We start from the raw sequence: 72089 nt of genomic DNA on the forward strand, positions 1-72089 counted from the left end.
TTGAGATTCTATTTGCTGTACTGTTTCTTGCCATATGTTTATCAGTATAAACCTAATCTAATAAAGACCATGTCAAACATCCTAGAACCTCAGAGAGGTGATTGTGACATGATATGATGGACATTTTACTGTGCTCATTCAAAATACCAAAACCTCTTAACAAGTATTTAAGTCTAAGATAATATAATAAAGTGGAGGCAAAACTACAGAAGAATAAATACTTCTGAGTAATCTAATCCTTCACATTATCTGAGCACATATATATGGAAAGAGAATGTAACAGAGAGATTTAGTGTTTGTGAATTGGCAGGTCATAAATATTCACGTGCACAGTGAGAGCAGCTTCTGAAATGGGAGCTTGAGCTGTTGTTAAAAAACCCCAAACTCTGCTAAACCAAGTCTTGGTGTCCTTGGTAGGTCTGGGATGAAGATTGAATGATCTCTGCTGTAAGTGTAGTACTGACCCCGCTAGCTGAATTTAAGAGGTCTGAAAGGAAAAGTGCAGTTTAGAGCTGACCTTTCCCAGATTAATTACCGGCTTCTGAACCTGATTATGTCTCATATGGCATTCTCCGGTATTAATTCCCTGTACAACATGGTTGAATGCATATGTACTTGTCAGTCTTATTTTGTAAGAATTAATTAATAGGAGATGCATGTATGAATTTTAACATTTTTTGCTATTGTTTCCTATGTTTATTTTAATTTGTAGTAAGCAGACCTTGCTTAGAATGCCCTCCGATATATGGTGGTCTGTATAATGGTGTAGTCCCTGTCTATCCTAATTACACCTACCGTGCACATATATCTACATACAAATAAAAAGAAAAATTAACATTTAACACTTTTCTTATTAGAAATGTACACAAGAGAGCTTTTATTTTTTTCTTCTGCATAAATTGAGTTCAAATTAAATGTCAAATATAATTTGATGTAAGAAGTTTGAAATATATGATAGTCCTCTGAGAAAAATCTAAGCACTCAGATCTCCTTGCCAAATTGTTATGTGCATAATAGTGAGATATAAGGTTATATATCATGATATGGCAGAATGCCAGACCATAATCTGCACAGTAAAGCTACTGAAAACTTCAATCTGAAAGCCATTCATCTTAGAAAGGAGTTTGCATTTTCTATAAAATATGAAGCATATTGACTTTTTTTTTTTTCTTGCACAGAGTGCTGCAATCCATTTCCAGCATTCTTCTAGTTTAGCTGTGGTAGACACAAATGTAAAATGAATGCTGACATGTTTGTTTAACATCCCTGAACAGATTAAACTGCTTTAGAACTTCTCCCATAATCAGCCTTGAAAAATATAAACTAACATTCACCTCCCTGGATAGATTAAATTGTTTCAAAAGTTCTTCATTAATCAGCCAAGGAAAATGTGTTAAAAATAAAATAACAGCACATCCTTTGCAAATACACTGAACTCACCATCTGATAATATTAAACAATTCACCACGTAGTGTCGTTCTTCTTATACAGATGTAGTTAAGAGGCTGGTTTTAATTATTATTGCTATAAAAGGTCATTTTAAACTCATAACAAGTTGAAGAAGAACCTATGAATGATGGTCTCAGAGTTTTACCTGGAGTAAGTGGGACTAGCTGGGGAGATCAGGATCAGGATGGGACAGATTGCTGAAAACCTTTCCAGGAAGATATAATAAATTATGTTCTTTGCTGTTCAGTAGTTATAAGCAAAATGGACCAAATTGATGATACCATGATTTAATCTTAATATGTTCACAATCTGTTTATAGGTAGAAAATGACAGGGGATTTTCCACAGCAAAATCACTAGTGGAAGTGAAAATAATATTTATGATTTATATTTTGTAATATATCAAGAGCCTTGTACTTAGGGTATGGTTTGTTTTTGATAAGCAGCTGAGCGTTTTGCCTAATATGATCTAAGAGATTTAGAATTCTAAAATAGATTCAAATACCCACAGTGAGCTTTGTTAAGAATATTTGTGACTTGTAATACTTTAATTATCAAAAAGTGAGATTATTATCCAAAAGCTATGGATATATGTTTATATAATAGCTTAGCACTATCAAATAACTCTTTAGCTTTAGCTTCTTTTGATGAAAGCTGCAAGAGGTCACATCTTTCAGATGTCTAACCATATCATTCGATAGGTTTGCAAATACATGTGCTTATGCCAATTATCTGCTATTATAATATTATAGTTTATGTTGGTGCACTGCTTATTGTTGCATACATCCTCCAATTCATATAGTCTTCCTTACCAATTAGGGGCTTCATAAACAAGGTACTACACTAGCTGGAACTTCATCCTGATCACTCAATCGCAACAGTTTTATCTTCTGAAATAGTGGCTTCATTAAAATAAGTAGCACTTATGCTATATATTTCTTCTTCTTCTTCTTCTTCTTCTTCTTCTTCTTCTTCTTCTTCTTCTTCTTCTTCTTCTTCTTCTTCTTCTTCTTCTTCTTCTTCCTCTTCTTCTTCCTCTTCTTCTTCCTCTTCTTCTTCCTCTTCTTCTTCCTCTTCTTCTTCCTCTTCTTCTTCCTCTTCTTCTTCCTCTTCTTCTTCCTCTTCTTCTTCCTCTTCTTCTTCTTCTTCTTCTTCTTCCTCTTCTTCTTCTGTAGTCCTCTTGTAGTTACTCTTCTGTACCTGGTCTCTTGAAAACTGTTGGAGAATCCTTTTAAAAAAAAATGAGGGTTAACGATTATGCTGCACAGTGTCCCTGAGCACCTTGGGATGTATACATTTTTGGTATAAGAGTGAATGTCGTTTCAAGTGGGTTCAGACGTGTCAGCTTCTCGTCATGATTCATGCCCTGTGTTGGCAATAAGAACATTCAAATTAAAAGCATTTAAAAATGTTATTTTCTGGCTAAATTTCTTCACTATAATGTGATCAGCTCTTGCCATCTACCATAAAATATTTTAACAGTATAAAAATGGCATAGATTTTCAGAGTAGCAGTTACTTTCACTTGATACTGCCGTACTGGAAAACTCAATAGGTTCTCAAATTCAGGAATTGCAGTGAATTATTTAACCGACCTCATACTAACTAGGTATTAAGAATTCTTCAGGGACCATAGTAGGAAGTGACCTTAGACACGTAATTATTTTCATGTAATGTAGTTATTCCCAGTTCAGTACAAATATTTTGATTCATGCAATTAAAAAAACCTATAGGCAGAAATAAAAAAAAAAAAAAAAAAACAAAACACAAAATGAGTAATTTCACAAATCATGGTTGTTTAGGTGGAAAGTATTTTGAACTTATTCTAGCCATTGATCATGCTGATATTTAGCATTAACAATTAACAATTCAACATAAGATTACTTTATAGAGTCAGAAATCACTCCTCTTATCCTAAAAAGCTTTGAAATGTACAAGATTGTTTCAGATACTGGGAATTAATATAGCTAAGAATGAAAGCAAAGCAGCAGGTATCTAATCCTAGCAAGTCAATGTTGCCAGGAGTCATTGGTATTTTTCCAAACAGAGCTCACTTGTTGTTTAAACTACAGTAAACTGATACAACACCTAGTGATATCCAAAGGCAATTTAAACTCTTACTGAACAGCGGTAGCACCAAAGTGTATAAAATATGCAGCAATTTACATCAATTCATTAGGTATTTCAAAAAATTCTAGCATCAAGTACATCATGGTTGGAAATCTTTTTTTAGAGATCATTGAGATAATTTCTATTTATGATAGTTTGTATGAAGATTTATGCATTTGTAGGATTCTTAATGTTCTTAAATTGCGTTGTGTGTTTGTAGTTTTCTTTTTTTTTTTCCAAACGTAATAACAGTCAAATGTAAAAGAAATTCCAGGAGAGTAAAGCTTCTAAAAATGAAAATTAAAAAAAAAAAAAATCTTCCAAAGAAAACAAAGACACTGTATAAAAAAAAAGAGAATCTAAAAATATATAATTAAGTTGAGGGAGGCTTCACAGTAGGTTATTTGAATAAGCTCAGTGCAATTTGTTGTTTATAATTATTGCCTTGAGCTCAACATTCTGAATTTTAATCTTATTTTTACTATCTCTAAGCACTGGTTGGTTTTTCAGGACATTCACTTTAAATGTTATTGTAAAATTTTTATGTTAAACTCATTAAAGCCTGAATTTGATTAGGAAATATAAGAATTAAAAGTAAAAAGTGACGATCTCTTAGCAAAAACTATTTATGCTCTGAATTCTTCTAAATATTAAAGAAACCACTCATTATATGGCTATTAAATCTGTTTTGCAGATTTAGAATGTCTGTCCTATTAGATCTAAATTAAATGTACCTCTGTGAACTTGTATTAAAAGCTTTCATTTTACTTTATCCCACCTTTGAGATGCAATAACACAAGTAACTGGTAATTCTTCCTACTGCCACTGTGTGCACAGGGTCTCATTCACCCCATCCTTCTAATTGCAGTTATTTTAAAATAAAAACTTTGACTGAAGAAAACAGTCTGAAGCTGTCAGGTCTTCCCTTTGTCCTTCATGTGTACCAGGAGGAAAAGAAATTAAAAGAACAAGAGAGAGGATTTTACTTTTAAAGAAGCTCCAGTGTCTTGAGACATTTTTATTCAGAAATTAGTTTCTTTTTCTCATGGGAGCACAGCTCTACTCTTCACATGGAGAAAAAAAAGAATAATAAAACACATCAGGAACAGTGGACCTCAGACCTACTCTTTCTCTCCTTCTCTTGGAATGTTATTTCCATATAGAAAGCTACTCTAATGGGACACTTGTAAATGGCAGGGAATTTAGCCCTTGTGGAGTCTTCTCCAGAAATTGGATTTTTGCTTAAGCAAACAGCGAACCATGCAGCAGAGAAAAAGCTATTTATTTGACTGCCTGTTGGAGACCCTTACAAAAATACAATTCAGTTGGCTGTGATCAGTGAAGTCAGTCTAGTATACACTGAAAAAATAATAATTTTACCTCAGTTGGATGCTGGAACAATCTTTAAAGTGCAGTGAAATTTCTTATGAAATAAGGAGGCTGAAGGGAAGAAGCCAGAGAGTCGTGGTCAATGGGGCGGAGTCCAGTTGGAGGCCTGGATCTAGTGCAGTGCCTCAGGGGTCAGTACTGGGGCCTGTATTATTCAATATATTCATCAATGATTTGGACAAGGGACTAGAGTGTACTACCAGCAAGTTTGCTGATGACACCGAGCTGGGAGGAGTGGCTGACACACCAGAAGTTTGTGCTGCCATCCAGAGACCTGGAGAGGCTGGAGAGTTGGGCAGGGAAAAATGTAATGAAATATAACAAGGGCAAGTCTTGTATCTGGGTAGGAACAACCCCCGGTTCCAGTATAAGTTGGGGAATGACCTATTAGAGAGCAGCGTAGGGGAAAGGGACCTGGGGGTCCTGGTGGACAGCAGGATGACCATGAGCCAGCACTGAGCCCTTGTGGCCGGGAAGGCCAATGGTACAGAGCACTTTTTGCAAACAGTAGTTGACAAATATTAAGCATTTTGGTATTCGGAGACAAAAATAAATGTAAAAAAACCCAAAACCCTGTTCTAAAAGAAGCTAGAAAAGCACAGAATTAAGTTTTATTTGAAACCTTAACTCATATTAGTTTTTGCAATAATATATTCAACTACCTGTACTAATTTTTCTAGAAGACTGTTGTCTTCCTAAACACACAAATTTCATGTACAAAAATCATTGCTCAGTGTGTGATCTATGATCATATTGCTCTAACTTTGTCTTGAAATGGAAATTTCCTTTCTTTATGTACTTCTCTATTACATTCATCTCTTTGTATCTGAAAAATACATAAATGTTAATCACTATGACATCTTTATGAAATAAGATCCACTTTTATTAATGGAGGGGTTAGAGGGGGTAAAATTCTATATCACACCTGATTTTTCATTTTGCCTAGTAGACTATAGGTCAAAATAACATTGCCTTAAATTGTAGGATTTTGTTTAAATGAGATTGTAGATTTTCTGGTTCTGTACAAACAGATGATGCGCATAATTCGTGATTATATTAATTGTAAATTAAAACAGCTAGCATCATTTTAGTTGGGACTAGAATACAGTTGTGTGGAGCAGCATTTGCTTTTCCCTGCCTTCTCTTCCTTATTTTCTCATCCCTTGCCAAGCTTTTATTGAAAACATAGTAGTGACTATCGTTTTTTTGCTCATATAGTGATGCCAGAACAAGTTATAGGATTTTTTTTTCAGAAAATAATTCAAATAATACTGAAATTATGATATGTAATGTTTTGGATTACAGGATTCTGTTGAAGTAATCTCAAAAGTTTGTCTGTTTTACTCTGAAGGTTTTTCTTTAACAATTTTAAATACGTACAAATACATATGTAAAAGTGGTCGATGTTATGTATCCGTTCAGCTGTTGAGATGTTTTATAGTTATTAGGTGCATTTATATGCGCCTTTGTGGAACTGAACCATAACCAATCTTTTCTTCCTTGATAAATCACTTATCTGTTTAGCTCAAATGAATACCTTTCAGATGAAATCTTACTCATCCTCTATGGTACTTTGTTTTATATTTTAAAGTTTTCTAAGCCTACACTATGTGCAACTGTAATTTTTTTAGTGGTCCTAAGCTATATTTTCATGAAGTCAGTTTTCCATATATAATTCTAGTTTCAGAAATATTATGAACAAAATTGTAACCATTGTTTCATATTAATAATTAGTGCATATGCATTTTGTTTCACAAGCAGATTAGCAGAGTGAAAAAAATTGAAAAAATAATTTTGTTTCCAATTTGCCTCCATCAATTGTGTTTCACCCATATGTATTCCTACAGCAATAACAATCCATGAGTGTTCTTTGAATTCGAAGCAGAAAACAGTTTAATGGGGAAAGAAGGTGGTGAAAGGAGGATGGGAATGGGGGAGAATTCACAGAGTGGATTGTTCTCTTATGATATTTAGGTGCTGCTTCAGTTCAGGCTAAGTGCATATTCACAACAAGGGAGACTGGCCTTTATAGTTTTAACTGGGAGGCAGGTGATTAATTCTTTGGCATCTTTCTCTTCAGTCAGATACAGAATCGACTCAAGTGCATTATAGAAGATGAAATACCTCAGTGAATTATACTTCCTCTCCATTATGGAGTGAAAGAAATTGCATTAACAAAACTCCAGAGTGAAAGTCACGGTATTTGAGAGTTTTCAAAGCACTTAGTTCATGATCGTTCAGGAATTATTCACAGGCTAGAGATGAACATGTCCATTAAATTGTGGTCTTGAAACTCCTAAGCAGTGTGTGATTTCATGATATTTTTCAATTACATATAATAGGATAGATGTGAACTCTCATATTTCTTCACCTTTGTAGTGTTTGTAGACATGCTTTCCATAAATTAAACCATTCTTAATTACATATGACACTTGACTTTGCTAACTCCTGCTATGCTGATTTTTACTTACTAACACACTACTTGGGCCGTGATTCTTACTACCGAATTGGCCTTAACAATGTCTATTTTGTACTAATGCCATCACATTTTGGCTGCCTACAAATTTAATGAAGAAATAGCAGCGCCGTACTACTGCAGCAGTCTGTGTGTTTTGAATGCTAAGAACGTGTATGGTATCTTTATCCGCCTTTGTATTGATGTGATTAATACCTGAAAGTATGGAACAATCTGTAGGTGGTAAAGTCTTTGTAGAGCAGTGACTGCAAAATTGCAGTTGTTTGGTGGATGTCAAATCAGTGGGTGCACATGAAAGGGGAAGACAAAGCACTTTGTACTACACAGCTGAATCTTTGTGGTTTGATTAACAAAGTATATAACAGTAGTGTATATATATATATGAATATCTAAATATTCATATACACATTAATATTTAATAACAAATCACTTGATTTTTTTTCCTCTTAGTGCACTAGTAACAAGGTCTTTTCCATTGGATTCACATATAGTAGGAGCAGGACCCCAAAGATTAGCTAGGTTCTAAATCTGGTTATGCCATTATTTTTACAGATTAAAAGTTCTGGTTATTAAATACACTAATTTTTTTCATAGTAAGACCTTTCCAGTTTTGCTGGAACTACATGTGTAATATTGTATCAACTTTCAATTGTGTTTATTGTAATATTCAAAAAATAGTTCGAAAATTATACAAGCTTCTGGATAAAAAATACTGGTGGAATTGTAAAGGTAATAATGTTAACTGAACTGCGGGATGAATTCTGTTGAATTAAACTGGATGCTCACAGGATAAGAAGGTTCTAAGAACCAGGTTGGTTTTTGTAACACTATAGACTGCTATAAAGTTAAAGCAAAAATTATTCCCTTTTATTAAGTGAAAGAAATTTTAAAGGGCTGTTTCTCTGTCTCAGTGGAAATCTCTATGCTGACTCTGTGATATGCCTTTATGATGATATATAGGCTATATTTGAAAACATTATATAATGAAAAAGGCATTATCAGTTTAGTTTGTTTTTAATTAACATTTTCAGATAATTGAAACACTTACTGTGTTTGTGCCAGATACCTTATATGTTAATACCAAAAGATTTTATTCTAATATCGCTAACTATAATTGAGAGTGAATGCAGATGAATTCTCAATGGCACTGGGGGAAAAAATGCTCCAAAGGCACAGTAAATGTATGCATTTTGTGTTTTAGGGGAACAGCAGTGCAATTACTGTATAACCCTCACTTACCAAGCATTTTAACCTCAATTTAATGTGTGTGGCAGTTCTCCCAGAATGACCTTGATGCAGCACTGAATGTTTTGCATTTTTACGAGGCTTGAACAGATACGAAGAAATGTAATCCCAGTTAATGAGATATTATATCCAAACCTTATTTACCATTTTATAAATTGTATTTATAGAAGACGTCCATCCATTTACAGTATATTAAGTAAAATCCCTTTAGTTGGACCACAGCACTTTTTGTATTGTGCTGAGCATCTGATCAGTTATTAGTTTGTACATGGAGAGATGCTATTTAAAGACTTACAGACTCCCTTGAAGTAAATTGTACCCTCCAGCTAAAACCTGACACAGTGCAAATAGTACATTCAGAGTTCTGTATAGTCTTCAGTGGCAGAGTGCTGTTTTTGAGATCCCTCAGAGGCATCTCCATCCTCAATTGTGCGAGCCAAACTTTTGTGGATTGGAACCTTTGAATACTTCAAATGCTGTACAGTGCTATCAGGGCAATGGAGGAGCTGATCTCAAAGTCCACTATTAAAACTTCCCTCAAGGACATTTTCATTAGAACTTTGTACATGGACAGTTCAAAAGACTTGGCTATTGATTTTTGCTCAGAAGTCCTCTCTCTCTTCTCGTATTGTTCAACGTTTTGACAGAATTTCAAAAACCACAAAGTGTGGCGGCAGAAGATTCCAGCTAGGATTTTATGCTGTTCATTTGATTTCTTTAGGCCGCATCCTTCCTGTGTCCTTGTCAACACTACAAGGAGAGGAGCTGTCTTAGAAGATTTGCTGAAAGGCAGAAGCAATTTCACAGCAATCTAAAAAAAATCTGACCTTTCCACATACAGAAAATTTCTCTTAAGTAAATAACCTTTTTAGCTGTAAAATTTTGCTGAGACATTCATTTATCAAAAACATAGATAAAGATCGCTGTGTGTTTATCTCTTCACCATTTAAAAATTACATTACAAAGAACCTACCACCCTGCCTGTGGACTCTAGTAAAATGCCTATAGCAAAAAAATCATTTTATTTTAAAATAGAACTGTTGATTTAAAGTTTGTGATGCTGGAAGATGAGCAATTAATTACTACCATCTGCAATTGCTATCCTTACTCCTATTATCATTTTCATGGACACTGTGTAATGAGGTTCATTTAGCCTTAACTGCATTTCCAGGATATATAGTAGTTCAAAATTAATAGGATTTATGAAGAAGTTAATGAATGAGCAGTGTAATTATTTCTGTTTAAGGAAAAGCATGGTCTACTTGATCTTTATGAAAGATATTGCAGGTCTTTTAATTGCTAGGTGCTTACATACTACATTGATGGTTGACAAGGCTGACATTTTCTCACCTTTCTCTTGATTTCACTGAACACATTTTGAAATTAAAAAAAAAAAAAAAAATCAAGATAAGTACCTTTCCTAAGGTGGGAGTGACCACATTTGCTGTTGAGAAGAGATTTAGTGGAGCCTTTTGAAAGCCTTATTTGTCTTTTAATATATTGTAGTCTTTTCTATTCATGGTCTAAATCACCCCTCTTTATATACCTTCTGAATTCCTAAGCTCTCAACTTCAGAAGAACATTTAAGAATAGGTACTTACCATCAAAAAAATTGTTAGGGCCATCTTTAATCAGCAAGACAAATAAGGACAGTTGATGTCCTGAATGTGCTTAAATCCTTATTTCCAAAACAGAAATGTTTTCACACATATGAGTTAGACAGAACAAAAACCTAATATACTAGCAAGTATGCTCGGTCTATTAATAATATTTTGCTTGGCCTTTTGGTATATGTGGCTTAAGACCTCTCTCCAATTAATAGGACTCCATGGAAGGAAGAGGAGTTTGTCCATATCTGTCAGATTTCAGTATATCAGAATTTTCTGATTTTTCATTATGAGAACATTTCTCTGCACGGTATGGCTTCAATTTTAACTGTGGTGTACAAGTGAGAGATCATTTGGAAAACAAACTCTGGATACTTCTCACTGTTAATACTACCTCATAGATGCTGAACTTAGTAGCTTGTTGTACTGAACAGATCACTATGCTCACTCAGTTATAAATTTTCTGCTACCAGGTTATTAATTGAATACATTTTTATAAATATCCTTTTAAAAGAGACAAAATATAAATAAATTATTTTGGACTGTTGCTACCCATTTAGCTATTTCTTCAAAAATTTTCTCTGACAATAAAAGATGATGCTTATTTCTTGATCCTTCTTTAATACATAAAATAAATTATATTATTAAAATCAATGCTAAAGGAATTATACTTTTACAACATTTAAAGAAAAAACACATGAGAGAAACTTCTTGTAATTTTAGATATAAGAAAGTTGCCAGCAGAAAAGAACCCTTGGCACAGCCATGGGTACTGTTCAATTAGGGCGTTTTCTATGTAACTTCTCTTCCAATAGATAGTTGGAAATCTATCAGATCATGGTACAAAATAAAGAAAATACATAAGATAGGCATCAGCTGTTTCAGGCAGGTAAAACACTGTAGTTTCTTGTACTTAAACTCACTAAGTGTAGTAAGAATTCCCTCGCGTTCTCCCAACGCTTTTATCCCATGAGCTCCCTGCAGAGTGGCCGCTCCTCCTACCGGGACAAGCTCTGCTTTGTGCCACTTCGTGTTCTCTAGGGCCCTTGTCTTCTCCCAACATCCATCACAGATCCCTGCATTCTTCCTTCACGCATTATCCCAATGCGTATTTTCTTTCTCCTGCACTGCTGTTATTTGTTCTGGAAAACATGCAGGGAATCAAGGTATTAAAAATGTCTAATTCTCTTGAAATTGGAAGCCACTGAGTTATTTGTCAAGTGTAAAGATTTTATGTTGTGTTTTGGTTTGTTTTTAGAAAATTGTGGAGATGACAGAATGGACATGGAAGCTTTAGGTTGCATTATTCTGAATTTTAATTATATAACCATTCTTAATAAAATAATTTCAGGTCATTCAAAAATGTTTTGTTACCTAATATGTTTCTAATGTAGATGTGTGTACACTTCTTGCTATATCTTTGAATAATATGCTTTATTTCAAACTGAACACATTCAAGTTTAATTGTGAAAGGTCAAACTTTGGGCATTTTCATAATACTTTTCTTAAATAGAAATCCTGGTTTCTTTCCGCCATAGGAACGGTTTCCAAAATTTGACATATTTTTTCAGTTTTGGATTTGAAACTGTGTTTTCCAGTAAATGTGCTGTTAAAGACTGCTCATCTCTTTATGAAGCTGTGGCTGAGTATTTTATTTTTTTCAGATTTGAGTTGTAAAGTTTTCTCTCAATATCGTGTGCATATGACAAAAGGAGAGTTCAATGAACCTCCACTACATTACTGTACCTGTTTCATTTGTATTGTTGTTGTTAAAAACCCACTTTGATAAACATGCACACATCCAGACACAGAAACCCACTCCAGTCACCCAAAAGTGACAGCGCTCAGGCTACATAAAGCTGCCATTCCTCAAACCTCAACTAGTCTCTCAAACCCAACAGGAAAACACAGTGTATTAAAAGAGGAATCTTCAGCCCTAGTGATGGTACTGAGGTTACTTTGCCAAGGCTAAAAGAGAAGATCAAAAGACGCTGATCTGTTAAAAGACAGGCTCTAAATAAATTGATGCATTTGTACAGTGACAAGAGGGAGCTTACGAAATGTTAGAGAAAAAGCCAGCAAGCCAGGAAGTCTGATTCACAGGCAGATCTGGTATGAGAGTTTTGTGAAAACCATAGCAGCAGATCTGCACTGTACAAAATTGAGGGCAGCCACACACATTTGTAATCTGGGCCACTTGAATCTGAAATACAAACTGGTGAGATCCTTTTTTTTGCTTCCATTTTCAGAAATAAGCTCCAAGATTTCCTCTTTGTCTTTGGCTTCAGAGCAGTGTTTCAGTGGCTCATTCCACAGTTCTTGCCTTTCTGCTCTGCAGAGGGTCTCTCCGGAGTGTTTAAAACAGGGGCCAGCTAGGAAGGCCTGTTCTCCAGTTCGCCTTTCAGATAATAGTTGATGAGATGGCTGATGTTTTGTTCCTCTGCTTATTCAAGTGATCCTGCCTAGCTAGAATTTTATCTCAATTTGTGGCATAAATTGCCCCAATGCCAATTTATACAACTGTTGCTGATATTTGAATCCACAGCCTGCATTTTCTTCTTTTTAAGTGACTATGTTGATGAAGCTTGGTATGCAACACCTAATTTTTTTAAGTTTATTTCCGAGAGATTGAGTTAATTTAGAGAGCTAATTCAGGCTTTTTCCTCTCTTCTTAATAAAAGCATTCTGACTTGGAGCAGGATGCAGTAAGTTGGGCATTTCATTTAGATGAACATCCATGTCAGCTCATTAGTTGCAGTGAGGTAGATTTGGTTCTGTGTATTCGTAAAAAGTTCTGGTCTGTTCATGAGAAAACAAGCCAGCAAACAAAAACAACTAGACTTGCAGCATTTTGTGATTAATAAACAGGAGTTGCATCTTTCCCCTGCACAACTCACTATTCTTTCTCTGATTGAAAGATCATTCTAAAACTCTGAGCAAATTTTCAAAACTGTGCAATAAGTTGGGGTTTTTTTATTATTTCTGGAACAGGAGAAAAACAAATAAAAACTTGTGTCCAAAATTCTAGCTCTTCTCTCAACAATTAAATCACTCTCCTTCCTCAGAAACCCTGATAGTGATATCTTCAAATAATTAACTATTCATAGTTATTACTGAAGATAAGTGCCTCTAAATTTCAGACTTGTCCTTGTATTTCTAGTGAACTGAGTATTCCTGTTTTCCGTGTTACATAAAGCAAAGAAACATATTCTAGTTATCCAAGAAAGTGATATATTTATAGTTATGGCATTCTGATTTACTAGAAAGTAGTGTCATGAACTATAAAATACCCTGCACTGTGCTTTCCCAATGTTTCCTGTGTTGTGCTCCGGGTAGACAGGGAGATGGTTTTACAGAAGAGTACTTATCTTCTCATGCTCATGAATATTTTTAGAAGTTTATGAGAATAGGCTTTCTGTGGAGGCTGTACAATAAGCAAACTAACAGGATAGTGGTTGATGGATCTCTTGGCACTCAGTGAACACAAGCTGTGCTCCAAGCAAATTCCTGCTCATACTGTCTTTCTAATATGCCTTTACCATTGCACAGATACAGAATGTCATGGAAACCATTTTCCCGTGTGGAAGGAGTTTGGAATGAAGATGCTTTGGTGAACTTAATGTGCTCATAGTCGTACTGAATATTTATCCTTGCCAATGATCTGCGGAGTTTTCTCTTAGTTTCTGATCAAGTAATTCTAAAACGTTTTGACAGAATATTGTACGTTACTGTATGCAGTAACATGCCTTTGACATAATACACATCTCTATTGCCATTAAAGATGAAGAGAGCAGGGAAGAGTAAAACAAAAAACAAAACAAAAAACCACACAAAACCCCATCCATCAGATGACAATTTGTGCAAAGACCTGTGAAGTCATCATCATAGCAGTACCAAATGGCTGGAAAAATACCATATGACTCCCCTTCCTGCCTCCTTGGTGGGAACATAACTGATGCAGAAGGATTGGGCTGCAAACCAAGAAAGTGAATAAACAAATTCCACTGCCATTTGGAACTCAGATATGAGAAAATGCTATCAGGAAGAATCAAGTGGAAAAGACTTGTTTAGAGGGGAAAAGGACAACCTACAAAGAAAATGAGAGATATCAACAGGGAAAATAAGGATGCAAAAATTTAGACTTCCAAGGGACATGATTCACCATTATAAAATGAAACACTTTCTTACCATTGTAATTCAACTAAATTCATTGAAGTTGAACTTGCAAAACCCTAGCGATTTTAATGGAATTGCAGTCAAATTAAACTACTCAAGCAATTTGGACAAATTAGTTAAAAGCTTACTGACTATATGCATGTCCTAAAAGGAAAAAAAAATTGCTCTCTACAGGAAGGAAGTGTCAGCTAATTTTTGTTTGGTTTAATATTACCCTCCTTTAACGTTCTCAATAGCAAAAATACTAGGAGCTAGTTTATTCTCTTGTTTCAGAAAAGATTTTATTTCGTCTTGGAAGTCAATGAAAAGAATTCAAATGACTGCAACAGTCTTTAGCTCGGCCTCAGATAAAAGAGGGAATAGTGAGCCAATATTTCTCCTTTCACTTAGTAGGTGAGCAAATAAGCTCTACACAGCCATCCACTGCCTGCTAATACTACTGATTTGTTCACTTCAGAAATCAGCTTCTAAGGCCTGCGATACTTTGTTGCTGCATCCCATTTTAACCAATTTATCAGTATCTTCACCTTATAGATTACAGTTGCATGAATTCACAAGCTCTTTTTGTCTATTCTCTACCTCATTTCAGATTTTAGCTATTAGTTCGTAATTACAGAGTATGGGAAGTGTTTAGTAAGAGCTTACATTCTTTCATACTGGCTTAAATCTCAGCAGAGATCTAAATTACATTATTGGGAGTGTATGCTTTCTAGTATTACTTAACTTATTCCAGAAATTGTCCTTTATATTGATCAGCACAGTCCAGCATTTTAAGGAGCCTGAAATGGTTTAATACAGCATTGCCTAGACAATTTGCATACAAATTTAGTATGACAAGGCAGTGAGGTGATGGAATAACTGCAACTCAAAACAGGTTGCCTCTTTAAAGGAACATATTTGAGTTCTAGACATTTGGCCATACCTGTCTCTTATTCTGTTTATTCCCTCTGAGTGAAGGAAACTGCAGTTTTATGGATTTTGAATTATATGCACATTGGGTCTAAGTATTATCTACTGGCATAAAATAATATCTGTCCAGTAGTTTAAAATGTTCTTTATAATTTCAAAAATGACGTTTAAGTTGACAAAAAGTTTAGTTTGCAAACCATAATGCTATGCCAGTTCCTAGATTACTAATCTCTTGTTTAAGCAGCTGACTTTGTAACTTTCGATGTCCTAATCTTTCATCCATTAATTTTCTCATTTTCTGTTTCTGCCTCACCCTTTTTAATTCTTCCTTTTCCTTCTCTGAGTTGATCCTGTAGTATTTTTTGTACCATCCTCATCTCTTCAGTCCTTTTCCCTGAACTGTTTGGCCCAGTTTACTTTACTCTCCTGTTTAATCCATTGTATTCCTTTCCTTACATTTCATGCTGTGTGACAAATAGTTCTTAGCAGTCACCTTTTATATCACACACTATTCTAGTATGTGTGCAGATAACCCTTTCTGTTAGCAAAAAACTTTATATACTGGGCTAAAATTTGAGTGAGTCGAGGCACATCACATGAATACTAGCAAATTGATTCTCTTATCTTCTGAAATGAAAGCTGCTTTTTTTCTCCTAACAAAAATACTGACCCTGAGAGCAGTAAGGGAAGCACTTTTCAGAGTTGTTGTTAAAGCTTGAAAATGTAAGGATTTTTAAATAATGTCACAATAAAACAATAGTTGACTTGTAACATTAACAGTCCAATATGAATGTCTCTAAGTTTGAAGAGGAAGGTAAGTGACATCATTTCTATTTTACAATGGTAGGAAGGAAGCACAGAGGAGAATATTCATAAAAGCTGCCTTTAGCCTGCTGTGGCCATCTTCACAGGCTTTCCTAGTAGTCAAATGAAAATTAAAGGTTCCCCACCTGAGAATTTTCTTTCAAACAGGTACCTAATTTAGCCACATCTGACTTCTCCCGGAATGTTATATCTTCCTCATCTACTACAGAGGCTGTCTAGAGAGATGAGCTGTGTTGGGCTAACTTGCCCTGAGAGGCAGCGTCTTGTCTAATGTCATTAGGAGAGTGAGTGGTAGAAGATGGACTGGACCTTAAATCTCCTTCATGTGTCCCTTCCATACAGTCCCTCTTCACAAGCAACATCTCCTTCAGTATACAGGGAATTAGTTCACATGATGGAGGACTTTTTTGTGTTTTCAACATGAGAGTTTTACCTCTCATTATTTTTTAATGTTACACATCTATATCACATTAATTTACATGTAGAAAATGTAAGCAGCTTCAGAGATTTTATTTCTAACGATTCAGCGAGCTTATTTCAGACAACTACCAAATTATTACAAGTGATTTTATTCACTGATCAGTTCTCAAGTTCGAGATGTTCTAATTAACATGTGAATTTCCTTTTTTTTTGAGACACTAAACAAGCGTAATTCCAACTGAGGAGATAGAAACTGAGTGTTTTATTTAAGGAACTATCAAATTTCCTCAGTTAAAAATTCTGGTGTTGCCAGCCCCAAAGTGTTAAGAAATATCCCATTGCCAAAATTTAAGATTGGCATCAAAACCAGGAGATTGATATTTATTTTAATTCTTCTGCTAAGGAAGGCACAAGGGAGGGTGTTTTCAAGATTCTTCTTTAGCTAGAAACTTATTAAAAAAAGAAAAAAGAGGCAAAATGTTTGTGTATTTAATCCAGTATTTGCTAACTGTTGACCTAAGTTCCCTACGCAGTCCTATATAGTTTTAATTAATAGTTTTAATTAAATGCTGTTTTAACGTTCAGTCTTCTCTTCATCATCCGCTGTTTCAGTCTTCAATGATGGATTGTTCTTCGACGCTCTTTATTATTTTCCTCTTTCCCCCATTAAAGCTTTTCCTGATTAATTTTTGTATTTGCCTTTAATACTATTTTCTTCTATTTTTATCCTGATTTTGCCATTTGATTTGAGATACTCCATACCATCAGTCCTGTTCTTGATTAGGATTTTTTTTCATCTTGGCTGTTTTATTTCTACCCTTTTGTTTTTTTTTCCAATGTGCTCTGAATGCATTTTTTCAGTGACATACAAATGTGTGTTGACTATGTAAAAAAGCTTTAAAAATCTGAAATATCTATTTTTTTATTACTAAAATAAAATTTTAGCCTAAGAATTGTTTCTAATCTCGTTTTAAAATGAAACTAAACAAAAAATATGTAAATGTGATTAATCGGTCTTCTGAATATCACTGTGTGTCTCTGGTAACTTTTGAATTCCTGAACAATTCAATCACATTTGAAAGATTAAAAGAGAAATCAAGGTCAATAAGTTTAAACAAGATTTGTGAAGATTAAGTTTCTGTCTAGGAATGCCTTGTTAGTGCCTCCATGCTGGTAGAGGTTGCTGTGTCCTGTCATCCCTTGCTTGTCAAGGATCAATCCAGGTGAGATACTGATTTTGGAAACTGTGCTTCATTAGCCCTGTTATCCCAAAACTTCTCATGAGCCAACTGAGCAACACATGAATCCACATATAAATTTTTCATTGTGACCAATGGAGAGAAAGCCCGTGCTCCTAGGAATACGTGTGTTTGTTGTGCGTGGCTGTATGCACACACTATAGAGAATACAGATAAACTCAGTCTTCAATTGCAGGAAACAAATACTTGTCCCCTGCTGTTTCCTTAATAGTTTTTATTAGTGGTCAGAAATGGCAGTATTTACATTCTGTTCTCATCAGAAGAAATTGTTCTTATCTTCTCAGTAGGGACTGTATATGTACAGTTCATTTGCCACAACCTATCAGGTTGCACAACGGAGCAATATTTTTCCTTCTCGTGGTATCATTCCCATCACAGTACATTCAACCTTCATTCTCCAAACCACTAAATTAAAGACTTTTCATTGCCCTTTGTTTGGAGGGGGATAGTTTGTTTTTGTTGGGAATGAGTGCTGCATTTTTCTTTTTGCTGGTAATTCACAGTGAGTTTTTGGCCTTTCTTCACAGTTTCAAGACTCAAAGACAGTTCTTTGCAAATGTGATTTGACACTATCTGAGATAAAAGTAGGATGTTTAATTTAGCAGGAATCTCACGTTAAGTTTTTATAATGATTTCTGTGTTAGACAGTTTACAACCTCACCAACTTTCTGGATTGTATCAGGTGTTTTCACTTAATTGCATGTCATGTAAGATCTTTTACAATATTGAAAATATAGTTCTCCATATATTTTGACTTTCATTTATTCACCTGCATTTCAAAGGCAATTTGTTATCTGGTACTCACTTCCATAAAAATCTTTAATACACTTATCCTTACAACCACCTTCACAGTTATTGAAATCACAATAGTCCCACTTTACATATCATAGAAATATAGAAAACAAAACTGCAAGGGATGTCAAGAAGTCAAGAAGTTGTCTACTCCATCTCCCTCTGTTAAGACAAGATAGACTATGTGATAATCTTGACAAATATTTGTGTAATCTGGCCTTTAACACTTCCAATTTTAGTTACTCCACAGCCTCCACAATCAATCCGATCCATTTTTAACTGTTCTTACCACAGGAACACTTTCTCTTGGTATAAACCTGAATTTCCTTTGCTGCATTTGAAGCTCGTTACTACTTGCAATAGATACTCCAGTCATTGAAGATGGGTTAGTGACACTCCCTGTGCAAAGGTTCACAGTTGAAGGTGGGAATCTTTCCTTACCTATCATTAGTCTAAATAGCCCAGATTATCTCAGGCTGGTTTTATATGGTGTTTTTTCTAGAGCTATGATCTTTGCTCTCCTCTGGACCCTCTTCAACTTGTCTTTCAAAACAGCTCCCATGATGGAGTAGGCAAGGCTTTAAAAATGCCTGATGTAGTGAGTGTGTTACATCTGGAAGGTGCGCTCCCGTGTGATGTATTGGAAGACTATAATGCTGTGGATAAATCACAGATGTTTATCTTGTGACCTATTCTAAGCACTCTGCCATTCTTTTTTAAACTGTTGTATCTGTCTAGGTTCTCCAATGTGTATTTGTTCCATTAATTATTTCAGCCAAACTACAGGATCTTAGACTTTCTGAACTAGATGCTGTATTTAATATAGTTTGTGCAGTTTGTCAGTGCCTTCTTTGTCACAAGCTGATCATCCAATGTGTTTGTGGTTTCTCTCTTTAAAACATGCCCTCTGTTCCATCAATCGGCTAACAAGAAATATTCATACTGAATTCAACTCCATGCACATCTCTTCTAATGGCCATGATCTAAGTATGGTTTTTCAACCAGTTCTATGCTCAACTTTTCACAATTTCTTGTATCTGCACCTTACTTCTAAGACTGACGTATGAGATAGTGTTGCAAGACTTAACAAAGTGGGATATGCAATATTTACGGTGTGTCTCCTGTGCAGACAGTTTTGTCGTGGAGGTAATTACATCTCACAATTTACTTAAGCAGGTTCTTTCTTTCTCCTGTGCTGATGAACTTACATTTCCCACCCCTGCCAAGTGGTGTTTCTGAACTAACAACCCCCTCTGTACTGAAACAACCATGGAAAAGCTGTGAGCACTTTCAGAAGGGCACAAAAGCAAGAAGCAGGCAAATCCCATCTGTCTGGAGACACAAAATTGAAGACACTTTGTACCTTCTGTGAAAATGTTCTAAGTTAAATATAAGTAGTTCAAGCTGCTTAAGCCTCTGTAGTCTCAGGACAGAGTGTATAGCGGCTGTACCTTGCCTGCGATATTGCCAAATTGAAACCTTTTAGGACCTGTTTGTGTTCTCTTAATGCATAGGTTTGGTTTGCGTTGGTTATCGCTGTAAGCCTGACTCTAGCTTTTCAAGTGACACTTTTCAAGCTACTTACTGCTGTCTTGAAACTACCCCATTGATGCTGACAGACAAATGTGTTGTGTAAATTAGAGTAGGAATGTGGGCCCAGTATTATACTTTCTGGATTACCGTGTGTGTCATTTGGCGACACCATATTTTCTTTTATTTTCTCGTGAGCTTGTCATCACAGGTTTTTAAAAGCGAAAGCATTAAGTCATCTCATTTGACATCCTTTACCATCTTTTAGAATTTTCTGTGCCAGTCTCAGAACCATAAGCACTTCAGAAGAATACATCTTTAGACTGTAGCTGGATTGTGCCTCAACAGATTATACCAGAGATTATTGCTAACAGACTGCTACATTTTTTGCCCTTCCGTGCATTTGGGTTTAATACAGTGATTAATTCATTTTCCATTTGATGACTAAGAAGATTAATTCATAAGCAGTTTATCTCTGGAATCCTTTTTTAACACAATATAAGCAGGAGTGATAATATGCCCAGTTAGCGTATACTTAAAAGTGACAATTTGAGCTAATTTCAATTTTGGCTGTTAATTTCAGCTATAATTTTTCACTAAATTTGTTATCTGACAGCCTATGTGATAATTAAACATTATTGCTGTTTTAATGAGGTATGAAACACATGATGGTCAGAGACACAATGCACACAAACTTAGAAACCTTTAAAAAAATACCAAAGGGATGACATTGTTAAAGTCAGTCAACAAATAAACTATTGATTTAAACAAACTGGGACTCATCTGTCTTTCTGAACATTGCTAGTGAAGCCTACACATTAGAACATAAGTAACAGTGAAACTGCTAGTGACATTTTTCTAAGTTATTTACAGTGGTTTTCTTAGACACTTACTTCACCGAAATAAAATTTAGAGTGTGGTTTGAAATCTTTCCAAGTAAAAAGTGGCGGAATGGCTTTTTCCTCTGAAAATGAAATTAGGCACACTAAAGCTAGGTTATTTGTTTCCAACTAACATTGAATATTGCGATAAGTGTGGTTGTTGGTCATCAGCAAATTCCATTCAGGCTTCTATTTGCAATAACAAAATAAAATTTCACAGCTTGATTTAATTATATCCATTGCATGTTCTGTAGAAATTGTGTGTAGCTTTTTACGGATATCAGATTTTCTTTACACTACAAAATTTATATCTAGCCTACTTTTGTCTAGCCTAAATAATTAAGATAATTTTGATGATAAAAGTTTATCCTTGCCGGTATCTCTTAATTACTTAAAAAGAAGCTTAAAAATAATGTGGAATTATTTCTCCTCTCATGAGAGAGCCAAAATCATGTATGCTTCAGAAACATGAGGAAGTATAAACAAATTCCAAGGTTTTCATTTCAGATAGGTGTAACTTCATAACTGTATGTCTTGAAAAGGAAACACTGTAGGAATAGACAGCTTAAATAGCTTATACAGACAACTATTTCCACAGCAGTGAAGTGAGATATGAGAGCTTTTCCTCTTGGAACATCTCTAGTAAAATCTTCATTTTTCTAATCACTGTTTTAACCAGAAATATGCCCTTACTTGCAGGTTGGGAAGATGTGGGGATGCTGGTCCCTCTGTCAGTGTGTCAGGGCTGTAGGTGCTGCCAGAGTTGAGGGGGGATGTTTGGGGGAGACACTTGCTTGGGCATGTGGGAAAAAGGAAAAACAATGGACAAGAGCACCTATTGTAGAAGGTCAGATCAAAATTAGAGAGCGTAGCTGAGCAGAATACTTGTAGGATGAACCCTTGCTGTCACAGTAACATTTGCTGCTCATTGAAAGTTACCCAAGAGAATACTATGAACCCATTCTGATAATTTGCATATGGAACTACCCAAATGATGGACTTTTTCTTGGGAAATAATACTAAAAATTTTAGTAGCTGCAGTCTCATAGAAGTATTTTTTTGTTTTTACTAATTTTGCTTCCTGTGTACCTCTGACAACTATGTTCTCAATGTCTGTTTAGAAAGCAGTTAACTGTCTTCTCAACAAGCTTGAAAATATGATATAATAATCAGAATAAAGTAAATCCTAAACAGAAATTCACACTGTGTGGGTTTAGAAAATATCCTGCAATCACTGACCATTGACAGGAAATTGGTGCAGTCAAAGCTGTATCCAGATCCTGTCCTAATTTTAATTTAAAATTCTGAATGATAATCTAAATTCAGCTGAAACAAGAGCTTCTCTTCATGTACTTTTTCCTAATTCTCAAAACTTTTCTTGTTGAATTGAATGAATTCCGCATGCATTTATGAATGGATGTTTAAAGGTTTAGCATATGTGTACCTTACAAGTGCTACTAGATTTTTTCATATTTTAAGCCTGTTTAATAAATTATAGAAATAATGGTAGTATCTGCAGATGTAGTTTAGATTTGAATATACCAGATATAATCATAGCCAGATGTGTTGTGCATGATCTATACATGGCAGAATATTTATTTTAAGGTTATATATGTTACTATAGTAGAAGGAAGGTATGGATGTACATGTCATCTGTTGTCTACAAATCTCATTCTAAGTGTAAAAGATTCAGTAGCCCTGTGTCAGTCTGGTCACCATAGGATTTTCCAATTGATGCTTAGGAACTGAGTAATGTTTCAAAATATCACTTGCTCTTTTTCAATGTGACAATAATATAAAGGTGAGCCTTTCTTTTTTCTTCATCACTTGGAAATAGAATATATTTCCCTGATACTATTAAGTTTGAAAAGCTCTCAGTTTCCTTGCATGTATTCTAAATGGTCAACCATCAGCAGAGTATAAATTGGATGTGCAGGCTTGTGTTTAATTTGCAAGATATCCTAAGGTCTTCTGTTTAAAAATAGTTGATTTCTTTACCCCAACATGTTTATCTGGATAGAAATTTAATTTGAAGAGACAAAAAAGTTCAGTGAAGGAAAGGAAAAAGGTTTTAACAAGAGGTCTCCCTCTTGTGTGGTTTTCCTTTGGTTTCTATCCTTCCTTATGAAATTTTGGAGGGTTCTTCGGTATTTCTGAAGTTTTAGCTTCATTAGGAATGAAAAGAAACGGAATTTATCAGTTTATTGATATCTCTTCCATTTTTATCAGCCTCCGTTACATCCAGAATGATGAACACCATCATAGTGTTTAAGTGGTAAAATAGAAAAGATGGCCGTATGAATTAGCTCGGGCGGCACTCAGTGAAATGCTGCTTACTGCAATGACTACGTATTGGCAGGCAGGATAATGGCAGAAGACACTTATCCTTTTAGAAAATAGGATAATTTGGGAAAGTTCAACAAACAACAAGAACAAAAACTAAAACTAGCCTGGAATTACTATGCTACCACATATTTGCTCTAGCCATTTCTAAGTAGTTCAAACAGTTATTTCAAACGTAATGTTTGAAATATTCCAGCATTGACCAATGAGTCAGTATGTGTTTTGTTTAAAAGAATAAATTATTAATTTGAATCTTCAGTGTTCAAGTTTCATTTTATTAGTAAGCAGAATAAAATTTATTTTTTAGAGGAATCACTCGTTAGTGACAAGAATAATCTGTCCCAGAATTTGTTGTCCAATTTAAAGCTATCATGACAACACATAGTATTTATGTAACACAGTGGACCATTTAGTTTTGGGAAGGCATGAGCATTGTGAGACATTTTAAATGTGAGAAATACAGTAAGCAGAAATTTTAATTACCTGTAACTGCATGTTACCTGGGGGATTGTACACATACCTTTCAAAATTCCCTGCGGTTATTCATTTTCCCCACTCTGAGACAAATACTTCTCTTGTCCTTGCAAAACACACATAAAGGATCAAAAAGCAAAATGTCCCTTTCTCTGGTAATAAAGGAAATCAACTAAAGAAGAAAAAGAGATCTATCTCCAAAACTGTTTTCATAACTCTTACCAGCTTCAAATTTCTGGGAATGCAAAAAGAAATATCTGGTATACTGTGTGTTGTGCAGAACTGCGTGAGCACGACACAGTCCTGAAAGCTCAAGTCAGTCATGGATAACCTTGATGACAACTACAGGTAAAATACAGTAATTTTTCTGTTTGCTGGATTATTGACTGAGCTCTTGTCTCAGCACAACACATTAACTCATTCTCTGTTTGGAATTTGGGTGTGTTGGCTTTTTCTGGTTTATTTTGGTTTTGAGAGAGAGACAGAGAGTGGGCACATCTTGGCTTTGTTGTCCGTGACCTGGTAAATCAAATGAGCAGGACACAAAACAGCTCCGTGCTGTTTGCATTCTGATTCTGCATAAAGCACTATGCATTGTTTTGGGTAACACAAATAGCAGTTCAGGAAAAAAGATCACAGTTATTGTTAGAAAGGGTCTACTGGATAGACTTTATTTCTCATCTTTGGATTTCACAGCTGCAGTCTTGGTGGTTTGTTTGTTCGTTTTTAATTTGATTTTAACAATAAAATGCAGTGACACCAATGACAACAGCTCCCACTTCCGTGGGTCCTTAGCCTTGCTTACCTTTATTGTGTTACTAATATATTTTTTTTTCTGCACAGCTTTACAAAAATGTTCACATGCATAGCAAAAGGATAATTAGAAAATTCACATAGAATTTTTGTTTCTAAGGCCAAGTACTTTGAGAGCCAGAAGGTACTGTGAGTGCTTGGTGATTACATTTACCAACAGCATGACAACATACACTTCAGTGTATTCAAAGGAAAACATAATCAGGTAGCCAAAGGAGGACAATTATCTTTCATACTAATTGGCAAGTTCTTTTTAACCTTTAATTAACTGTGAATTATCAGTAGGTCTGAATAGTCTTGTTAGGCTTCTTGCTGGTAGAAGGTCATGGAAATATCTTTTCTCCTGATTGCACAGATGCAGTATAAATAAAATATAGGTGCATATACAATATATAAGGTCATAATCCTCATTTGCACTTTGAAGTGCATAAAGTATGAAAATCTTACACTGCTGAAAACACTGGTGCTGCCAGGAGTTTTTACTCGTAGCTTCAAAAGAAAATTCAAATAGATTTTGCATTCTCGGTTTGTTTCTCTTGGCACATTTTTGATACAATCAGCAGCAGTTACTTGAAAGCCTCAGAACTGATTAGCATAGAGCCTAATATGCCTTCTTTAGATGCCATCCTAGAGAATATTCCCTGCAGAGCAAAGGTTAAGATGCACAGAAGAAACAAAACACCATTCTCCTGAGTGCTGTGTTATTCAGCATTCTAGAGACTGCTTCCTTTCAGACGTGCTACTCCCTTTTGGTGGGCGGTTTATTATAGAAAACACAAGGAATGCAAAATTTTCAAAACATTTCTACCATATTATCTCTGCAGCAAGATATTTGACAGTGCAATGTGTTTATGTTCATATGTATTTGTGATATGGACTGATGAATTATATAGCTGTAAATGAAATATCTAGGCATATAGTACCTGGGAAAGTGTGTTAGAAATGAAATGGTTTGGATCAAAACCCCTTGTAACACAACATTTTGCGGGAATACATGCAGTAGTAATAACTAAAACCTGTGAGCATTCCAGTTATATGGGTTATATTGATTTTCCTGACAAAATAAACCAGGTAGCAAAGTAATATGCATTATACCTGGGATGAACAGCCTCCCATTTCCAGCCCTGGTCAGCTTCCAGTTAGAAGGCCATGGGGAGTCCTATGACAACAGTTATTGATTCCTCACTATCCACCTTGCTTGTGATCAACTTTTTGTTTTGCTTTTTGCTTTCAAACTATAGCCTCATTACGCTGCTGACTGCATCTAAATATCTTTATTACGTATAAATGCCGCTAGAACTACTTTTGTATACTTTTAAACCTTTTTCCTAGTTCAAGTGTGCCTCTGAGATGCCTTATTTCTTCTTAGAAGCATCATTCAAATATGGATTCTTTGCTGTCTTGCATTGGATTGTTCACAGTACCCTATCAGCAGCAATCAGGTGACCATATATTTGTATTGGTAGATTTTGTGATTACTTGAGTCATAAGGAAGATGTGCAGTATGTTACCCAAATTGCTGTTTCTTACAGATTCACCCATATATATGGGGGCAAGAGAGAAGGTCCAGCATTATATATAGCAGAATGCAATGCTGTGAAGGAAAAACAGAAGCGAGGCTAACCATGGCATCCCTTTTTCTTTTTCTTTCTATACATATCTCAGGACCTACCTCTTCTCACTTCTGTCTCCTGTACTGTATGCATAACATAGCAGAATTAGCTGATGAAGCCCCTTCACCTCACTGTATATGATAAAAATATTTTTTCATGAAGAAAGAACATTTGCTAGGCAGTAGAAGAACTCACTGGCAAACGGATTCCTTAATTGCTGTTGTGGAAAAATTGGGATTACATTTCTACTGTATGCTGGGTAATGTTAGAGATAGTGTTAACAGTAATTTTACAGAATGAGGACTTAGGTAGGATGTTTTGTCTCTGCAAAATGTGTTAATATCTATATCAAATTATTTTTTTCAACTACTGTTTGATTCTGATAAAGAAAAATCTTACTACAAAATGAGAGGAACAAAAGTATTTTAATAAAATAGGGTTGTGACAGCATTTGAACTTGCCTGTGCAGTGTAAAAGATATAATTCAACCACAGAAAACATGATATTACTGTCTGTATGTTACTTTTGTTTAAAGTATAACTTAATTATAAAACCAAAATGGACTGTTTGTGATCAGCCAGTCTTCTCTGCCTTTGGAATCAAGGTTGTTCTTTGGAAAGTATTTTCTCTACCACGGCCAAATGGCTAATAGAGTAAAGGTCATCTGTGCAATCTGTACCTTAGACCTGCTAAAATAAATTGGCTTCGTCTCATGTTGTATGCCATCCTCTTCACTCCAGCAGCATTCACAGTAGTAATAGATATGAAATAGTCCCAACAGAGACGTATGTTGGGATGTAAAGAAAAAAAGTGTTTCTATAAGAGATAGCATGTTACAAAACTACATAGTGAGTGATTCAGATCTTTCCCTCACATGTAAAAGAAGCAGTATACCATGCAAACAGCGTGTCTTCCCAGCAGTGCTTTGGGAAGGAACAGTCACTGGAACTCTGGAGAGGGGAAAATAAAACATTTTCAGAAATTACTAAGTGTGCTTTCTTGGATTTCTTGTGATATGACAGGCCAGATAATTTCAGATGTGCTCACACTGATGAATGTCTTTCCCTACAAGTAGTCCCCCCAAAAGAAAAGATTATTCATTTAGGGGAAAATGCACGTTAAAAATGCCATATAGACGTACAAAGAGGAAGAATTTTTCACCACCTGGCAGTATTATTTTACAGTCTTTCCTTTGAAAAGATGCTTTAAGATTCTGACTGCTAGATTGTCAGCAACACGAAGCTCTTTATCAGTAATTGCACTTCTTTTTCAAACTAATAGCTTTCCAAGGAAAATACAGACATAACAAACAGTATTTTTGCCGTGTCAAAGATAGTAAGCAGGCTGATTGCTGTAGTGGTTCAATGGAGCACTTGTATGGCCGGAAGACCTCTGCATTGGCCTTGAGGGACAATATTTGCCTAACCTTTGCCTGAGCTTCTGTGGATGTACTATATTTTATTGCTTTGCTGCATTTGAAAGGCTAGCTCTATTCTATAGCTGGCATACCTGATGCACGCATTTTTCCCTAGCCATGTAGCAAAATAGAACTGTGTGTAACGTATTAGTTCACTTCTGAGAACAGGAATATCTGCCCCTTATTAATTTCTTGCAAGGAAAGAGACCATACTTCCTTAAGAGACTGATAAGCTCTGTTTCTAATGGTAAGTATTGTCTGTATAGATCTGGAAACTGAGAATTCTGTTTGTAACCTAGACTAGTGATATCATTAAGTCAAACTTTTTTCTTTTTTCTCAGAAAAAACATTCAATTGGAAAAACAGTCCTTTTTCTCTCAAAAGTAATTATATTTTGTCAGTAAAGTATACTTACTGAGGATCAACTTGAGAGTTGAGCACATTGCTGCAGCAGCTGCTAAAAAAGCAAGACCTGCTGTAGGTCTCTATCACGGTATGAAATAAAGGGTGGAAGCTCCCTGCTTCTCCCTGTTCCACATTTTTAGAAGCTCTCAGCTGGCACTGCATGTGAGCTACATCATAGTTAATACAACACTATCTCTTCCATAAAATCAACAGACTTCCAATTGAATTTCTAAAGGTAGAGGCATATGAGGATGCATCAATGAACAAAAGCAGTTTCCAAACAGTTGTTGAAATAAATTTTCTTTTTATGTATGATTCATCTTTATGGAAGTACCCCAACAAAATTTGCCATAAATGTCTAAGAAGAAATAAGAGTTCTTGCTATGTACAGGTTTAACAAAAATCTATGAGCAAAAAATGTGATAGTTACTTCAGCACAAATTTTTGTTTCAGGCCTGAATAATTTATTAGGTAGCTTTAAAGAGTCAAAGATGATGAGCTGAAGGAAACACAGTTTGAAAGTCAGAAAAAAGTGGCTACTTGTTTCTGGCTGTGTTTGCTTTTGGTGCTGGAATGATGACCTTTATGGGGCAGTGGATAACTGTCCTGGATAATAAGGTGTGATTGTGTGATAACGGGATAAACAGTCTGCACTTGTTTAGGAAGCAGCTCATCACACAGCTTCTGACTGTAATTCAGTCTTTTCCTAAAAAGGGTTGCAGCCTCTGTTTGTTGTCATGCAGTGATGTCAACATACTTGTCCCTTGAAGGGACTAATTTTGTGAGTTGTTCCCAAAATATTAAGTCAGGAGTCTAAGAGATCACTGATTTCTGTCAAGGGTGTCTGATACTACTGAAGAGTTATTTCCTGACAATGTGGAGGAGTTGGGAAGTAGATCAGATCTTTCCTGTTGTCTCTTTTGACTTCCATAAATTGATCAAGAATTTTAGTGGAATAATGGAAATTCCTCCAATATTTAAAGCTGGAGTAGAATTAACATGTGCTGGTAGCTATCTGCCTGTACAGGTCTGTAGCATCGGGATGGAGAAGTTGTCATCACATAGAGTGTAATGGAGATACTAAACTTCAAAATGTGTAAGAAGCCCAAACAGTATTACTTCTAAAGTAATGTAACTATTAAATCCTGTCTTCTTCATGTTCAGAGGAAAGTCAGTAGTCAGAACATCCTTACTGAAAACCCGTATAGGATATGAGAACATTTTTTTACCTTCAGCTTTCTTGCCTTTGGGCTTAGCCTTCTATATTTCTGCTTTGAGAGGTAACATGTTGAAAGTAAGCAAACAAACTGTTATGAAGATCAAAGTCCATAAGCAAAGTGTGATACACCCTGAAGTAAAGAACTGAATATAATTTAGCAGTTAGACTGATTTTATAATGCCTCATTAGGAAAACTTATCCCTTAAAAATTAAGAAACTTTTTTTTTACTATTATTATTCTTGCTTTGTCTTTCCCTTTAGGGCAAGTGATTATACTTGTGTGGCAGAAAGCATCAAACACCAGATCAAAAAACACCAGGTGGTTAGTTTTGCTTTTCTTCTAGTCTGTCTTTAAGAGTTTGAGTGTTGTGAACTAATCGAGAGATCATTAGAGCTGTTTTATTTGCATGTCACTCTAAAAGCCTGGCTGAGCGGGCTGCAAAATGCAGGTGCAAAATGAAAATTAATGAATTATAAGGATTGGCAGCCATGGTTTGTGAAGTATCATTTGCTGGTGATAGCTGTGTTAATCTGCTTGGTTACATCTTGCTTTCGGTCTCAGAAACACTCTCTCACATTGTTTCGTTTTCAAAAAAGATTCTTCTCAGTCTAAGTAACACTTCCTTAATTTTCTTTGGAAGGAGCCCACTTCTATTATGTAGAAGTAGCTGTCCTCCTGAAGGAAAAAGATTATTTAAAGATGCTGATGTATTATTAGATGTGAAACTTCTTTATTTTTGTAAAGTACATTTTCAATATCATAAGTGTTTCTGATATATGAAATTAAAACTAGTCCACTTTTCCCACTGTTATCTGAATTTGTCATGGCTGATCAAATTTAGGACATAAATCACTGTCTTTTTATATTTGTATTCTATATTATCAGCTCTAAAAAGCTTATGGGTACAGTTTCAAACACTGGAATTTATTACCCAAAATCCAAATCTGATTTTTGTTTTGTTTTTTGTATTTTTAATGTTACATTGCTCCCATTGTAAAGGACTCCAATCTGTTTAGAGTGTGTTAGTGCAACACACTCAAAGGGGAGGGGTGCAAATGAGATTGTTTGAAATGTGCCCTGAACCATCTTTGGCTCCAACAGTACTGGAACTCTTGCCTGTGTAAGTATGCATGAGTTCTGTTTGAAAAGGTGCCAAGTAATTCCTACATTTTGAAGATTTTACTAGCTGCAGCTTAAGTACACCAGGACATAGAATTCATGACCTTTTTCTTTATTATCCCATCCCCCCTGGTGCTTTAAACTGCAGACACGGTCATTTTCTGCAGACTTACAAACACTAGACCCAGTTGTCAGAAGTCAAGCCTGGCAGACAGTGACTAAGTGAAGTTTTCAACAAAACTCAACATTATTTTCGTAATAAACAAAAACAAACCACAAAATTGTAGGAAACAATAAGATCCTAACATGTTCGATTTGTGATAAAACCGAACTGTTTGTTTATAAGTAAGATCAACAATATTTTGAGAAGATTGTGTGTGGGTATATACTCTGAATGTTATTAAGTTCTGCTAAATGTTTATAGGTTCAAAGATAGACAGAAAAGTCACCAATATCTGCAAATGGCACTTGTTTTCCTCTACAGACACTGAGAACTTGTAGAAATACGAATGAGTCATCCTTCTGCTTTCATTGCACAGTCATCTTCAGGGCTTTGCCTCTTATCTATGCAGGAAAATACAGGTTTACAATTTGAAACTTTTGTACAGATAGCCAGGAAAACTAATTAAATATAACAAATACCTACTGTAACCAGTAATGCTGATTATTCACAACAAAGAATTAGCATCTTAGTTCAAATAGGTGAATAAAGGTTATTGTATGAGAGCAGACTTTTTACTTATTTTGACTATCTTACATTAGAAATACCTATTTGATCCTGTTGCATGCTTTTCTGTGTTATAAATTTCTTGCCTGCTTTGGGTTTTTTTTTGTTTGTTTGGTTTGGTTTTTTGTTGTTTTGTTGTTTTCTTTTTTTCCTCTAGAGCAAGCAATATTCAGACTCTGTACAGTGTTGTTTTCCAAATGAATTACTAGCAGTCATAGAAGTTTTCAGAATTTCAAGGTTGTGCATTTTTACTGTGTTTACCTTATTCTACAAGCGCATTCTCTTCCTTGGCATTTGTGATCTAGAATAACCATGATTTCCTTTCTTTTCTTAGAGGCTTAGGTGTCACGTGTGATAGTGTATATATTAGTTATCTGTCAACAGAGCACAGGTACTTAGTGACAGTGTTGACTATTTAAAGCTGCTCAAATACAGGTTAGTTTGGTCTCACTTTCCATTTATACCTGTAATAAATCTGCCAACAAAGGCTAGCGATGGCATAAAAGTTTGGAAGATATGTTTGAATAAATACAAAAAAAAAGGAGACTTTGGGTGCCAAGAATCTCTCAAGAGTTTACTTTTTGTCTTTAATTTCTTCCTATCTATAGACAAAATTGAAATACCACAAGGGCAGTTATTTTCTTGCAATGTTTTTTTCAGTGCCATTAGACAGCAGCAGAATTTTCTGGATGGTTTGATCAACTGAACTACACTGCTTTTGAGACCAGGGTGTTATTCATATGTTTTCTGATATCTTATTGACCTAATGCTATTTATCTTCTTGCTTTGAACTGTTTTTACCTCTCCCACCATCAATTTAGATTGTGAGCTCTTTGTTGCTGGAACTGCCTGTCTCTATATGTTTGTATAATGTCTAGCATGGAGAGGACATTATATTATTGTCTGGGCATGACTCGGGTACAGATAATTATAACAGAGCCTCAGCTGGCTTGCCAAGGGAACACAGTGCTGTGAGCATATTCTTTTTAACAAGTGCTTGCAGCCATCATACACTCTCAAAAAATGTAAATCAGATTAAGATATGATAGAAAGTTTATGGGGTTTATGCCATAATTCTTCTCTAATTGTGAATTATAAATGCTTTGTTAGGAAGAATAACCTTAAAAAACCTTCCAAATGAAAAAAAAATCTTCCGTTTGGTTGCCAAAATGGCTTTCAACTGTATAGAATTGTACAAAGGAAAAGCAAAAGAACATCCAGAGGCAGGAGACCACACTGCTGCACAGTCTTTGAACGTGTAATAACGCCAGTGCCAGCCTTCCCTAGTGGAGAGTGCCAAACTGGCTCTTGCTGTAATCCTCGCCTTTCTGGTGCACACTGAGCACTCAAAGAAACTTGGAATGAGTGATAAGTGTTGATTTATCTCTGGGGAAGTCCAGTGCCAACATTTAAAAGAAGGATAAGAAGGATGCAAGTATAAGGGAAAACAGAAAGAAGGAAAAAGAAAGGGGAGTAGAAAAGAGAGGGGAATGAGAAAATGGGATAAAAACATATACAAAGGAGCAGAGAGTACAAAATACAATGAAAAAGTGATAATATAAAATATTATTAGCTGTGGAAATAATAGTTCAAGTCAAAGGTTTGCCATCAATTCATATCGCGCATAGAAATTGCATCTTGTCGCAGAGTCATTTTCCATCCTGAGTATTCAAATACTTGTAGAGAGGCAAAGATCCTGTTGGCAGAACTGTTGCCATTGAGTTTTATTCTAAGTGACCTCCATGGTGTCCTCCTCTACTTTGAATGATACCATAGCTACCTACCAGATTGTTTCTAACTTCAACTGATTTGGTGAATTGATGTTCTTTATTTTGAAAGAAAAGCTTCCCGGGGCTGTTATCGCAGGGGAAGAGAACAGCGGAGATGTGTTGTGTGTGATGCTCTGGAAGTGTTCAAATTCACTGGCAACCTGCACTTGAATAAAAAGGGTTTTGCCTCTGGTGGGACAGTGAGCTTTATGTTACGAAATGTTAGTTTACTTTATAGAATTAATAAGCATGTGCAAAAGTGCAATTTTCAAGTGCTAAAGTGTTTTTTCTTGTGGTAGAAAAAAAGGAAGGAAAAAACTTTATCCAGAACATATTTACATTTACCACAAATTAATCAAAAGAATATTTTTTTTCAGTAAGTACAAGTAAGGCAAGTGCAAAAATGGCAGGAAACTTTTTAAAATAAATCCTTTTTAAGGTACGTGATAATTACACTTCCTTGTAAAACAAGAAGAGGACACAACTGTCTTTCCTCCTTAATTTCATTACGTCATTCCTCTAGGGCAAAATTCATGCAGCTTACAGGAGTGATCAAGACCGTTTATCAGTTGAAGTTCCAGTTTGCTGCGAGTACATAATGCAAGGTCATGAATAGGAATTAGTGCAAAATAGTAATGCAGATTGTTTTGAATACCATTTAGTTCCATAGAAAATCTGGTTTCTTAATTAAGACTGTATATTATCTTAAGAAGATCACACAATCACATTCGCTGTGGTGTCTGTTAGATTATATGTGACATACCTCTTGTTGCTCTGCTGCATTACCATTCCTTTTATGAAATTTCTGTTTGACAATCACTTCGCTGTATTTTATTATCTTTTGAAATCAAAGTTTTAATTCTAGGAAGGTGGCCGTTATTTGAAAAGAGAAGGAGAGAAGGAACAGAAGAAAATCTTGAGTAGTTAGAGGTTTTCTGCCACAGTTCTATTTGACAAGGGAAGTCTTTACAGGTGATAGAAGCAGTTCACTTTGTGCAGGAAATTTGTAATATTCCTGTTGCTTTCTGCATGCAGATGACAGGCTGCTGCCAGCTGCACAGCATCGTTTGCTGCAGCTTCAGGGACTTCAGTGATTTCCATCCATTCAAATTGGTCCAAACCACAGAACTATTCCCATCTCCGGCATTCATAGAGCCAGACCAATTTGCCCTTATCGCAACAGAGTTGCCGAAGGCTTTGTGAATTACAAGCTGTTTCTCATGTTTATTGATGGACTGATATTTGGGAAAGGACCAAAATAATAATAGTAAAAAAGTACAGTTCATTTCCATTGGAATTGAATTTTTTCATGCTTGCTTTCTTGCTTTTTACCTTCCAATTTTTTGCTTCTATTTTTGGGGAGATGGTAGGGGCATATGGGGACACGTAGAACTCGGTTTCTAAATGTGAGACCTCTGGGAGAAGGAACTGAAGCAATTGAGTGGGATTAGACAAACCAGCAGAACAAAGTCACATTCCATGAGGTTTTTGCAGCATTGAGTACATGAATAGTAATTATTTAAGGATTAGTGCAAGTCTAAGATATGGTCCACTCTGAATACTCTTCACCATATATAAACAAAAGCGAGATGTAATATATGCTGTTTAAGCTTCTTTTTATCTATAATAGATTTATTTTAAAGCTGCAAGAACTTGAAAAAATCCTGCATAGTGAGTAAGCACTCTTACTGTTTTTCAATAAAGAATTAAACCCTTTAAGCTTTAATTCTAGAGAGATTCTAAAGCGAGCTTAATTAAAGATACTTCCTCTAGCTTTAAATTATGTCCACTCTTCTTCTGGTGCCTTATGTTTTCTATTTTTTTTTTTAAATTTCAAGTACATCAGCAAAGCAGAAAGGAATACCTTAAAGTGACAGGTTCATTGGATTTTTTTAATGGTTTATGGTATCTGTATTTTTTTAGTTTCTGAGGTCTTCGAGCTTCACAATTTTACCCACTTTCCGCAACATCTTTGAACCTGACTTGCAAAGCTAATTTTAAACCAGGTTTGAACACCCTTTTTTAAATGAATTGCATCCCTAATGATGGAATAAAGACATTAGACTGCAGTATGTCTTGACAAGCCTTTAAATAAAATTGTATATTTTTTTCATTTCAAAATCTAACTCCTAATGCACTGTAAAAATTATTTTGGATGCATTATGTGATAGTACCACACATATCAGAAGAATCATGCTTTGCAACAAGCTGTAGTTCCTAGGTGATTTTTCTGGAGAAGCATGAAGTAGCATAGTGGGAGATGCATAACCATGAGCTTATGGCTGTGATTCCTTGTTCCTACTTAATTTTGGGGAGTACTGAAAACAATTTGCTATCCTTAAGATTGGATTGCATTTATTCCCAAAAGGCCTCTGCTTTTTATTTCTTTTCAACATACATCATTTAATAAAGCTTTTGTTGTGATTTTGGTTTCCCTTCTCTCTGCATATTCTGAGATAAATGAAATAAAGAGCAGATCAACCACCAGGTGACCACACTGTGGATTCACTGAGAATGACAGGGATTTCTTACTTAAGCATAAGCAAAACATTTGTCTTCCTGAAGATTCATTCAGGCACTACTCTGGGGAAATTCCACCATTCAAAACTTTATATCCTGTCATTCGGGAAATCTCCGGTGCTAGATATTGGAGAACACTTTTTTTTTAATGCTTTATTCACCGGATTTGGTTCATTTTGAGCCAGATAATCTTCATGGCTCTCTCTATTTTCTGCAATTGCTTCTGCATTTTTAGAGATTATGTTCCTTCTGCAAATACTTGATCTTTTGGACTCCAGGCGGCTGCAGTCAGGAGATGAACATTTGAGCCAGGATTGAGTGGACAGGAGGCAAAATCAAGATTAGAGGGCTTGACGCAGAACGAGAGACCAAGGTAAAGGAGAAGGAGGTTGAGTTGCTCAGGTAGCCTTAACAGAAATACATAGCTTGTCTATACATAGGGCCAATCACTGGTGAAGGAAACCAAAGTATTTGAAATTTCTTTGTGCCAATTAAATATTATGGAATATTTGAAATAAAATATTTAATATTTTGAAGAGTTTTCTTTCACGAATCCATAGCTCTCAGTACTTCATATGAAAGTGAACATCTCTTATTTTCTCAAAGTGTAGGTAATTACTCTCTGAAAATGTTTTTAAATGGTGAATGCAATCGGGAGCAAAATTCTATGAAACTGCACATTTTGAACTATTAGTTTGGTTTGGTTTGGTTTTTTTCTTGCTTGTGTAGCAATACAGATTAAACCACTGGTTTGGATTTTCTCTACCTCAGTAAATATGTCTGGAAGATTCAGAACTTTCTTTGAAAGTCTCTTTTAAAGAGGGTGTGGAAAATGTAACAAAGATTCAGAATCTGTGTTTGTGGAACAAACTGAGATTGTGACTTTGAATTAGTGCTTAGAGCTGATCTTCTATTAGACCAATTAGTAGAAAAGGAATAAACAGAAGAACTCTTCAGGTATGCAAATTCTTCTTCCATTGTAGAACAGGTAATGCAAGCTTGAAGCTACCCACCGATGAGAACAAATGCTGTAAGTTCAGTATTTATCACTTATATTATGTGAGGAAGAAAAGTAGTTGAAAGGTACTGTGCAATAGAAGAGATCTTAGTATGAAGATGATAAGGTGTTCTGCTTGGGAAGCATAATACTTGAGCAGCCAATGAGGAGCATTAATAGAGTGGGATGATTAAGGGGGTGGCCTTTCTCCAAGGAACTGAGGAAGGGCACTAGGCCAGCTTCTTACACTTGGAAGATGGATGTTAAATTCAGGGTCTTTTGAGCTTTCAGGAAAATCCGTGTTTGTTGAGAGCCAAACAAGATTTGACTTCTTATGCTAGGAAAAAAACAACCCTGAAATAAACAACACACAACAAAAAAATTCACACACACAGAGACAAATGTCAGCAATGTGAGTTATGTTTTGTCGCAGTACATATCTCCCAGCCAGGAAAAGAAGTACAATCACTACTAACTCAAAAGAAGCAAGATTTGCCGCTGTTGTAACGCAGTCAGGAAGGGCATTTGCTTAGACTGAAGCCAGAGTAATTGCCTGTCTCGGGAGAGGAACAGGGCACTACCCAATATGTTGCATTAGCAACATGAAACACATTAATGCAGTGTTACAACCTTTCATTTGTGATCTCTGGTGCCACTTCTGATGAGTGAAGGTCTAAGGCACGAAAACTTTCCACCAAATCGGCTTTGATCAAGAGATGTTTCTACTGTCTGTATGTATCAGACTTTTGCTATAATTGGCCTTACCAATTTTGTTCACACTTCAACTGTGCAGAATATGTAGCACACCGGTAACAGGCTGTCTTGTGTTGATAACAAGCTTTTTAATAAATCACTCATCCTTCCTATAGTAATAAGACTTTCAGTTGTGTTTTCTTCTCAAAAGTAAAGAGAAAAATAATTCTGCCACCTGTATTGTCATTTTCTTGTCTGTCTCATTTACATTCTTTCATGGCATGACATGGTGCAACATAACAATAAGATAGAAAGGAAAACTGCTGGTTTTCTTTATTTTGCTTTTTACACAGCATGCTACTGTTGTTCCAGAAGTCACAGGACCAAAGTGGGATTCAACTAGAGGACAGGGAAGAGGGATGAGGGTGCGCAGAGGTGACCAAAGGGCAAAAACTGGAGGAACAAGCTGCTTAAATGTTAAACAGTATTTTCTAATTCTCAAATTTACTTTATCTTGTAGCTTTTATTTGTAGCAAGGAGTGGGCTGTTGAAACTCTTCAAGTGTTAAGTTCCTCCAAATGATTACCTAAGCTTTAAACTTTAGTATTTAAAACACTAAGAAGGTGTCAAGAAAGAATAAGTAAGAATAAGTAAGAATACCATTATAGTTGGTCCTTAGCATAACACTGCAGAAATATACATTCCCTTCGTGAACATACTGCCACAGTAATATTTCAAAATTTCTGCACAGAGTAGACATATTTCTTTTATTTAAAATCAGATCATTTCTTATTGAAACAAATCACAAACATATATTTTTGTCATTGATGTGAGGTTTTTCATTAATTCTTTGGGCCTTGGGTACAACCCTGAGACACTGGACTGTCTAACAAGCCTGCTTTAAAGACCAATAAGGTATGTAACAGTACTTTTTATAATGTGGACAGCTAGATATCTCCTTTCCTAAGATTCAATTTTCAAAGAGAATAGGGATGAACAATGTCTGGAGACCAAAGAGATTAATGTATCCTCTGTATCTAAAATTTGTCATTGACCACCACAGACTTGAAATGAAGTTGCTTTTGATTACTGATTTTCTAGATTTTCCTTCATATTGAAATTCAAACTTAATTATTGTGCCCTCAACCAGGAAGAAGCCAAGTTTATTTTCCACACAAGTTGCATCTGTGTTATATGTACAATCCTACAGGATGTACCTGGCCTTTGGTAGTCAGAAATATGTTTCTAGATTCTCAGCTCTGTATTCTAATTAAAACTGATTTTTTTCTTTTTAGATAAATGTAGAAAAGTTGCATCATGGAAGCATCAGAGCATCCAGATGAGAAAGATTTTGAAGGCTGGTACATCTGGCATTATCTTGAAGCCAAGAACTGTATTTTCAAAGACAGATAGTTAGACAGTGGGATTTTGAACATCTTACAGGCACATAAATTCAGTAACAGAGACTTTTAAAAAATCCCCCTAGGCATTATTTACCTGCTTAAAGAGCACTGAAAGTCAGCCTTTAGAACTTTTGGGCCCTGGGTATATTCTTTATCTTTTTCTTTCCAGTTACTTTTTTTCGTATTTTAGTACCTTTAGAATGAAACAAATTATGTGGCTACTGCAATTTTAAACATAATGCTGAACACATTAGTATATCTGTTGAATTTTAGTACTGACCGGGAATAGAGTCAAATTTCTTCTTATCTTGAGCAACATTCTTCTTTGTACCTGCACACTTTGTCTGGCAAGTCCTGCTGAAGCAGCACCTTTCCATTGGTCAGGAAGTGTGCAGCACACCTGCTACCAAGAACTGGTCTTACTTTCCCTCCTCCAAGTATATCTGTATCTTTGCCAATTAAAATTTTCATCACTTGCCCCATTAAGATTATGACCAACTTTCTTTTCTCATATTAAAAAGGATGTTGAAGCCTTCTTTCAAATCATTTTATCTCAAATGCAAATAGTCGTTTTGTCTTGCCACACAGAGAAGTTCATGCTCTGAATCTATATAAAAGAACATTGACAACACAAGAGCCTAAATCTGGTGCTGAGGCTGCCTTTGAAGACATTGTTTTATTTCTATAGCTCTGCATTGATTTATATCACTTGTCAGATGGGTGTTTTGATGGATCCAACTCCAAAATACATGAAATGAGTTTGCAAATTTTGCATTATCTCCAACCTCTGGTCTTTTGTGTGGAGTAAGCTCAAATACGCTGAATTTCATATTATAACAGCTGAAAGCACCCTTATTATTCTCGATTATTGTTATTTTAGTCCTCACACTTACAAAAAATGTACTAACAACCAATAACCTTTAGATGTGATCTGAGTGAGATAAATGAAGAGTAAGAATTGTTAAATATGAAACCTGTAATTCCATCTGACTGTCATCAAATCGTACTGGACTGTTGCTCTTTAAGAAACATGCTACATCAGTAACATTGTTATTGGATGATAGGAATAAGACTGTAATATTTAGTTAGGTTGCAACAACAAAGCACATTTGGGAGTCATTTACTGGGGCTCAAAAAAGATGGATAAAAATCAATATTGCATGTTGCCTACATAGCTATTTCATTCTCCAGTTGCCAACAAGCAATAAATTGTTACTGGAATTAGAATTCTGACATATCATTATTCAGAGGAATAAATATGAAACAGCTTGATGAACGTTGGTATAGGAAACACAATTTCAAATAAAAAGTCATCCCATATGTGTATTTTCTTGCTAAGGTTTTATATAATTCAGCAAATTGTATCATAAATTTTGGCAAAAGGGACACTGGAGCTGTCAACTTAATTTTTTTAAAGGAAGAAGCTCAAAAGATAATATTAGTTCCATGTCACATGGAGTAATGCTTCCTTTTCTGTTCTCTGTGGATTTAAATATTGTTTGCAGTAAAGAAGATGTAATCCTATGAGGGTAGGTGTGCACCTAATTTGACAGTTTAAAGTTACATTATTTTCCATCTCAGTTCTGATCCAGCTGTCTGATCCATCTTTCATTCACCTTTCAATTCACATGGCTATTCTTGTGTTCAGCCAGCTATAGTCAGCACATTAATGGACTGATATCAGTAATGAATTTGGTTCTTTAAAGACAAACAAGAATTTTGCTATCAGCCTCCACAGGGGCAAGTTTGGACTCATTTCTTGATGGTAGGATGGTAGTCACGTCTCAGCACAGACATCTTCAGAGTTGTTGTTGTTTTGTTTGGTTGTTTGTTTTTGCATTTAGGTTGTGTTCTTATTCAGACCCTTTTCTGTCTCTTAGGATTTGCCCTTTTTATTATCAGTAATGAGCAGCATAATTCAACTCAACAGTGAAATGAAAAATGAAATGAAAGTGAAATGAAAAATGAAAATGAAATGAAAAATACTGTTACCTACCAAGTACTGTGATAGTATAGAACCTCCTGTGGTCAGCAACTTTCAAGAACAGGGAGACATTTTTGAAGTGTCCGCTCACTTTGTTCGTGCCATAGATGATGAGTAACGGGCCTAGCAACAGAAGCTGCAGTTCAAATGGCAATGCAAACCCTTTTCATCTCCTTCCTAGGAACCACAGATTTCCACTCACTGCAGATCTGGAGTTACTGTGCTCTTCTGCCATGTTTTGTGGGGAAAAAGGAAGAGAACACCAGCTGGAGGAGGCAATGAAGGGTGCAGCACAGGAAGGGACAGGACAGCAGTGGAGGCTCAGCAGGGTGCAGCACGGGACAAGGACACACAGATTGTAGGGCATAAGGCTAGTACCACAGCTACTGCGGTAACACAGCATCTTCATCCTCAACATTTTCACGTTGTTGTACAAGGCACATGCATTATGCTGTGCACATGGAGAATTGCAATGTTGTCGTTGTAACAGTTTAATCATCTGGCATTATCTGCTCCTGGCTTGAAACACAGGTTTTTTGCATGTCCATAGCCTACAGGAGGGTGAGAATTGGTGAGGACTGTGACTGGTCTCAAACTCCCTGTGTGCAGCTTGCCCAGCCCATGACAGTGTGTTGTGCTCAGGCAGTAGCTTTTCTCTTGGTGAGGCTTTGCTTTTTTTGAGGATAGGAAAGTACTGGTGACTCATTTGAATTAAAACAGGAAAACAAACAAACAAAACTAAAAACAAACAAACAACCACCACCACCAACAACAACAGCTAACCAAACAAAAAACAAACCAAAACAAAATATAAAAATAAAATAACAACAACAACAGCAAAACACACACAGAAAATCACTAAGAAAAATAAGCCACGATAGGTAATAGTGAGGCAGACAGGTGAAATACATTAGTAGTCATGTGTAAAGCTTTTGCCCTGGGACAGAATAAATTTTCATTGTTAGGAAAATTTGTTACTCATTACTTGGAGCAACTCCACCTTTATGGTAATTGAAGAGGGTTTTTTTTCTGAAATTGGTGGTCGTGGGGAAGAAGTACAGATGGTGTCAAGATCAAGTCTCTTGGTGTAAAGATCTTCTAGAGTAGAGGTGCAGCCTCCATAGCCACTTGTGTTAAGGTGACTGTACTGACTATGGTCACCTGGCAACATACGCCTGATTATGACAGTGGTCACAGTCACCTGACTGTAGTTGGTAACTATACAGACACACGTATGTTGTCACCAGACTTCCTAAATCCCATAAGGTCAATATTGTGACATATTCTTTTCTTTCCAAACTAGCTGCTGTGTGAGGACTGGTACCGAAGGGGGCGGATGTTGCTATCTGTGGTGGGGCCGCGTTTGTTGTCAGTCTTAGATGGAGATTTTAGTCCCTTGCAGTGTTTTGATTGTGCCTCTCTTCTGGGGTGCCTTTAAGCTCTGCTGTTTGTATGTAAGCATTAATTCTGCCACAGTGCAGTATTTCAATCTTTGTGGGTTTTTTTAAAAAATCCTATAATCTTTTTACATTTTAGGTTGTTATATAGTTTGGACTATAAATGTTTTGTAACTATAAATGCACTATATGTACTTCTGCCCTGCTTTACAGACACACTGAGATCTTAAAGATCACACTGCTTTATCAGAAAACCGAGGTCTTAAATAGGCAAGAAGTTGTCATAAATTTAAAATAAGTACTTGTAATTGCCTGCATTACAAGACAACAATTGTACCCCAAATCCCCATATTTAGTCTACCCAAGAAAGATGTGTGCAGCTTGTTATTTACCTTAAATCAACTGGTACAATAGACTGGGGCAAACTGTAGTACAGATAGATGAACAGATTCTAGGCTGCCTGAATGCTCGTTTAAAGTCAGGGCAGGTTTGTAATGTTATAAACATATTAGTGGTTCAGAATAATCTGCCCCAAAGTTATGAATTGGTATGTAAGTATTTCCTGTAGAGTGTTTTTTAATTAGTAGAGAAATATTCCCATTAATTTAAGTGTCAGGATTAACCTATTGGCTTGTGTTCAGTAGTCAATTTTCTTATATTTAGTATTTCACAAATGAGGTATGTGCTCTACAGACACTTCCAGGGATAAAAGGAGTGTGAGAGCCAGTGAATGCCGTGAATCTTCTCAGTGTATCTGTTTCCAAAACACCTGCACAAATCAGTGTTGAATGGATCTAGTGTGAAAACGGCTGAAGTGCTCAATCTTTCAATTTCATATGATTAAATACAGAAAAACTGTTTGGGAGTGGGGTGGGGGGAAATCCAGAACATCTTTTGAAGGTCTAGTCTGTTGATTAAGTGCTTGTTAATGACAAAAAGCCCAAGTATTGACAGGTTCTGAAAAGTACAATGTACTAGCTTTTCGAAAAGCAGGCTTGCCTATTTGAGTTAAAAACATGAGGTTTTCAGCAGCATCTCTTTTCTAATTATGGAAGACAGTATAAGACTTTGTGACACTAAGCCTTTAATACATGAGCCAAGAAAACTAATCAAATTACCCAAAAGCGTGTGACCAACTTTACCTGATCTCTCAAAAAATCTCAAGATGCTATATCCAAAACAGATATGTTTATAGTACTGTCTGTTCTGCTAACTGCAACATAAATAAGGTAGCTCGTGTGCAAACACTCACTGTGCTGGATTACCAATGATTTAAGTTTGGGCTAATTTACTGGACTGAGAAACAAGCCAAATTAATCTTTGTGGATTTTTCATGCATTGAGTGTTAGCATGGTTGAGCTGCTTCTGGAGTCTGAAATAGTTCATTCAAAGTTATCTTTATGTCAGTGATCAAAGAATTTCTGCAAACAGAAATGTGAGAGTTTTACAATATTTCTTTTTGCAGTAAACATTAGCTGCTCTGTTTATAAAATACACTTTGTTTGCATTTATCGACTTTTAAGTAGAGTCTGTCAAAATAACACGTGATACCGCTGATGTGAGACTCAGCTGTGAGCATTGCTGGGATTTAGCAGATGAGGACTGCTGGGCCTTACACCTGGAAGAGCTTTTTTTCACCATTAAAGGGATGAAGTAGAGTAGATATTGTTTATGCTTCTGGGAGGCACAGAAGAGCAATATTTCACAATAATAACTAACGATTGTTGAAATAAATATGAATAAATCTGTACTGCCTGAATCTCTGTCAAACGAAGCATGTATGTGGAAAGTGTTATCTTGACTCCATCATAAAATCCATCATAGATTGATTTTAATTTTTTTTTAATTGAGTGTTAAATGACACCTCAGTTTTGATTTGTTCTCTTGACAGTATGGGTATAGTAGTAAGCAGAAAGTTATTGCTCATTCTGAAAGAGCTTAAGTCCATTTCAGAGCGAAGGAAATGCAAACTTTGTTTAATTTTAACAAGAATTGAAACAGCAATAAATATATGATTGCTTAAGCTGAGAAAGAGTAAGCAAGTAGAATCATGGAATAATTTAGGTTGTCCGGCCCTTACTCAAAGGAGGCCAGTCTGGCCTAGATCAGGTTGCACAGGGCCTTGCTTGGGTGTTGCTGTTGCAGGGGAGCTGGTTTACATCTTCCATTCTCACATACAAGTGGAGAGAAGTGAAGAATACATGCTGAATTTTTAATTGTAAATCAGGAAAAAAAAGAAAAAAATTGAACCATTTATTACTTTATGCATCTACTTGCAATAAAGAACTGAACAAGTTTGATAGAAGAAATATAAGTTCAGAATATATTCAAAATGCAAGCAACCCTTGTCAGATTTAGTATTTGCTGGGTTTTTTTCATCTTTTCAATTGGCCTCTCCAATGAGTTTTGCTTTTAAGATTTTGGAGGATTAATCCAGCGTATCTCTCTAGCTTTGCCCTCTGTGATCTCACAGGATAAACTTAGAATTAATTCCTCATACCCTTTCTGATGGAGGAGATAAGCCTTTAGATAAAATGTTATTTCAGTTGCTGTCTTATCCGGATGTTTGAGCTGCCAGTTAAATTGTAAATTAAAGGCTCAAAACTCTGGATTATGGACTCCAGCTTCATTATTAATGAAAAAATATGCCCTTTTCACAGTTTGTTCATTTTTCTGTCTTCCAACAAAGTCTTAAAAAAAATGGTGAATGTTTTCCACTCTCCTGTTTAAACTAAACAAAGACACAGTGATACAATCCTCCCTTTGGAGGGTGAGGCTTCTACCATAAATAATTGATTTGTGCCTATTCTGTCCACTTGAATGACCAGCACATGGAAATGTGAAGTTACTTCCGTAAGGCGCTTCTTGCTTTGGAATAAAGAAAAGCCTAATTCAGACTCATTATGCTAGTCTGCAAAGTTTGTGTACCACATTTTAATGGGACAGAAACTTCTCCATTCTCATTAACCTTTGTATACAGCCTGTCAGTTTTGCCACTTCCATTGACTCATTTTCCCATTCGTACAGTGAGGATTTATCTCAGTCATCTCTTCATACTTTTAAATTAAGTCAATTAAATGACTAAATAACAATTGACCATACTGTTGCAGAGCCGCCTGTTTTATTTGGCCTTTCTGTGAGGACAGCCATTCTTTATAGAATGCTACATATACGTACAGTTCTGTTTTATATGAAATCTTTTTGCAATTACATTTTAGATACTAAGAGGGAAGTTTCACGAAAGCAGAGACTTATTTGTAAGGTCTACAAGATGCTGGCTGGTTCAGATACAAGCTTTAGCTCTTTTGTGCTGTTATTCTTTCTGGTCATAGCATATATAAGTGGAAAACGTTATGGAAATGAAAAAATATGTATTGAAATGAAAAAAAGCTAACTTTCTGCAATTTTCAATTGTTCTTATTTTGTCCTGATCAAATTAGACTTACTACCAGGGCATATATACTAGTGCAGAAAAAATAAAAGAAAGTCAATGTATACCAGCAAAGATTTTCATATACATTATAGCCATAAAATTCCAAGCATTAATTAGCAAATAGGAGCATCCCAGAGAAGTAACAAATGTTTTGATGTACTGCAGTGTGCATATTGTCTTTTGAGTGTAGTAAGATATATATTAAAGTAAAAGCAGTTGTTTCACAGTCGGATCATGTGCAAATATGTACGTGGCTGGGAACTCATGCACGTATACAGGTGTAGTCCTGTGATGTAGTCAACAATCTTAACAACTGTGGTGCCTTGATAGTCCACTTGATAGTATTTATTTTCTTAATAAGGTTTATGTTCAGTACAAGCATGACTGGTGCACGGACCAATTCATTTGGGTTATAAAGCGATCAGCCAAAAAAATGGGACTTTTGATTCAGTGATATGCGTCTATCTGCATATTTTTTGTCTTTCCAAATGATTAGTTCTTCAACTTGCATTCCAGTTTCTCTTGAAAAGCAGTTCTCCCCTGTGTCACAATGCATGCTGGCTTTCCGTAATGGGCCAAATCTTTCTCCCTGAAGGTCACACAGGCTGGACTATCACGTCAGCTTCCAGCCATCAGCCTCTGATATTAGCAGTGTTACATGCTGTTTAGATACTGTGGTGCATCCCACTGGTATTTGCATTTTCTGTGTACTTTGTATATTAACTGGCCTTGCAAATCTCTTGCTTGAAGAGGGATGAGTATGGGAGCTGGCTTCACTTACAGATTGGAACTGTACTTAGTGAAGTGTTTTAGGGCACTTTGGAATGGAAAGCATTATAAGTGTGTACATTATTAATGACAGCATAAGTACTTCGTAGTAGTGTGTATGGCATATTGATGAATGTAACATGAACTGCATTATCAGAAAAGAGCTATGGAAATAATGGAAGACTGACAGGATAAAACCCAAAAAGAATAAGCTTCATCTATCAGACATACTCTTTTACACGCTTTCTGTTATACAGCACATAACCACCTTGAGCCCAAGGGGCTGTGGTGAGAAAGGCTAAAGATCCTGTATACATTGTACAGGACAAAAAGAGACAGGGGTGTTGCCTCCTTTGTGCAAAAAATCTTGAAAATAAGGCTCTGTTTTGTGAAACAGTCAAATCAAAAATACAAGGAGGGCTCTAAGAGTTTCTCTTTATTGGAAAGTAGTAATAGCCCTTCTGTGGTTAGGAAACCAATTTTCTATTCTTAACTATACAAGTTCAGTGTCTCTATTAATTATCCCTCCATGTTCCATTTTAAAAAGTCAAGAGCATTTACTTACCTTCCTAAGGTTCCAAAGCACACTGTGGTTTTTTAAATATTTCTTATTTATCTTAGAGAGTTTTCATCTTCAATAGTTATTGAACATAAAATAACTAGTAGAATATGTTATACCCTTCTAAATGGAAGGATAAATTATTCTGTTGGTGTTCTACACAAACGTATGGGAGCCAAAACTATAATCTGAACATTTGTTGAATATATATACATTTGTTCAGGGATTGCTGCCAGGGTGGGTCCCCTCAGACACTTCTGGAGATTCCAGCCCTCGGGTTTTGTTTCTCCCAGGTTTCTCTCTTTCCCCAGTTTTAGCAAAAGAGTATCTCAAGCTGTCACGTTGCACATGCAACTGAGTTGCATGTGATTTGCAAACTCTTTGAGTTATTTTGACCTCTGTTGATCAATATTTACTTCTCCTGGCATCTGCTTAAATGATATTAGTGGTATGGTACCATACTTCCCACTTGCCTACTATTCCTTCCTTAAATTTTATTTTATTTCTTGGTATTAAACACAGATGAATGGAATCAGGGAGTAAAAATTATATTTAATGTGGCCTTACATCTCCAGATAAGATGTGATCCATCCTTTTGACTATCATAGCTTATAAAACAGCATAAAGTGATCCTGAGAGAGGATTCTAATTTTTTTCCATGGTTTAATTTTGGATGGAGCCCAAATTCTTTTCTGAAAGTAACCATGAGATCATCTTTAGAATGTCTCTGCTGTTTAGAAGAGATCCTAAGTTATTCATTCAGTGTTCTCAGAATTAAAGGCAGATACTCTGTTCAAAAGATGAAGGGCTAGTGGGAAGAAGGGAAGTGCAAATTGTTGAGTATTTTTCATTACACTGCTTCTAAGATTCTTGAGTTTTCACAAAATAAATCCCATCTATGTAAAAGCAACTTGAATAATAGCAAGCATCTTTACAAGACACAGCAAGCAGTGGCCACACTGGTTTTGATTTTTTTCTTCATTTTAAGATTTTATGTCATGTACAGCAGACAGTAGCTTTCAACACGTTTTTTGTCATCTCGGTTTTCTAGTTTTGTTCTGGTAGCTGTAATTTACACAATAAGGGGGATATCTTATTTTATTCACCACCAAGACAGAAGGAAACTTTGTGATCAGAATTCATCCAACAGTGAGATGCCTTGGGTTTGTTGCCAGAGTTCTTTGTCAAAGATACTCTTTTTATTTTAAAGCAAAAATAGGTAGGATAATGAAATAAAATGACAGTGGAAGCGTGAGTTGCTTCAGAATGAATAAAACTAATATACTTAAGACCAAATTGTGCAACTTTGTCTTTCTGCTCTACTAAAATAGCTGTACTGTGATTAGAAAAAAAAATAAATATTTAGGTAGGACTGAAAAAGCTGTTTGATTAATCCTCTCTTTTATTGTTCTTGTCAAAACTGCAAGTCTGTTCATTAGAGATTTAAACTTTGATCACAGGAACCTGTCCTTTCATCTGAAAAATGAATTCCAGAAGATTGTCAGGTGGGATTCTGTTCACTTCGTGTCTTTAAAAAGCTAATGTTTTACTCCCGTATTAAGCACTGGCTTGTCCAACTAGTCCATTCAGTCCAAAGGATTGTATGGAAGAGTAACTGCTTGTCACTGTAGTAAAGGCAACTGTCTAGACTAATTAGATGGTTTTACAAAGGTCTTACTCCATCAAATGTTTAGTTTCCTAAAAGGTTTTATCGTCATAGTGTAACATTTTTTTGTACTCTGAGGATCAACTTAAGAAATTATATCTTTGATTCACCTCTAACATCAGTCAGATGACTGGCATACTGACTTTGCTGGCAAAGAAAGTCAAGACTCAAATATAAGTATCTGAATTCAGAAATTACTTGAAGTGAAGAATGAGAACTTCCTTATTGGTATGCACATTTGTGGAATAGATAGCGGTAAAGTCTATTTCTGAGTGTGGTTTTGTGTTTTGTTTTGTTTTTTTCAATGTACAATGCTATGGAAGAGACCTGAGCAAGAAAAGATGAAATCTCTGCTTTCACGGAGTCACTCTCATCTACTCTTTACCCCTCCCCAAGTCATCTTTTTTACATAATACCAGTGTCCCATAGAGAGCTACATGAGTATCATTGTTTCTCTGTAGCAAGTTTTTTGCTGTTTCACTATAAAGAGATGCAAGTACCCACAAGTACTACAGGAAGAATGATGAGTCATTGGGAAAGAAGATTAAATAGACTACAACTATATGTAACACATATCGTGCCATAAGCTGTACTGTGCAACCCCTTCATCTATTTCATTTGATTAAGAGCTGTGTTGTGACAATCTATCCCACTGCCATGCTATAAGGGTGGTTTTGGCAGAGGAGAAGGAGCATTTCCCAAAAGTGGAGTCCCCCGTCACGTTCTCAGTCTTCTCAAGGAGGAGGTAGATACTTCCTACTCCAATTAACTGGAAATATGACCCCATTTGATTAAGTATGCTGGAGAAAGCTGTAATGAAAATTCGTTTAAAAAAAAGCCAACATCACACTGAGTACAGAAGTTGTGTAAAGGAGAAGGAAACTCAACCCCAGCAATCAAATTCAATTAACAGTATGATATAAATTATCTCCCATCCCCCTGTAGGCAGTCAGGCTGATGCTCACAGCGTATTTGGTTCCACTTCGGTCATATAGCTGTCAGATTAATTTTTCTCTTCCAGAATGTTTCTCCAAATGGGCAGAAGGTGAAGTAAGCATTGGCACTGCAGGCACAGGAGTCAAAGGGTGAGCGCACCCGTCGGTGCCAGCCCAGCACTCCTGTCCTCGCCTTCGCAAGAACCCCTGGGTCCTGTGCAGGGCTGGCACGCTGACAGGGCACTGATGCACGTTTTATTCCTCTGTTGCTTAGAAAAAACATAACATCTCCGTGCATGGAGACATAGACCCTTAAATAGGCATGCAGAAAGGAGATCTGTTGCACTCTTGCTTAAATGTGAAGTTTAACAAAAGATATATTGTTATTTGTGTCTGGTTATATACACTTCACATTCTCTTAAATGTTCTTTGAGGCTAGTTGTACAGATCTGTAGAAAATGTCATTTCTATCAGTCAGAAAATCTTTTTGCATCTCTGTAGAAAATGCTGGTGAAAGATGTAGCAACCATTTTTATCCAAAATAAATATTGAAAACCTTTCCTTCAAAGGAAAATGATAAGCAATTTCTGTTTTAATTTTGGCATTAGAAAATTAAAACTTGTACTTCAAGAATAAAATTACTTTAGAATGAACTTTGAACAAAATCAATTTAAAAGCTTCTAATGACTCTAATAGGTTTTTGACCAGGCCTGGAAAGGATAAATTATGAACCTACCTTCTTATTCTCCCTCCAGGAATTCAGGAGATTTTATCATCAGAGTGTAAATCTCAAAGGAGCAGCTTGCTGCTGCTTTTATTTATCACCTCCCAAAGTTCATTGTAGTTCTTGGGGGAATCAGTTTAATTACAGCAGTAAATACTGTTCTAAATTTTTTCAACACATGATGAAAAAGTATACAGCCGTAATTACAGTCTGTGCATAGCATGCTTTGTCTCTGATTTACTTGTTTGCCAAAAAGCCATTTTCATGTGCTAATATTGCAGCAGTAATAGTGTCACATGACCTATTTAAATAGCAAGTGTTTAGCTGAAGTCACTGCATAGCACACATGCTAAATATACTCTAGCAATAATTATAACGATAAAAAAATGTGAAATCTAGGTAACAAGAATGAGGTTTTCAAATGTCACCCATCTGCACTGGTGAGGAGTCACTGTTTATGTCCTTCTCATCAGGGTGACTATTTCATTGCACAGAAACGGAAGGAAGGGGTGGAGCGAAAGGATTTAAGATATGTGACTTCTATAGTCCCTGTCTCTTTAAACAAAGTAGTCTGAAGGTTTTTTCCCCCTTTCATTTAACACATTTCATTGGAAAAAACAAAGGCACTCTATTTTTTTTTTTCTCCTTCTTTTAATTGCAATAACATGCTTGCAGGGATGGCTCAGGCACTCAGCTGGAAGGATTTGAATCCAGTTATTCAGAAACGTTGAGAAGGGCAACAGAGTTTTGGGGGAATGCATGATGAGTGGCTCTTGGTAAAACAGTAGAAGGAGGGCTGTGAGTTATATTTTTAAAACATGAAGAGATTATGGGAGTGACGGGCAGGCTGCTTTTATTCTGACATTAATAACACGAGGGGTAACTGAACCTCACTGTTAATTGAAGTTCCTCTTTTTGCAGGCGTTCAAAAAGACCTTACCAGGCTAGTGTGAATAAATGATTGTCTAATTGGCAAATGCAGCAGACCATCTTGATTTTGTTGTTGCCAGGTCATCCAAAAGTACCAGCTCTCTATAAAAGAATCAGTCCTGTGAAAGCACTAGATGTCTGTTAATAGATTTCTTTTTTTCTTTCTCAAATGGGATTGGTTTTTTGTTGGTATAAGAAGTTTTCTCACGGATCACCAGCTATCATACTGATAGAACGAAAGCCTAACTAATTCACAGAAAGGAAATATAGCAGCCTATGAAGATGAAATCCACTCATCTTATGAACCAAGACACAGTCTTAACAGTAGCTAGTAAACTGGCAATCATATACAGGAGCCAATCTGGGGACTGTCCCATCGAACCTCTGATGTGTGTATCAGACACAGAGGCAAGAGAAGACATTTTTTTCCTTAACAAATCATAAAGGTCATTTAGTCCGTTGACTCTTACAGAACAAAGTAGTTTATATTTATAAATGAATATATATGGATATATATTTTGCTCCCTTAGTTGAGATGTAAATAAAAATTCTATGGTGGGTAAACACTTTGAAATTTTCTCAGTGTGAGGTTTTTAAGTTTCACACTGTCAGCATGTCTGTAGTTACAGTGCACGGTATGTAACACGGGCTATTGTGGTATTTTAATCATTGTTGGAAATTCTTCATGGAAATTAGTGACTTAAATTTATGTTATTTTAATCTTCCATTCCATCAGGAAACACAGAAATATATATCATACAGGAGAGAAAAAGTAGAATAGATAAAACAACAATTACATGTGTTGCCTTTGCATCATCCTTTCTGAAAAAAAAATTGCCATTTTTAGAACACTAAATTAAATCCCATTTCAAGTCAAATATATTGAAATATTCACATATATTTATGTGAAAGTCCCTGTATATAAGCTTTGTAAATATTTTGCATGTTTAGACTGAACTAATTAAACATTTTAGATTTGGAGAAATATTTAAAACTGTCACAATGTGTAGAGCTAAAAGCATGTGTGACTTAGAATCAGATTTCAGCAGAGAGGAATGTTACCTTTAAATTTATATATGGTTTCATCATTTTTTTATTTAAACATTTTGGCTTGAAAACGTAATCAGAATTTTTGAATTAGTTTTATTGTATAATGTCTCTTTTGCTTAAGATTGATGTAAATTATTTGTTGGTAAGTCCTAAAACAGAGCAGTGGAAGAAGAAATCTGTCAGTTACAGTCACTATTTTTAAGATTGGCAACCAAAAAATATATATATTTTTTTAATCAGTTCTGGGTCAGAACATCTCACTTGAACGTAGTAGAAATATGGATCTGATTAATGCTCATCTATTGTTAGCTGTAGATCTATATAGGTATAAAAACGTACTTTTTACTTTTTGTGGTTCAGTCTCAGTATGGGCAATTGTAGGAGGATATGCTGTTTATCATATTATTTACGCTCACATGAAGGGCGAGAGTTTCCATGGTCCCTTGAGAGATCCTGATCTTGTTTTCCTGCTGGATAAAATTCTTGTTCCACTGCATGAGCAATTCTGAGATTCATGGAGTTAACAGAACTCTGCTACCCCAGGATATTCAGATGAACGTTCCCTTTTGGTTAATTCCTTAGGCAGAAATCATGTCACTTCCAACATCTAACAAGACAGACTGCTTTCTAATCAAGCTATGTGCTTCAAGCTAGAACTCTACAGCCTTAAGGTCTGACGTAAAAACGAGGGTGACAGAGCACAGGGATGTTTTAGGAATTTAAGAACCATCTATTGATATGTTCTTAAGGTAAATCAAATATTCATACCTCTGATTTTGGCTTGCTCACCCAAGGGCACCAACTGTTATCAAGAGACTGCAACAGAAAAATTATTTCAAAGTTCCTTGCAGACAATCAGGAAATAATTTCACATAACCTAATTGGAGGCTGATCTTGTCACATGCAAGTTCAGATTCTGTTTCTGGTGCATTCTCCTAGCTCCTTTTCTATAGTTGATACTTTCTGATTACCTAAAAATGCTGTTGTGTTTCCCCATCCTCCTCTCCCCCAGTATATGTCAGGTTAGTGAAGTATATTGTTCAGGATAGGGGCTTCACAAAGGTGTGAACGCTGGTTGCTGTCATGCTGTGTCTCCTCTGTATATAGTCAGTCTCTGGGCAGATCAGTAAAGCTCTAACTGGAACATAAATTTTGAAAAAAATGACACTTATCATGTTTTAATAAGAGATGTGTTAATTGCAGAATCCGGTAAATAAGTATTTACAAAATCCCCTCAGTGTGTTTTCGCCTTATCAGGAATTAATGTAGAGTGAAGAATTTTTTTTTGTTTTAAATACTTGGCTAGTGATTGAAACAGTGATTGAGTCAGAGACAGTTACTGTCCATACAGGGAAGTGTGTTAAAAATAAATAAAAATATGAGTACTTACAAAAAACAGGAACCTGCTCTTCTCTTTCTGCCTAAAATTGTGATCCTGCACTGAGCTTGGCTGTACTTAATAGACCAAGTACTGGAATTAATGAGTAGTGCTGAGCTCTTGCAGATAAATCTTCCAGGTCTGCTATGAATTTTCTACAAAGGCCTTAGGTATGAGGTTTTTGTTTTTCTTTCTTTTCCATAATGTCACCAAACAACTTCAAGTTCTTTGAAAAGGAAGCTTCCTAAAATCAAACAACAAAAGTATTGTGCTTTAGCTCACCATTTCTTTGCTAACCATTATTTTGATGTGGGAATTTAAGCTTGTCAAGCATCCTTAATGAAACAAATGAGACAGAATGAAGGATGTGTCATACCAGTTCAGATTTTTTGCTGCTTACCCAAATGAAGGCAAATTAGAAGGCAGATGGAAGTTGTAAAAAAAAGCAGGATTAAGGATTGTGTGGGGACTGTTTACAAGAATATACAGAGAGATCAGCTTTTTGTTCTCTCTAAAAGAGGTACGCGAAAATCAAGAATATTACTAAGACTGCATAGTTAGCTACAGCAAGAATAGCTTGTTGTAGTTGATTTTCTTGGTTTTGTTGATCACTCCCATTTTTATCATCACAATATTGTTGTAATTTTTCTCAAAGATTGAGTATGAGAATGTAATGTTCTTTGTGGAGTAATTAGGGTGCTCATATAGCACAAGCAAACTTGCCTCACAGCTGGAAACCTCTCCTATAGAAATTACTTGGAGGGAATTTGATTTCCAAAGCCTTATTGAACAGCTCAGTGCAACAGAGGAGAGATTCCCCATCCCACATGCTGTTTCCCAACCGTAGTGAGCAAGTGAATGACTACAGGCTGTAAAAGCAGATTTGCTTCACTCTAAACTTTGAAACTTAAGCCAAGATTTGCCAAGATTAAGACACATAAATTGAAGTGGCTGGATTTTGTGTGAGATGATTTGTGTGAGGCTACTCAACAGGTCTATAAGGATGCTGTGAAGTTATGCAGAGAGAAAATTAGAAGGACCAAAGCCTAACTAGAACTGATCCTGGCTATTGCCATAAAGGGAACAATGGTAAGATGGGAGGTATTGTTTCCATCTCTGAAAAAATAATTCTCATTACCAGTTTGTTGCTTTTTCAGGTGTATTATTATTCAATATTTATATCTAGTTCATCTGAAGTTTTCGGCATCCATAACAAAAGCCTAATACCATTTCATTTTTGAACTTAGATGTCAAGGATACCATCTATAGTTAAAAGATGTTAGGACAAATTTACCCTGCAACTCTGTCTTCGGGTACTATCATTTCATATGCCAGGTCTCTCTCTCACACTTTTTGTGTGCACATACCTTTACTGTCAATAGTCACTTGTGTGTTTAAGTCGCTTAAGACTTTCCTAGACAAAGGATTTTATGACCTTTTTGTGAGAAGCACTAGGAGTTCTGTTGTTTGCAGAAGACTTTTGAAGTTGAGCCATGGAGTCAGCGCATTGCCTTTCTTTGTCCTGAGATTGCACCCAGGTTTCACTGAGGTATAAAGACAGTGTCATCAGAGAAATGTTTGCAGAAAATGCATTTAAGCCTTCCAGTCTAAGACCAGGTTCATGTCATTGCCAAAGGGACGTACTGCTGGCATAACCAGGGCTAAACCGAAGGCAACAGGAACTACTTCTCTCACTAAAATCTTATCAAGTTAGGACAGTGTGATGCCCTGAGTATATAGAAAATTCTGCAGAGCTGAAGCAGTAGCTGCAACTGAGACCTCAGACAAATTAACACTGTTATTTCTTCTTCCAGTTTTTAAGATCATCAAGATTATGTTGACCCACCTAAGTAGTTTAAAATCCCATGTAATTATAGTATTGTTTCTGCTGGATTTGCTTTCAAATTAGTTCTATTCAATGTTGTGGCAAATTAATTTTGCAAACTCATCAGAAGCATTAAGGTACTCACATTTTAAATCAGTTTGTTCCTGCTATACAACCCAACACCTCAAAACATAAAAAAATAAATTAAGACAAATGTGGAGACATTAGTAACAGTAGGTGAAGGGTTAATAAGACTTTATTGAGTCACTACTTGACCAGGCAAATTATATCCCTATTCAGTGTGTGCCATTTACACAACTTTTCCATTATTTCTTTCCTAAGGTAATAGGCCCAGCAGCTAGCTGGCTGCTGCTCCTGCTCTGCTTCGGCAGCTGTCATTTTGACATATTTTATGCTTTCTTTAGAAGAGAGAGGTTGACTGAATGTGAGAAAAGTGGAACTTTGACAGGCTGTCAGAATCCCTTGCAGCACAAACCTACCTGCCAGCTAACTTGTTTCAGGTTTATTTCAAATAAGGTTTCCAGCACACAAACTTCCATTACTAGCCCAAGAAGCTCTTAAGTAGGTAGTTTTCATTTTGTCAAAATCTAAATTAAATAATTTTCACTTCCAATTGGTTTACATTTCAGGAAGTCCAGGTATGTGTGAGAAAGCAAAAGCAAGTTCCCTTTCCCCTGTCCATATGCAAAGGCCTAGGTGAACGAAAAACTTGTTGTTCTTTACTTTCTTCTATTGTTTTTATTGTAATCAGTTATTTGTCCTCATTTATGCATAAACTTCTGAAATTCCAAAGTCAGTTCATGAATTGGTGAAGAGTAGACATGTTGTTAATGATCATTCCTTAATAGGGGATCAAGCCAGGAGGAGATGCAGCTGTTATTATTATTGGAATCAAGCTGTTATAATTAATAGCAGACAGCTATTCACACAACACGTTCACTTACTCACTGACATAATTCACTTTGTTCATGGCCATCCTGTTAGGGCGACCCCAACAGCGTGTTCAGTCAGAGGTTGTACTGGGGTCCAGTCGGAGATTGTACTGGTGTCCTAATGGCATCTAGTTAGGTGTTTGGAAAGTCCCTCTGAGTGCTCTTTGCTTTCTGAGGTATAAATACCTATTCCTGAACTCTTCGTCTGCACGTAGCACCTGCTGCCCTCTTAGATCCAGCCTGGGTCCCACAGCCTGTAGTGATGCCAGTGTGGGCCAGTGGCCCTGGACAGGTTCAGCATATTCGTAGGACCCAGTGTGGGTCCATTCTTGCAGGTGTGACAGGGCTGCTGGTCTACAGACTTAAATTAGTCTTGGGAAACAGTCACACAGTATTTTCTCAGCAGGTGTTTTTCCTTTCTTTGGCCTGGAGTTTTCCCATAACTGCATCTCCATCTAAAGCTATAAATACCTGCAGAAGCCATTCACTCAATTCACAGATGAATGGTCTTTATGAAAGGCAAAAATAAAGAGAAATGAGGTCATCTTAAAGAAAGAGACTTCTAATAATTCTGAGCATCCTGAAAAGCATGTTTACATGTTTCATTTTCACTTTGCTTGGTGGCTTGCATGAAAAAATTTAGTAACAATATACACTAGTTATTAATCTGCATTATCAGATGCCTTTTGAGGCACATCCTTATCATTTTACATGCACCAGCTTTGGTATTTTCATTTATCTGTATTTGCTAAATGCAAGTTCTTTTGCCAATCTACATACAGCAATATATAGTTTTACCTATGAAAATCACTTCTACAGTATATACAGTGATGAAATTAAACCTTACATCCCTCTCTGGTCCTATGATAATTATCATATACCAACTTTTTTGGAATAGATCTGTGCTATAACTGCCAAAGTAGTCTCAAAGGTGTCTGATTGAAGGCTGCGCTGAGCTAGTTTCTGAGCCTGAATCCATGCTACCTAGAAAGTCTCTATCCCTCCTAATGATTTAAAAAGGTATGTGGAATTATTTATGACTAAATAATAGCAGAATGGTGTAAAAGACAAAGGTTATTGTAACTTAACTGGCTGAGGTACAAAATGAATCATGTGCCTGGGAAATACAGTGAGCATACAGGTGAAAGTAGACAAAAGAAAATGCTGACCCATCTCCTCCTAATGCATTCTCCTAAGAGTCTATGCTTGGCTTACTGTACTTAGCAAACCCTTGATTTGTCTTTTCTCCATGTCTTGTAAAACTCTCAGTGTCCTAACACACGTTGGACCCAAGTTCCTTTTCAGTCATTATAGTCTTGAGATTGTCTTGGGATGAGAGTAACTGTATAAACATAATTGTTACATAACTTATGTACAGGAAAGTGGAAAAAAACTCAACTCTGGCACCCAGAACAGTTTGATAATGTGGTATAAATTCAGGAAATATAGACAATTTAGTCCCACTCTAATCCTAGGCTTGCTAGCTGTGTCCAATGGTGCTACCTGAAGAGGTTGGCCTGGATTATTGTACAATCAATAGGTGGCATTGACTCAGATAATAGCAGTGTTCCTAATGGCAGTAACAAATAATAATTAAATACCTTTTTTTTTTTCTTTTCAGAAGTATATGCTCAAGTGACATGTAAAAATTCATTTCTATAAATACATTTCAATAGGACTTTGTTTTCTCTTATATTTCTAGATTTATTTGGCTCCTCTTTCATCTTTTATATTTAATAAAATTCAGAGTTGGGCATGTAAAGATCAGATATACATTTTGAATAACTGTACAATTTGCAAGATTTGCACATGAATCTATCTGTATGCAGACAGAAAACCATGTGGTTTTCTGTATAGAATATTAAGGACAATATGAGGAATGTGAGAATCTATGCAGAGTTTGTTTGAATGCTAATAAATCATGGAATCACTTGTTTTCTAAGCATTGAGACTTGCTGCATAGGAAATATTCATTTCAACACACAGAAGTACCTTTTGCATGATTTTTTTATGCTGGCTCAAATCATTGACATTTGGTTAAAGAGCAGAGACGTCCTTAGTGGCAAAGGGAAGTGAGTTTTCAATGCACATGCAGCATACTTATTCTTCCATCCTTGAATTTGATGATGATGCTATTAATGGTTTATTTTTTAATTTTCTCACTCTCCCAGGGTTTTCTATGAACTTAACTTCTAAAATTATTGTGGTTTTGGCTGAAAAGGTTGTATGTGTTTGTGCATGTGTGCTACTCAAGCTTCTGGTAACCAAGTTAATTTACAGTTAGATTTCATTGGGATTTATATGTTGAGTTATGTATTTTAATATGTGGGTGTATTTGTGTATATGTATTTATATATATGCATATATAAATACATATATATACATATATAAATTTACAAGCATATATGCAAAATATTTATATACATATGTGAAGTTACATTAATATATACATACGTATGCAAAGATAATTTTACTCCTTCCTGAAATCAGCTACCGTATTTGTGCTTTTACCAGGCTCTTCCTCTAAGGCACCTTCTAAACTAAATGCATTTAGGTGAGGAAGAGGTTGGTCATGCCAGGCAGTATTTTGAAGTGGAAATGAGAAAGAACTAATTTTCTTTGCAATAGTAGGCACAGCTGAAGACCTATCAATGCAGTACAGGAGAGGCAGAGGAGGCAGAAACATGCTTTCATGTGAAATTTGAAGCTGTCTAAGAATATCGCTGTTGAAATCTTTAACGAAATCCTTCTCTATAAAAAATGAGGAAAAATGACAAGCCTATCTTTTTCTTTTCCAGTTCAATGACAAAAATCTTCTTTAAATTGACTTTGCTACAAGGTAGCCATCTTACTTCTGGAACAAAGAATGATGTTTGTCATGTTGGCCTGCCACACCATGGCATGAAAATAAACAAACCAACCCTCCTGGAAAAGGTGCTTGTCATCATAATGATACACCAGTACTCTTTCCATGCCAAGGGCCACCCTTTTAAAAACAGGAGTATTATTTCTCAATAGAGCAGAAAAAGATCTGTAGAACATGCAAATTGCAAAAGCCACGAGAACATTCTAGGATGGCAGCACACAGAACCTGGAGGCACGTTCATGTCAGCTGCAGGTTCAGAGTCCTTTGTGCTCCACAGACATCTTCTGGGAATTAAATTCTTACTTTTGAAGAGGAAGCACACTTCTTTGGCTGCATTTCAGCATCACAGGGGACTGGAAGACCCTCGTCAAGTGACGCTGAAAATGTGAAACTGTTCATTCCAGCCCAGTTTGTCCATCATGCTCATGTAAGGAATCACTTTCTTTTTTGCAGTTTAAGGGAATAAACTAGAGAGAACGTGGATTAAAATTTATGTGTTTGGTAATAAACACATTTTCATACCTCATTTATACCCATCTATGAACATCTACTTGATAGTATCTGTGGATTCGAAAAAACAGATTAAAAGTATAGAAGAAACACCTTTTTATAGCATTTGTTATGGGAAAAAAAATATTCTGGTGATGATTGTAATCACATTAATCCTCTTTCGCATATTTCATTTGCTCATCCCGAATGAGGAACTGTGTGAATTCTAAGGCCGTTGCAGATTTGACAGCATGCCACGGAGTAGAGAAAAACAAGTGGCAAAGCCAAGGAAGCACACGTGTCATCCCTCTCCTCACAGGAAAGATTGTGCAGTAAACTAGGTCTTTCTTCCTCACAGCCAATTTTCATGTTCTGTGCAGAACTCTCAGACTGGCTTAGTATTTCAATTTTCTCCAAGTATATTTCATGCTGTTGTAATTCTAATTACATGCATTTTTAGTAAAATACCAAATTGGTAATTTTCTTAATTAGCTTTGATATTTTAGCTTCCACATCTATCTTTCAATTTTTCATGCATATTTTGGTTTGGAAGTGATACAGTTCTCTATTACATATACATGAAACAATATGTATTTTTTGCTTTTTTTTTGCTTGTTTCATACTTACACATGTATTTTTCATTTGAAGGCTACAACCCTAATTTACTTTTTCCTCTCTTTTCTTTCCTCCTCAGTGGTTACTGAGGAATAAGGACTCTTTGCAGAGCTGTTAAAGAAATAATTAAAATACTGACTGAAATGATGATTTGTGATACAATGATGTGAATGATACTTAGATACTACTAATGATTATCTTTGTTTGAGTTATTGTTAATACTGGTATAATAGTTCTGCCCTATATTCTCAAGAAACCTCTGGGACTATTGTTCTGTGAGTCTCGACTCCTTATAAAAGAAAGCATTTTGCAAACACGATTGTCTCATCTAGAACAAACAAACAAATAAACAAAAAGGCATATTAATCACCTGAGTCTTACTGCCAGCCAGGCAGTAAGGCAGTGAAATCCCATCATTTGCAGTGCATTTGAAAGCAATGACAAGAGCTGCTCAATTGTGGTATTAAGGTCTTCTTACCTATCATGTTAGCACTGGCTTTGAGTTAAATATGTAGATTTTTCTTCACAGCAAATGAGCAGAATATTGGGGAGTGAGAGGACAGGACTTGTTTCAATCATACATCAAATAATATCGTAGCTTCTACCTAGTTTTTACTGTATGATGCACAATTTTTTTTTAAGCTTCCCATTGTATACAGATACACAAAAGTAACCAATACACTTTATTTTAAAGGAAACACATTCCTTTTAAGAGCACATCTGTATTCATTTTTACCAGCCATAGCACCTGGTCATTTTCTTTTGGCCTCTGAAAGTGAAGATGTTAGAGCTTAGAAAGCCAAGAAGTGGTACAGATGCAGAAATTAGCCTCATGTTTTTCCTTACCACAGAGGCTAATGGTCATTCGTCAATTCTGCTTAGCAAGAAGGGACAAAGGAAAGAAAAGTTACAGTTCATCAGAGAGGAGAAATTGCTGCATTGCAAATATGTTGAGTCACCATATGGCTTTATGGATGCTGTCCTCCTGTTCCCTACCTTGGGTTTTGATGGGTGAGAGGGAAGTAAGACAGTAAGTAATTTATTCTCCAAGATGAGTCAAATCTTCACTAAAGAAAACCTATTGCGCATGTACTTCTGCCTGTCTCTCAGCCGAATCTTGACCACTTTAGATTAATATACAGTGTATTTTTATTGCAGGGTACTGGCAACACTGGAAAGAACCTTGTTACCTTCAGCCTTCCCAAAGTGAAAAGATACATCACTGATGATACTGGGTGCTCATATTTTTTTTTGACTTTTGAATAATAATAAACTAAATACAATGTAGAATAAGAAAGAGGTTGTCTTATATAAGGAATACTTTATTTTTTCCTTCTTACAACGTAATTGAATTTAAAAGTTTAAGGTCAGTGGCTTTTTTATATTGTTAGGTGATCTCCAGTTTAGAACAGGTAAAACTTAGTTTTCTTCTAACAAGATGGGTTCAGATTGTCTCAGTTGTCATTAAAGGCCGTTCAAAATTGCACAGTTTTGCTATTCATGATTCAGGTGATTGATTTACAGCAAATGGAAAAGTCCAGAAAAGTAAAGGCTCACTTAAATACCTTGTAACTCCATTGTGTGTCTGGAGCTAGGGCAGTGTGCTTTATGCTTTGCAGCATGATTTGACTTCCAGTAACTGGGAATGACAAATGCTCTTCAACAGCCACAGGTCTGTAGCGGGGCAGTGGCTTACAGAGCATATTTAGTTCTGTTCCTACAGTTCACGTTTTTCCTGCTTCTTTACTTGAGAATCTTTGTGTCTTCATCTGACATATGGAGGAAATAGCAGTCTAAGAAAAATGTTATTTTCTGCTAATATAAGTGAGTGAGAGAGAGCCTCTGGAATTGTTATTTGAATGTTTGTTTTTTTTACAAGTACAGGTCTGGATTTTTTTGCTCAAGTAAGAAAAATAATCCTTGTTTCATATCCAAAAGAGACCATTTGAACCTAATTTTAAATCTTGTTCAAGGGAACAATACATTTTTTTTTTTTTTTAATGGTTAGATTGCTAGGAAATTGCATTAATTTTGTAGGTTCATTCCTCCTCTGTGTTGATGGCTTACAAGGCTTTACTAGAATTCTGCAAGTAGAAGAGTTACTGCACAGTAGGTAGAATTCATGTTCATTTTTGATGGTGACTATAGAAGGTATTTATCTTTCTCTATGGGTCAGATTCAACGTGCTCATAAAAGCTGAATGATTGAACTAGGAACACAGGTGGTGCCCATGTTGGGACAGGGGAGAGGACTGGAGCTCTGAGAAGATGCATCGGGGCTCTGGTCCCCCTGGCAGTCCTGCAGCCCACACTTTCTCCACCATGTTTGCTTAAGAGCAGGATCCTATGACAGGGGGAAATCACCTCTTTCATTGATGTCTGATGTGGCTTACCTTGCTTATCTTTGACAAACATGCAAATTCTGGGAGCAAGAATGCAAATTAGGTTTTTTTAGCACCATTTTAACTGCTTAGCAGATGATCATAGCAGGTGACTAGGGATAGGCTGTGGAAAATAGAGTGAATGTAGAGTGATTTTTCATAGATGTATTTGCTCATTTTCTATCAGTCATTAGTTTAGATAATTTCTGAGATTGGAGCTGCCCTTAATGGACATACTCATTAATTATTTACCTCCCCTGCTTTGGAGCTCAAAATCTTCACAAACTCCTGTGACAATAAGTTCCGTAGTTCAGTTACACAGAGTGACATGGAGCTTCCTTGCTTTACTTTACACCTCCTGCATCAGCATTTCACTTGGTAAACAGTTGGTAATTGCACTTGGTTAACAGTCTGTAATTAACCACGTACTTCCCAGAGCTCTTTTAAAAATTAATATCACATTTTTCACCTTCCATTTCTCTCATACTTAATAAAATTTGCTTCATAAGAGGCACCGTGGAAAAAGCTAATATAGGTATATGCTAGTGCAGTCTTCCCTTGAACCAAACAGGTTTCAAAAAATATTTGGCCAAGAAACTCCTTAGTTTTGGCTCTACGCTGCATGAAGGACACCACTGTTTGTTTTATACTTGGCACAGACAAGTGCTGTTTGATACCTCCTAGAGCTGGTACTAGAAGAGATAGTGAGTAGTTTATCCCCAGCCAGCATGCCAATGGCAGGCGGGATTTTACAGCCCTTTATTATATCCCTCTCTTAGACAGACAGGACAGCCCTAGCTCATAGAGCTGCTGCTTTTACAGAAGCTGTTCCACAACTTGTAATTCTACTCTGGAGAGCATCAGTGTAAATCTGGATTGAGAAGTGACAGCACTGTGATGGGAAATAATAATCTATTTTTTTTTTAAGTTACAAAAAAGAGATTTGTGTATTTCTGGTCAATTGAGTTGGAACAAAGTTGTTTGAGTTCTGCTGCTGGCTTGACAAGCCATGTGATTTGATCACTTCTTCAGAGACTTGTGTGCAAAAGTATAATAATATTTTTATAGTATAGATTTAATATGATGATGATGATGATGATAATGATATCGCCATAGTAACAGTAAACCAAAAGAGATGTTGTGAGGCATGATGTATTAATGCTTTTTAAGTGCATAGAATGTCAGCAAAGGTGGACACTGGCAATGCAAAATACAAAAGTGTTTTATGATATTATTGTCATTATTATATAGACCCAGCATAACCACAAGAGATGTGTGAGGCAGGGAACACAGCATTTTTTTTAGCACTTATTATGTTCATTGCATAGAAATTATCACATTCAGTGTGTCCATATACTTTGTCCTTAGCCTTGAAATATTTAGTTCCTGAGTAGTTCAGAGATGCATCCAAACATTGTGCTTTCATATTGGTCACAAATTTGTTATATTGAAAAATTCTGAAATTCCGCAATAAAACTCATAATTATTGCTTAAGAGCTTCCCACTAAAAAACAGTTTTGTTTCAAAGTTCTTAGGGGGAAAGAGTCCACTGCACCTCACTGAATCATAGCTACATTCACCACTTCTCAAATGACAAATTCAATCAAAATATTTCAATGAAATACTTCGTCATGTATACAGCAGTGATATTTAGATAGAGTAGCTTTATTCATTAGCCCACCTCAATAAAGTAACTATCCTCAGCAATTTTTTTCTCATTAGTCATCACCAGGAAAATTATTTTTCATTGCTTGTGTTAAACAAATAAAGTAGAACTGGTAGATAGATAGTGACCTGTATTGTCAACTCATATTTGAGTACAGGGTGGAGGGAAGCACCTTTTGCAATATGACATTTACTGAGGATGTCACTACCTGAGTTCAGATTAGGAAACCCAACCTGTCAAGTGCCTCATTTTTACAAAATACATTTTCATGTGGCTTTGTATTATTTTTTCAATCAATAAAACTTGAGTGCCTACTTGTTGAGATCTAAGGTTAAGTTCCACACTTTTTCCCAACAGATTTCTACAAAAGGCTCCCTGATGACAGCTATTGATTAAGGCTACAGTGCTCTTCTCTATTACATGGCATTGAGGTGAGAAGTCAGCTAAACACCTGGAAATGCTGTCAAGGAGTTATCCAAAGAGGATGGGCAACACCTGGGAGCGGTAAACCCAAAAGAACATCAAGTGAGGTAAGTAACTTGTCTTTTATTAGGAACAACAGGAAAGATGTAAAAAGTTTTTTTTTAAAAAAAAAAAAAAAAAGTAAGAAAAATGTGTTGAATATTATTATTATTATAGTCTAAGTAGTTACTCTACCAGTAGCAGAACACATGAGGGAGTAATAGTAACAGATCAGTAATGGAGCAAATTGAGCTCTGGATGAAGGGATGGCATGGGGCTGCTTGGCTGTGTGACTATGGTTATGCCATGTGACACTGGAGCAGGGTGCTAACACTCCCCCTTTTGGCTTTGGTAATTTAGTGGGGTCATACCTGTAATGTCAATTCACATTATCAGTGCCACTCTACCAGATTCTGTTAGGGAAATCTCTTCCATGACATAATTGGTTGCCTGGGCTCTTAGCTATAGCCTTGTTGTCTCATCAAAGAGTGCACCAGTGCACAGGCTTTGGGGCACTTTTCCTAAAGAGACATAAGAGAACAAACAGTATGAAGCTGAAGAATCGGTGGCTCTTCCATAGCAATCTCTGCCCCTTGTTGTCACGCTTACAGGACAAAGGATTGCCAAGTGCCAGTTATGTATGTTATGTATAGTATGTATATTGTGAATAGTATGTATATTATTAATGCTTTTTTCATGTTGTTTCTTTGGGAGAAACTGCCAGTACTAAAAAAAGCAAAGGTTGCATGCACACCCCCTAAATAATCAAAAATGGGGTGTAGATTATGCTTCTAAGTTTTCACCATATGAGGCTATTTTGCAAAAACTATGCAAGCTAGAAAAAGTGAAGCTGTCTCCAGCTATTCATATCCCAAATATTTTCTTATAAATTTGTTTGTTTGTTTTAATAGCAATAACACTTAGCACCTAGATTAGCTCTTGTAAAATAAAATGCTTTCTTGTCCTCCTAAATATACTACTTTTGCAAAAACTGAAACGAGCAAATGCATGTGGATAAAGAGACAGAATAAGAAAAAAACCCCAAGGAGATCTTGACCCTGTAATCTTTGATATTGCCGCCCAGCATGTTAACATTAGACCACTACATCACATCATGCAGAAGTGTGAGTTTAAAGGCCAGTGAACTCTACAGATTTTCCCGGTCTTTCAGTTACAGAAACACCTGTTCTAAATATATTTGGGCTGATGACTCAGTAGCAGTCACAAGGTCATTAACAATTGACCTGTGGTACCTGAACTACCCAGTGGAAATGCACTGGGAGCAATAATTTTTACTTGCTTTCATGTTGAACAGATATTTATACTGAAGGATGGAAAATATTTTCGTTTTGTGAAAAATCTTTTCCAACATGCACCACTTTTCTGAGGATTCTGAGGAGAGTATCCCAAAATCTAGCTGAAAAGGCTGGGTTCTGTTTCTGCAGGCTGGTAAAAGAGTGGGTCTGACTAAGTGTGAGTGCCAACACAAAGCGACCAAATCACTATGTTCCTATCGTATATCTATTTTTTTTTTTCTTCTGTAAATGGATAATTACTATCTTGGCAGAATTACAAAATATACTCTGTGTGTGTGTATGTATGTATGTAAAGCACATGAATGCTCTCCATATAATTTTTCTCACAAGGATTATTTTAAAATATTTTGCATATTCAATTTCCTCTAACTTTGCAATAACATTAGCAATGTGTTATAAAGACACTTCAGGGAAGGGAAAGTAGATTGTTAATACTAGTGTATCACCTGCCATCTGGACACACTTAACACATGGTGAGATGTAAATATTCAGCTATTTGTGGAATTTGATCCCAGAGCTCACTTTCAGTCAGGTAAAGTCATGTCTGGACAGGCACAGCTGTTGTATGTACATAATGTAATTTGTTTAATTTATGGCTTGATTGTGGTAACATAATACTGTACTGGGATTCGTGCAAATCCATAGTGCTCTGCTAGATGAATTGGTGACATTCAAGTTCAAAGGAATATGATCCGTGCCAGCGTCCCCAGTGCATGGCAGCATATATAACAGCTTCATCAAGGTGGTACGTTCCCATTGATTTAGATCACAGTCAAGGAAAACAATGGAACTTTAATTTTGCATAGCATCTAGCCTTTGTGTGAGTTGTGCTAAAAAACCTGTACTAATATCTCCAGGGTTCTCCACAAAATAAATGTAGCAATTCTGGGGATTCTTTGGGTATACTGCAGACAAATATTCATGTTTCATATTCCTTCTGCCTACAATGTGCCTTTGGGCCCAGGGAGTTATGCTTTTCCATTACTAGCTTTAGCACGTGTGATCCTGAACACGTAAGTGGAATCTTATCTAATACAGTCAGCTTTAAAAGGTACATAGTGGCAAGGTGCTGTGAAAAAAGAAATCTGAGTACATTCTGAGGCCTACTCTACTGGAGCAGTTCCTTCTGTTTACATGAATAATTGTGTTTATGGATGCAACCATACTTAAAATACATTTCTCTGCAAATTCACTACGTGTCCTCAAGTGTATTAGCACGGGTCTTTTTCCTCTTCAGAAATATTCAGATTCTTTCACATTTTTCCTTTATATAAAAATGTAACTCTTCTCTAAGTATTGTCTTTACAATTCCATGTTCTTGGTAAGCACATTCAGTAAGCAAATGCAACCAGTGAAATACAAAGTATAATTACATTGCTAGACACCTGCACCGATCGATGTATAGCTATCCTTTTGTGATACTTAAACATATGTCAATACTGAGCAGTACAATATATTAGTTTGCATATCACTTCTCATGCTCTGTTCTGAGCCTCCCTACTGAACCTGTGTATTAACTACTAACATCATAACGGTCCATTTGTATTTCACGTATGCATGCATGTATTAGCATGGAAAAGTTGAAGAATGTGTTTTGAAATCATCACTTCTGAGCATAAACTTCCAGATGCTGGATTGCGATTACATACATTGAGGTTATGGCATGAAATCTGTAGTCCATGAAGAAGTAGTATAGAAAAAAATAGAGCAAAAGGACAGTCTCTCTACAGGTTGAAAAGAGACAATAAAAGGAACTTATAAGGTTGGTGGAGTTAAACCAGTCCAGTTCTCCTCTCCAGTGGCAGATGGCACTAAAACCGTTTCAGTCAGTGATGCCCATGTGCCAATATGGTTTTGTCCTAAGACAGCTGTCATCCTCCAGAGCCTGCCATCTGTTACCTGCACTAACACACCCACTATGAGGTAGGTGTGGACAACCTCTAGGGAAAGATGGTGGCATTCATTTCCAGAACAGGGCTGGTGTTCACCACAACGGGGCCATTGAAATGTGCTAAAAATTCAGTGTTTAGCATCTACAAATGGCATTTCTGTAGCTAAGGACAGAGAGCTGTCTATTGCTTGGCCATCTCATTGATCCCCAAAGGCTGGATGTTGTCTGTAACATGCCACTCAAAAGTTGACATTTAAAGTGTAAATTTAGCATTTGTCAAAAAATGCAGTCTATATGTGATATCTTTCCTAGGAATATGTTACTCTTACAAAATTTTTACCTAATGCTAAAATACCCTTGGTTATCTTTAACAATAGCAAGCTTATCTTCCTTTTTATTTCTGAAGTTGTAGAATGCCCTCATGAGTTTCTGCAAAATAGTAGCATTGCACCTCCTTATTTCTCTGTTAGAGATGGCATACCTTTTCCTTGCTCTTGTCATAGATTTAGGCTGGCTTTTGTATTTTAAGAGTTCTATAAACAAGGCAAGTGGTACAGAGTTTTGTAATTAACATATCAAGACTTAGGCAAGGTCAATAGCAATTGGAACAAGAATTTGAAAGGTATAATGGGGAAGTAAGTTTCAAATACTACATGGAGTGATGCTGCCTGATCAACAGTCAGCCACCAGGAGAAAAGACTACTCTTCTCAAACACCTAGAAAATTAGAATATTTGTCCTTTTTTATACTTGTTTCAGATTTTATGCCTACACATGCTGTCTTGCCCCACAGGATATTAAATAATAACAGTCTTCAAGCAGCAAAGAGAAGAACTAATTGTCGTTCTTCTTCTACTTCATCACTGCTGCTGTAATTGGAAGTTATCTCCTTATAATTGCATCTGTAGTGAATAGTAATTATAATTCTTATCATTAGCTTTTTCTTTTAATTAGTTTTTTACCGTGATAAAATAAAGTTTTGTACTAGTTCTTGTCTGACTTCAGAACATGAAGACAAAGAAATACACAAAATCATTATATTAATATTGTTGCTGTATTCTTAAATGCAAAGGTGGATTCTGCATAGCTAATGGTAAACTTGCAACATGATCAGTAAAATGTGGCGAGGTAACAGCTGGAGAACATGAGCTATGAATAAGGGAACAGAGCTTTTCTTTTCATCCTTCCTTGTCTGTACAGAGAGTGTTGAACATAGAGTCTGAGTGCTACAACTAAGTATAGCTTTGAAATTAATTTAGGTCAAATTGAATCACTTAAAAGAACCAAGAAAGCAAGCTTGGCAGCTCTTATACAAATCAAACAGATATGCATTTTTAAATCAATCTTTTTACATCAGCTTTTTGACATATATTAAGAATGAGAGCAACAGGGTATGTTCTACACAGTGTAAGAATAGTGAAGAGATTCCCAGATGCTCTCTGGAGTGTTTTGTCCCAGACAAGAGTCTCATCTCTTTTCCAGCAGTTCAGTTCTATTCCCAAAGACTGTTAATTTCATTTGTAAAATGTCAATATTCTAGAATTATACCCCATGATGCGAGAGATTTAAAGATGACTATGAAGTTTTATTGAAGCCAGAGTTTCCCTTCCCTATATATCATGTAAGCACACGACTCTTATGTGTCTGCTCACAAACTGTGAAAATGCTGACTACTTTAGCCGATAAATAAAACATATATTGACTGCCACTTTTAAATGTAATTTGGGCTGTAAGTATTCTTTTAAATACTGTGTGTTACTAGTATATTACTAGTATATTTTGTAACATTCATTTGTAGGTCTGAACAGCAGCGGAAGGTAAAGCTTGCAGCACCCAGTTGAGTGAATGTTGGTTATTTTTTAAATGGCTTTTCTGACCTAATTTTTAAACTAGACAGCAGGAGTACCTATAGCTGAAATACATGGTGAAGGTGTCTGTGATGTACAATAAACTCCATAAGCACATTCAGTATAGATTGTGATTGATAATACCTGCAGAATCTAGTTCCACTGCACTTCCTGCTATATTGTCACTCAGACCAAAGCAAGTATATATAGGCTTTTCATCCTTTGTTGTTTTTTTTTTTTTTTTTTAATCCACCACTTTAACTTTCAGATGTGCTAGAAATCTCCTCTCTTGAACCTGGTGTTGTACACAGAGCATTTCTTAAGACCTTGAAAATTCTTGTTTTTCTCTGACATATATCTTCTAGCAGCTCCAAAATTTGGCACTGCAAATGTAACCAAAACCTCCTTTTATTATCATGGTGCATTAAAAATATACAGAACATGTGTTTGACATTTACATAGCAAAACACAGACCATGTGTGTAGGAAATTGCATTTTAAGTCAACTTACCTGTTTACTTCTATTTTTTCCCTTGGATAAACAAAAGCAATTGGCAGATGCAAAACTCTAAGAGGAAGCTATTTTGGCTTTATGTGCATAATAGAGAAAAATATATAAAGATACAAAACTTCTCTTTGAAATGGTGTAATTTAACCTTCATGTTAAAACTCCATGTATTTCCAAAGCCCTATTTATGTATCTATAGATGTATAGATAAGTTTCCACTTCTAGGATGAAATCTTGTATGCCACATTGTAGCCTTTAGGGAATTCTTAACAGCGAGTTATAAAACCCTGAGGAACAAGGGTTTATAGTGAAAATGCTGATACAACCTAAACTTAAGTGGCACAAAAGGCAAGGGTACAGTATAATTAAAACAACAGAAGTCCAGAATGTCAGTATCTAAGCAGGTCTCCTTGACAAGTTCTCTGATTTTTAGTGTTACAGCTTTAACAGCATCAACTGTTTTTTTGTGGGTGGTTTGTTGCTTTGGGTTTTTTTTTGAACAGATGTATTAGAGAGAGATTTATAAAACTGCAGCAGAGGGCAAAACAGCAGTGAAATGATTGAAGATGTGCATTTGAATCACTTTGGTTTACAGGGATTACTTAGGCTATATGAAAATCCATGAAGGTCATAATGACATTTATGTCATTCTAAAACTGATGTGTGCTCTTTTTTTATTCCCTTTATACACTGAACATTAAACAATTTTAAATGTACTGTTGAATTAAAAAGTAGTTGTATTCAGCTTTTAGTGCAGAACAAACTTCTGAGGAAATATCTATAATCTAAATTCATACCTTTTGAAGCTAAATAACAATTTCAACTAAGCTGCAATTTGACTAGAATTTGATGTGTTTTCTGCCCTCCTTCTCAAGAAAGTGCCGCACTAGGGTCTAGACGAGGGTGTGTGGGATGGGTGGGGAATGGGCTGACAGGCTGCACCTGGGGGGGTGGGAAATGGCTGCTTTGCAAACTGGCAGCCTGTCGCAAGTGGGGTCCCTAGCGATTGATATTGGGCCCAGCACTGTTTAACATCTTCATAAGTGGTCAAGTGTACTCTGATGATGTCTGCTGATGATACCAAACTGAGTGGGGAAGTGGACACTTCGGAAGGGAGAGCCACCTTGAATGGTGACCTGGATAGGCTGGAAGGGTGGGCTAACAGCAACATCATGAAGTTCAACAAGGACAAGTGTAAGGTCTTGCACCTAGAAAAATATAATCCAGGAGTGCAGCACAGGCTGGGATTTACCTGGCTGGGGACCAGCTCTGTGGAAAGGGACCTATTGGTCCTGAGGGACAAGCTCAATATGAGTGACTAGAGTGCTGCTGCGACAAAGAAAGCTGGCAGGCTGCTGGGCTGCACCAGCAGGGACAAAGAACTCATTATCCCACTCTACCCAGCACTTGTCAGGCTGCACCTGGAGTACTCTGTTCAGTTCTGGTCCCCGCTGTACAAAAAATGGTCCAGAGAAGGGCCACAAAGGTGATCCAAGGACTGGGAAGCCACCACGTGGGGAAAGGCTGAGAGAACTTAGGGAAGACCTTGTCACCCTGTTCCAGTATTGAAAGGGGCTACAGAGAAGATGGAGACTCCCTTTGTACAAGGAGTCCTGTGGAAAAGATGAGGGGTAATGGGTACAAGTTACTCCTGGGGAGTTTCCAATTGGACATGAGAGGGAAATTTTTCACTATGAGAACAATCAGCCCTTGGAATAACCTCCCCAGGGAAGTGGTGGATTCTCCAACACTGGGCACCTTAAGATTCAGCTGGACAGGGCTCTGGGCCAGCTTGTCTAGACTGTGCGTGTGCCAGGAAACGTTGGACCAGGTGATCCTTGTGATCCCTTCCAACCTGGTATTCTATAATT

The sequence above is a fragment of the Streptopelia decaocto genome (assembly GCF_964273445.1).
Source record: "Streptopelia decaocto genome assembly, chromosome: 12".
Lineage (NCBI taxonomy): Eukaryota > Metazoa > Chordata > Aves > Columbiformes > Columbidae > Streptopelia > Streptopelia decaocto.